Here is a 68607-nt window from a genome sequence, read left to right as displayed (position 1 = left end):
AAGCAACTAGAACCTGGAGGGGCGCAAAACAAAAGCGTGAGTGGGCAAAAACAAAGCTCTTTGAAAACCATTTAGCAAAATACAATCTAACCCCTCGCCGTAAAACCTGTATACTTCCCAGAAAATAAACATATAAACGTATGTATAGATATACCAAACATGCTCAAGAGTATGCCAATCATGCTCAGTATATGCCATGTCAAAATCTCATAATGATATGCAAGTGCTCAGGTATGAGTCATATCAATCACATAATCCTCTGGCAGCCGGAGTCACCTAACGTGACCTGTACGGCTGCATATAGAGCTCAAATCTCAATCTCAATATCTAAACCTGCCCACGAGTCGGAACCACCTAAAGGGGTCTGTACGACAGGCCTGGGTGTAACATGTATATACGCTCTAGTGCTACGATCACGTGAAGGCTGTGCGAATAATCGCGGGTCACCTACGAGTCGGAACCACCTACTGTGGTCTGTACGACAGGCCTATGCACCTAGCTTGGATCCAAGCTGAGCGTATGGTGCGGGAGGTGAACAACACGTGAAGGACTGTGCCCTACTCTGGGCGGGAGCACTAACACCGGGGGTGCAGGTTATGAGCTCTCTAAGCATCTCTAACCACTATTTAATGCAATCGTTAAATAACGCTTACCTGGCACTTACCTATGCCTCCACAGCACCCACATATAAATATATATGACATATGCATAATTGAATATATAATTAAACGTATATGCCACTACTCATGCATAACCACCAATTATATATAAAAGAAATGGCATATAACTAAGCATTTATACTAATTTCTGGGAATTAATATGTATATAGGTATATACGGAAAACAAAAGCCCACTCACTGGTATGTAGAAGGGTCGTAGCCCCCCTGCCTCGCGTGTGCACGCTCGTCCTCAGGGTACGTGTCACCTAAATGCGAAACAACTATAAAAACGTTAACTTTAAAGCACATAACCCGTTTCTCGTAATAACTTCTCATACATTGCTCAAAATGGACAAATGAATATACCAACGTGCTCTACACAACCTCAGGATCACAACCATATTTTTAAAATAATTTTTGGACCCCACACGCGCCCCCACGCGCCAGCACAGGCACGGACCTACGCGCCCCCCACGCGCGGCCACGTGCCAGGCACACTGACGGTGTCAACAGACGCCGTCAGGAATATTCCGTTAAACTTACGGAATATTCCGTTAAATCTAACCGGATGCCGTTACTGCCGTTAGGAATATTCCGTTAAACTTAACGGAATATTCCCCTTTCTTCTCCGATCGACTCTCGCCGGACTCCGGTCGCCGGAAAACTGGGAAAAGTTTAAACTCACTATTCTCCTTCGTTTCTCAACCATTTTCTATGATTCTTGGACCAAAAGAAAGCCCTAAACTAGTAGAATCACGTTACACAACTTTTAAAAGCTGAAAACTACGCGATCATACCTGTCTCACAACTCAAAAACCGGCCAACTTCGAACCAGGCCTTCCCGACGTCCAAATTCGTCCAACGAGCTACTCCGACACTCCTTAGGACCTCACCAACACACCTACAAGCTTCAAATGTCCAAAAACTAAGTAAATTAATGTTGCATGAACAGTGCTCAAAACGGACATCGCGATATCGACGTGAAAACGTCGAAGTTCTTACCTGAAAGTGGTATATTCGTGCTCCCCTCGACCTCACGATCACAACTGCACCCTTGGTTTCCTCGATCTGCTACGGTTTAATGGTCCTTGGTTTGTGTCCGTACGTTTACAGGGGAAGTGGAAGCTCGGGGAAGAGAAAGAGAGACACGGGAGAGAGAGACAGAGGGAAAGGGAAGGACAAAGAGTGTGCAGGTGTGTGTGTGTGGCCCAACACATGCCACAACACACAAAACAACCCCACAACGTGACGAAAAACACACTAGGGGCAAAATTGTAATTCCACGCGTACGTGTTAATAATCCCGGGACGGGATGTCACAGGTACATTTAGCAAAATAAAAAGTACAAATGAAAAAAATATATGGGTACAAACACAAATAAACTTTAAAAAATATGGGCACAAAAAGAAATTAATATATGGGTACAAATTAAAACTGGAAAGAAAATTGGTACAAATTAAAAATGGGTATAAACTAAAAGTAAAAATATATGATATAAAATTTAGTCATAAATATAAATATACCAATTGTAACATTTTTAAATTAAATGAATATATTTAGAAATAAAAAAATATTTTATTATTGAAATAATTAATGATGTTATTAATACCCAAGGACTTTAATCAAAAATTGAAACTGAATAGGATTTTAATCAATGGAGTAGCAAAATGAAGGATGAGAACCTAATTTCTCCTTCTTTTTTTTATGTCTGCAACGTAAAAGTTTTTTGTTTTGGTCAAAGGGAATTTTTATAACAAAAATGAACAAATTACAAAGACTCCATAGGTAAAACCGAGAAATACAACAGCCTAAAAAAAAAAAAAAGGAGGATTAGTACAAATAAAACGTCACATATGTACATAATGCATGAGTAAAGATTCCTATTTATACCAAAAGCAAAAAATTAGATAAGAATCCAAAACTAAGGCCCAAAAATGACGACACAAAAATTTAGGTAGTTAGTTGGTCCGGCTATGAGACGTAAGAATTTCTCTTTTTTTAGAAACATGTACATTACTTTATGGCATGCTTAAAAAATTGAACCAATTCATTTCAACTTTCAAATTTGTTAACATTATTCGAAAACAAGGTGATTGACTAAAGCACTTTCAAGTTTAAAAAGAAAAAGCTATAAAGAAAGTGATTACAAAACAACTTGATTGATCAAGATTGAAAAATAAGTAGAAGACAGTTGTCTTTTAAATTTAAACAAATAGATAGAAGAAGTTTTTAAAAAGCTATAAAGAAAGTGATTACAAAACAACTTGATTGATCAAGATTGAAAAATAAGTAGAAGACAGTTGTCTTTTAAATTTAAACAAATAGATAGAAGAAGTTGAGAGAGGATCTTCGCCGGATCCTCTTTGTGAGGATCCCATGATCCTTCAATAACAGTCGTTTATCATAAATCGTACAATCAGTTTTTATTAAGTATTGTTTATATTTAATTTTAAATAAAAAAATTTATAATAATTTATGACCGCACGATATACAATAAACGAATATGATTTAAGAATCCACAGTATCCTCATAAAGAGGATCCAGCGATGATACTCCTACTCATGGGAAGAAGTTATCATTTCATGATTCAAAATACTAAAAAATTCCTTTGATGAAAACTTAATCCTGACATGTTAATCTTGCAAAATATTCCACAATTTCAATCATCAACCTCTTAATTCTCGAGAAGGCTCTACCTCGTAAGTCATATCTACCAAAACCAACAGACACTACAACTTTTCACGGTGTCAAATTCAATGAGAAACATGTGGTAGCATATTAGAAATAAAAGGCAAAACGTGAAATTCGTTTGTGTTCTTTCTTATTTCTTACATATAGAATTCAATCACGGAATGAGATTCTGAATTTTTGTTTTTGGAGTTCACAGATCGAGAGATGTAAACCATTCAAGAAAAAAAAAGATCCGAATCATTAAAATTTTTGAATTTTGTAAAATGGACTAGGAGACTAATGGAATAGGCCATAAGAGTCGTATGATTAAAATTGAGCGATTCAAATTTTTTGGTCGGTAAATTTCGAACACAGATCTAAAGTGAATCTCAATTTTTCAATCACTACCACTGAGTCTGAGCTGGCGGTGACTGTGACTCATTAAGATATATGCCTACATACACGTTTTCAATGATTTTGTGGAAAAAAAATGTACAATAGTTTTGGACTGCTTGGATAGGTCAGTTGATTTTAAGCAGTGCTTTGCATCGAGTTCGAGTCTTTCCTGCAGAGTAGATAAGAATAGCGTGTGTGGAGCGCTTTTAAGAATCTCAATATAGCCTTCAGTTCATTGGGAGAGGGTCTTTTGTCCGGAACCCCGTCTACAGACAAACAGAAGGGGTGGGCTGTCAATATGAAATTCTACGAATTCTAATTGGCTACTAGAAGTTCAGCGGCCACTTGTAAGGGTAAAGTTAAAAAGATAAAATTTGTAAATTAAATGATGTGTTGTCAATAGGAATGCGTACGTTTATCAACACTTAAGTAATAAATCAATCATCAATTTTCATGTCCTTTAGTTATTAAAATTTTGTCTACAAATTTAACCTCCCTAGTATTACCCATCTTGTAATTACATTTAGACAAGTGTCAAAATAATTAAAATGATAAACGCAAATTAGAAAGTTGTTTAAATATGATTAGGTATCAATACGAGTGGCTGCTGAACTTTCAACAACCAATTAGTGTCCAAATTCTACCAATTGAACCAATTCATTTCAACTTTCAAGTTTGTTATCATTATTCTTAAACAAAGTGATTGACTAAAGCACTTTCAAGTTTAAGCAAAAGTTATAAAGAAAGTGATTACCAAACAACTTGATTGATCAAGATTGGAAAATAAGTAGAAGAAAGTTTGCTTTTACATTTAAACAAATAGATAGAAAAGTTGTTATCATTTCATGATTCAAAAAACTAGCAAATTCCTTTAATTAAAACTTTATCCTAACATGTTAATTTTGTAAAAGAAATGCTAAAAAGACTCTCAAAAATGAAATTCTCTATAAACTCTCTTTTTATACAATATTTCACAACATTAACTCAAAAATTAACTTTAAAATATAAAATAATAAAGAATTTACAAAAAGTTTCACTTTGAAAGAATACTCTATAACGCTCCTTATTTTGTAAACTATTCCACAATTTCAATCATCAACCTTTCAATTCTCGAGAATTCTAAAGAAATGCAAAAAAATATTCTTAAATGTTTCTTGTAAGAGAAATGCTAAAAAAACTCTCAAAAGTGGAATGTGGACTCTTTGTCACCGATTGTTTTTGACACAATATTTATAATATTAATATAAAAATTAATGTTAAACCGTGAGATGACAAATAATATACAAAGATTTCCAACCCCACCCTTTTAATTTCAAGAATTCTCGAGAAAGCTCTCCCTCAAATCTATCAAAACCAAATGGTGTCAAACTCAACGAGAAACACGCGGCAGCGGATTAGAGATTAAACAAAACAAAAGGCAAAACGTGGAATTCGTTTGTGTTCTTTTTTATTTCTCGGACTTAATGGGTATCTTTTTTGGATTCTCTTTATGTAAGTTTTAAAAATTCTTAAATTATGTTCGTTTATCATACATCGTAGGGTTAAAAATAATTTTAAATAATTTTATTTAAAATTAAATATGAATAGTACTTAATAAAAATTAACTACACGATATACGATGAACAAACACGATTTAAAAATTCCTATAATCCTCACATAAAAATCCGAACAAGACCCTCATTCTTCAATCACGACCTCTGAGTCTGAGCTGGTGATGACCATGGCTCATTAATTCATATGTCTACTTAAACGTCTTTAATAATGTTGTTGAAAAATATGACCTATAGTTTTGGACCGTTGCATTTGGACGGATCAGTTTAGTTTAAGCATTGCTTTGGATAAGTTCGAATCTTTCCTTCGGATGATGATTGCATTAAAAACATATATTCACATTCACATAATTATATTTAACAAGAGGTGATTGTATTCAATGTGTGGCTATTATATCTAATTCTATTTATGTCAATATCTTTGTATTTTTTTATTTCTCCTCCTTTCTAAACTAGTATAATTTTAAGAAGAATATCGCTATGTTGAACAATATAATAAGCGAGGCAATTTTTATTTTGTTTTATTTTATATCAAAGAAAATATAGAACAACAATAAACAGAACTGTGCTCGCTTTTAGATAATACAAATTCATTTTAGTGCCGTGCGATTTATATAAGGAGTGTGATATCCACATACCTCTTTTTATTTGTCATACATTTTTTTAATTTTCAGCCGTCAGATCAGATAAATTAAAGATCAAATGACATAAATTAATAAAAAGTGTGTTAGAAGTAAAAGAAGTGTATGAAAAGTAAAAAAAAATAGTGTGTGGTTAGCACACCCCTTTACATAAAACAAGAAGTTATGACTAAACGACCGTCTTTTTTTTTTTTTTTTATCAAGACTGAACGACAGTTTAATATAATAATCTATCTTATATAATAGAAAGCGAGAGCCCCAATTTGGGGTCACGCATTTGACAAAAGATCAGGACAAAATTGCCCCTCAACGACCAAAAGCAACCCAATATAATATATCAAATAATGTAGGAGTAATTTGGTAATTTGATCATCATAAAATATAATATAAATATAAGTGGGAAGAGATAAAATAAAAAAAAAATGAAAGGATAAGTGAAAGTTGATGGTGCCCATGTGAAAGAAACAGAAAAAAATAAGGAAAATGATGAATATTGTGTTCAAAAATTTGACAAAAATATTAGGACAAAATTGCCCCTCAACCAAAAACAACCCAATATAATATATCAAATAATGTAGGGGTAATTTGGTAATTTGAACATCATAAAATATAATATAAATATAAGTGGGAAGAGAGAAAAGAATTTAAAAAAAAAAACTAATAAAAAATACTTGAAAACTTTGAGTTTTAACAATAAGGACAAAATAAAGGGTAAAGTGAATAGTACTATAATTGACTTTTTAGTGTAAAAATGTGGTTTTTCGTTAAAATGACAGTACCGCGAGCTTTTCGTTAAAACTCCAAAAGAAAAATGAAAGGATAAGTGAAAGTTGATGGTGCCCATGTGAATGGAAAAGAAAAATATAATAAAAAATAAGAAAAATGATGAATATTTTGTTCAAAATATCTTAAGAGGCGCGTAATGCCAATGATAAATTAGTAAAGTTTTTTTTATATTATAAATTAGTATCTTACAATAGGTTATTAATAATGTGATTCAATCAGTTGTTTCTTAAATATTATTTTCTTTATAAAAAAAGGTATTTAGCACGCGGATAATAATGTGATTAAATTAATTGTCAAATGATTGTTTTTTTTTTAAACAAACGATATTATCTACACTAAAGAGGAGGAGTGGGCTTAGTCTCACAATGGGCTAGCAATAATGTGATTCAATCAATTGTTTACTAAATATTATTTTATCTATTCTTAATGTAAATTCTATAGAAACTGATTTTATTATGTGAATTCAGTTGCTTTAGTTGGTTTATGAGAGGTTTCTTCTAGCATGATCTAAAATTATTCATTTACTCCAAATATTTAAATTTCCTTTTGTCAATTTACGCATATAAATACATATAAAACGTGTAAATCGCATGTGTATTGTCACATCCCGGGTCCGCTCCACCATCGTAGCATGATATTGTCTGCTTTGGGCCCCGACTACGCCCTCACAGTTTTATTTATGGGAACTCACACGAGAACTTCCCAACGGGTCACCCATCATAGGATTGTTCTCGCGTGCTACTCGTTGAATTTCGGAGTTCCAATGGAACCCGAAGCCAGTGAGCTCCTAAAATGCCTCGTGCTAGGTAGAGATGAGAATATACATATAAGGCTCACATAATCCACTTCCCTGGGCGATGTGGGATGTTACAAGTACGCCGTGATTCAAAAAAAACCTTCTGCATGCGCGTGCGTGAAGGCTAGTATAATGTTATGTGTAAAAAAAATTTGGGTAAATTACATAATACCCCCTCAGGTTTGAGGTCTATTACAACTCCATACAACATCTTTAAAACATTTCACTTTCATACCACACCTACTATTTTATTTCAATATAGTGCATCAGTTACATTTTCCATCCATTGATATGTTAAGAGCTTACGTGACCATCACATTTGTACCACGTGGCTGCCACCTGTGTGCCATGTGGCAAAAAAAATTTATTTAAAAAAAAAAAACCTGAAAAACGCAAAACTTACCCCACCTTCCCCGCAACCCCTCCCCACCTCTCTTCTCCCTCCCAGAACCCATCTTCCCCCACAACTCGCCTCATTCTCCTGCACCCTACCCTCCCTTCTCTCTCTACAGCCGACGCCTAGAAGAACTCACACCCATAAAAATGGCGCCCTTATCCTCATATCCCACAGAGCCGCCGGCTGCCTCACCTCCTTTGACTCCTACCCCTTCCCCCATCTCCCATCACCCCTTAGCAATGTGGACAAAATCCACCACAGCGTTGTTTTAATTATCCCAAATTCGATCGCCTACTGTCGCACCCTCAAAATCAATGTCTTGGTGGATTTCGAGAAATGCGACTCAGAGTGTGCACTCGCGACGATCGAGCTGTTATGCAGAGTCCCCGAGGGTTGCGGGGCGTTTGAGGTGCACGGGCTGACTGTGCCGTTGTTGGTGAAGACGATTATGAAGATCTTGGACCGGGTGACAGAGTACGCAGCGAGAGAGCTACTGTCGATGTGCTCGGCATCGGAGAAGAGCCAAAACAAGGCCGTGTCAGCGGGGGTTCTGACGCAGGTGAGGGAAACGAGGGTGAGAAGAGAGAAGGGGTTGAAGATGAGGGAGGTGGTTGAAAGGCTTAGCTTGGGAGGGAGAAGAGGGGTGGGGAGGGGTTGCGGGGAAGGTGGGGTGGGTTCTGCGTTTTTTTTTAGTTTTTTTCTTTTTTTTCTTTTTGGTTAAGAAGATTCAGGTTTTTTTAAAAAAAATAATTTTTTTTTTTACCACATGGCACACAGATGGCAGCCACGTGGTACAAATGTGGCTGCCACATCAGCTCTTAACGGATCAATGGATGAAAAATGTAACGGAGGTGCTATATTGAAATAAAATAGTACGTGAGGTATAAAAATGAAATGTTTTAAAGATGTTATATGAGGTTGTAAATGATCTCAAACTTGAAGGGTTATTATGTAATTTACCCAAATTTTTTTTTGACAATGTCACCATATCTATAAACCTCGTTAAATACTCCTTTTTCGCTTCACGAGGATGCCAAGGAAGCCCAGGCCCACCACAGAAGCAGAGTGTCTGGCAGAAGAATCACGGTTGAGCAAGGACTCTGTTTGTGGTCAGTAGACACTACCATCCTCATTTCTTCCCCAATTTCCATCAGCAAATTTGAGCCCTTCCATGATTTCCCCTTCTTCAGTGGGACCCATCTCAACGACCCTCCTCCCCGATTGTTCTGTTGCTTTTTCTATCCCCGTCCATGGTTTCTCTTTCCCCCGTTTCAGTTTCGCCTCCGATTCGTCATCATTGTTCAATCCGGCTTCGTTTTCCCACAATTTCCTCGATTGGGTTTGTTTCTGATTGAATTTCCTCAACTGGGTTTGCTTTATTTTCAGCGGAATCGCCCTCAGTGTGTTGTATCCGGTCTATGACCTCCTGCTAGCCGAACACACTGTCTAATGGCTTCCATTGGGTCTCTGCCTATTATAATAGAGACCAAGACTGACAGCTCTGTGCTTGTTCGCAGCATTATTAATCGCCGGCTCAGATTCCCATTCTTGACGAATCGTCCAAGAAGCTCCATTGAAGTTGGTGGGATCAATGCTTCTGCAGGTGGGTCTTCGGAAGCAGCGGGAATGTGCAGAGGACAGAATGATTGGTGCTCAAGAGGGAATCTTTGGAGGATTAAGCCGCTTAATGCGATTGGAAAGAGCTCCGCGCAAGGTGAGGACGGCGGCGAGCCGGAGGATCCCCTTCAGGCCACCATTGAAAAGAGCAAGAAGGTTCTTGCTACTCAAAGAGAACTGCTTCAACAGGTAATTTCAGAAATTAGTCTCTTTTGTAAAGAAAGTAAATAATTTTAGGCCACAAGATTGCATCTTTTATGCTTTTTTTAGTAGTTTGGGATAGTTCAAAATTTGGAATAAGCAAATTTGGGTTTGCAGATTGCTGAAAGAAGGAAATTGGTATCTTCTATACAAAGTAGTGATACAAGCCAAGAAGAAGAGGAAGCTTCTTTTGAACAGGGGAACGAATCGGTTTCGAATGCAAAAAGTTCTTCAAGTAGTGGTGATGATACGGTTGAAGACCAAATTGGCAGCATTGCTTCGAGCGGCTATGAGCATTCAACTGAAGAAAAGGAGTTCGAAACCGTGCCTTCTGCTCTTAGTAGAGGGCTTGATGAAATAGAAATGGATCATGGAGATGCTTTACCTTTTAATAAGTCTCCCATTGAGCTAGAGTCCAGTAAGCATGTGAGTACGGATAGTTCCAAGACAGAGTGGTCTGATGGTTTGCCATCTTTTCTTACAAACCTTGAGTCGTCAACGCTAAAAGATGAGGAGCTTGTTGATCTGAAAGAACCAAGTGTAGAGGAGGTCCATGATGAGGCAGCTGGTTTTACCATTGAAGACGTAAAGCCCCCTCCTTTGGCGGGTCCTAATGTCATGAATGTCATATTAGTAGCTGCAGAATGTGCTCCATGGTCGAAAACAGGTAATGTTCCGTAGGACCAGATTGTGAGATGGCAATGTCCTTTATAGAGACTGAAAATGAAGAATTCTTTTAGGTGGGCTTGGAGATGTTGCTGGGGCTTTGCCAAAGGCTTTGGCTCGGCGTGGACACAGGGTCATGGTAATGCATGTCTCTTTTGTAATATGTAACTTATTTCCCAAATTTCCCTGTTCAGTAGTTTCATGGAAAATGAGCTGGGAATATAATGAGTTAGGCATGGGGATGAAGTAAACTGACATTTCCAGCACCTTGCATTTGATTTATTTTTGAATGGCTGTTAAACCCAGAGTCTCTCCCTCCATCTCTCTCTCTCTCTCTCTCTCACATAGGTTGTGGCACCTCTTTATGGTGATTATGCGGAACCCCAACATTCAGGAGTTCGGAAAGTATATAAAGTTGCTGGCCAGGTGGGCAGCATCTGCAGCATTTGACTGTAACTAATATTCTATCAAAGTTATGAATTAGATACATTTTAACTACTCTTCGTCTAACAAATAACTTACTTTGCAGGATATGGAGGTAGCATATTTCCAAGCCTATATTGATGGTGTAGATTTTGTCTTCATTGAATCTGCTGTGTTCCGTCACATGGAGAATAATATATATGCAGGAAAGCGTGAGGTAAGATATTTTGTTCTCATTTTAGCTTCAATTGCTTCTCAAGAGGGATAAACAATGTTCATCTTATTTAGATTAATATTAGATTACTTTTGCCATGCTAATGCGACAGAATTATCATTAGAGACTTGTATTGAAGAACCACTATCACTTAAAAGAATGACTCTGACTTAGTGACACCTCTTTCTTCTAAAAACTTTTAACATCTATGTCATTTGTACTCCTCGTTAACGAAGATTGGTTGGCTAATTGTTTACTATTGTATCAGGATATAAATGTGTAAGGTCTGTCCAGATGGTACTCGGATGGGCTTAGTTTCTTAAGCAAAAAACAAAGTTTAGGCTGGGTTTGGGATTTTAAATTAGACCTCATGTAGCCTTGTGCAGCTCAAGATTTATTCCTTAAAGTATATTTTTTCAAGAATCGGTTAGAATTGATTAGGACTTGCTCAGACACACTCTAATCTTAACCTTTTTTATTAGAAATGAGAAGGTAAACTAAACGTAGATAACTTTGTGTGTGAACATTTACAAGATAGGCTGCAGCGGCTGCACAGATAACCAAATAAATAGATTAAGTCTATATAATCAAATAAATAAATTGAGCCTAAGCTTGGCTGGCTTCTCAACCTTGATGGTGATCCTGTTTCGATTCTTGCTGATTACAGTGTTGATTTGGGGTATCGTCACTTTAAATAAGATTATAAATTCCTTTTTGCAATATGGACCTCTGTTATTTGCCTGCCATTTTAATGCAAATTGAGTTACTTTTCTTTGGATTTATGGTGCAGGATATTTTAAAACGCATGGTGTTATTTTGCAAGGCAGCAGTTGACGTACACCGGCTCACCCCTTTGTTTAGACTCTGTAGAGTTAAATTAGCAAATGCTATTTTCCATTTTATCTGTTAAGACATAACAAAACAAAAAAACTGGTTGCAGGTCCCTTGGCTTGTCCCCTGTGGTGGTGCTTGTTATGGTGATGGGAACTTGGCTTTCATTGCAAATGATTGGCATACTGCATTGTTGCCGGTGTATTTGAAGGCATATTATCGAGACAATGGCTTAATGATATATACAAGGTCCATCCTTGTAATCCATAACATAGCTCACCAGGTTAGTTCATTGATAAAAGTTAATTTAACTGAAACTTATTTTCAAGTCATTTTATTGTCTAATGGAAACATGAGCTAAATTTGCATCGTAGGTTGTTAGACAGTAAGCTATGAACTAAGTTCCTAGTGTATTTTATCCAGGGTCGGGGGCCAGTAGCTGATTTCTCCTTCGTTGATCTTCCGGGACACTACCTGGACCTTTTCAAATTGTATGACCCTATTGGAGGTGAGCACTTCAATATCTTTGCAGCTGGTCTGAAGACAGCAGACCGTGTGGTTACTGTAAGTCATGGATATGCGTGGGAGCTTAAAACGGTTGCAGGTGGTTGGGGATTACATGGGATCATAAATGAGAATGACTGGAAATTCAGAGGCATTGTTAATGGAATTGACACAAAAGAATGGAACCCACAGCATGATGCTTTCTTGAAATCAGATGGTTACACGAACTACTCCCTGGAGACACTCAAGTTTGGCAAGGCTCAGTGTAAGGCGGCGTTACAGAAGGAACTAGGTTTACCAATCCGTGAGGATGTCCCAGTAATTGGTTTCATTGGGAGGCTAGATCACCAGAAGGGTGTCGATCTCATAGCAGAGGCAATTCCGTGGATGATGGGTCAGGATGTGCAACTAATCATGTTAGGCTCTGGGAGACCTGACCTGGAAGAGATGCTCAGGGCATTCGAACACCAACACCAAGACAAGGTAAGGGGATGGGTTGGGTTTTCTGTACAAACAGCTCACAGGATAACTGCCGGCGCAGACATTTTGCTCATGCCGTCAAGATTTGAGCCGTGTGGACTGAACCAACTATACGCTATGAACTATGGGACAGTTCCAGTTGTTCATGCAGTTGGTGGACTGAAAGATACCGTGCATCCTTTCAATCCGTACGAGGAGTCGGGACTTGGATGGACATTTGACAGCGCTGAGGTCGGTAAGCTAATCCATGCATTAGGGAACTGCTTATATACTTACCGAGAGTACAAGCAGAGCTGGGAAGGAATCCAGAGACGAGGGATGATGCAAGACCTGAGTTGGGACCGTGCTGCTCAGAATTATGAGGAGGTTCTTGTGGCTGCAAAGTACCAATGGTGAGCTATTGCAAGTTCTGTCCGAGCACATCGACCCGCCAAGGTTCTGTTAAGGAAAATAACTACGGTCGTTGTTACCATGTAAATTTTGTTCGGACTCTTCTTTTTTTCTGATCAATCACACGGTTGCTCTTTGTACTCAGTCTGGCATGCGAAAGTGAAAAAATGATAGTTGTTTCTCACCCATGTTTTTAATCAGTGTTGCTTCTTATCGCTATTGGAAGCCATATTCTAATCTGATCTAAACTATGAGAAAAAGTTTCGAACTTGGAGGTAGATGGGAGCACATTGTCTTAGTCAACTTGGTTACGCGTAGGTCCTCAGAAACGTCACCTTATGTTGCAATTTGCGAGTTTGAAGAGGATGAGCAAAACAAAAATCGCCATTTCCATAAGACTCGGACACACCAGGAATACAAACTAAATTTATTAGTTTTATCAATCCGAATAGTCACTAAGCGAACAAATTGATAAGATAGACTAACTCTAATTTGTGTTCCAAAGCATCCAAATATATCAAACCGCATCTCCTTGTAAAAGACACATTCGATGTTTGCTACTCTACGAAAATGAAACTCCCCTCTCCCGATCAAACTGCAGACAGGAACGTGTAGAAAGCAGTCCTGCAAAGCCCTTCAACAGGCAACCTTCAACCGCGCATGGAGATTTTGAAGAATTCAGTGGACTGCTATGTCTTACGGTTTCCATGGAATCATCCACAGTATTTCCTGATGTAGTATCGTCCCAGTTTGCTGGTATGCATGACATTGCACGACTTTTTTTAGTGCTTAATGCAGGATTCCAGTCTGTACAGTGTGGGAACAGGGTGGGTGAGGATACCATTTCATCGATCTGCATGTCCCCAGGTAACTTTCTCTTCAAACCGGGTAAAATCTTCAATCCTGCATCACAATATTATTAGGACGAAGGCCTGGGACGTTCCACCAAATACAAGCCTCGCATTAGCTAAAGTAGTGAAAAATGGGTCTGAGCTTGGAAGTATAGTGACGTACCAGGAAGAGGGTCATCATATGTACATGACCAGGATTCTGAATCACCGCAGTTACAGTTGAAGCTAGAGTTATTGTTAGATCCCAAAACCCTGCAAGACAAAAAGTCTGTTCAAGTATACATTTACGTAGACCTATCATTATGAGTATTTAGACTCACATTATGAGCTATTATTATGAGGGTACAGAGATCAAACCTGTACATATGTTCAACGAAGTCATCTATTAAAACAGGCCAAGCTCCTGCAAAAAGATTAAAGCAATGATCCTTCAGATAGGAGTCTCATATCTGATGGACTCAAGGGGCAATTTGAATTTATTTATAGTTATTCATGTAATTTGCTGACAATCTAACATGCTTAGATAGAAAGGAGTACGCATCAGTGTAAGACTGATGATATATACCTTCAGGATCATACCCTTCCAGATTTTCATGCACACAGCGGCTAAAAGCTAAAACTTGCCGCCATGTATCTTCAGAGATGTTATGCCGCTGATTTTTCTAAGAGGAATACCAAAGATTAGTTGCCTTGTAATACAGAAACACTTCATGCACATGAACCCAAAAAACATTATGTTCTTAAATTTCAAATAATTTTGCATTTAACATGCAGAATTCTTGGTTCTAGCCACTACACTGTTGACAATTTCGCTTCGGTCTGTATATAACTTTATATCTCAACCAGCTACATGACATAGAAACATGAATTCTTGGTTCTAGAACTTCTAGCCATGGTCACCATCAGCAAGACAATCATTACTATATCGACAAAACATAGTAGCAAGCATTGAGTTACAGAAACCTTAGAATGTTTGTACCTCAACAAAATCACACCATTGATTCAGCAACCGAAACCTCCCAGCTAGGACAAATCTCCATGCAGTCACTGCCTTATTTACAGCTGCAAATAATTCAAGAAAACAAGAAAGGCAAAGTAGGGTTTTCATATTGCAGGGAATGAACAAAAACGTTTAAGAACAATCGAGGGTTGAAGAAAATAAGTTATAATTCAAGAAAACAAGAAAGGCAAAGTAGCGTGTTCATATTGCAGGGAATGAACAAAAACATTTAAGAACTATCGAGGGTTGAAGAAAATAAGATAACTTACTGATATTCTTCTGACCATTTTCACGGCACATGAAGAAAACAAAGTCATAGAAACGTGAGTATTCAGAAAAGTCTGCCTGCAGAGGGAGGTTTTTCTTTTGTCAGGAACTCATTGAGTCATGTAAACTAACCTCACACATCAATTAACAAGAATCTACTTTAAAGACTTCGATAAATAAATTTTACCATCAAATCCAGACGCAACATTAGCTTGAGAACTTCATCAAAAATTGATATCCTGTCAAAGCGAACAGTTTACTATTCAATCAACTGATAAAGAAAAGGGGAAACAAAATGCTCGAAGGCTAAAATAAAAGCATGATGCAGGATGACCTCATCCTAAGGGCTCTCCAAATTATGTTTTGTCTCTTAACTCTAGCTTCTATATAAAGAATCAAAGATATATACCTAGCGTGTAGTTTTGATTCCAGCAGATTTAAGAGCTGAGTTAACGCCTCCCTTGAATATTTAGCCATCTGTGAATCATCATTTTCTCTATAACCTTCCACATGACCATATCCATTTCCTGTCCTGATATCTGCAATTTAACGGTCAGCATTCCTACTCGAGACTCATCAACAATCTAAACTGAAATTTACATAATGACTGGTTATACTTATACACAGAACTGGAGACTAAAACAACTCGTATCTAATCAAATTGAAAACAGAAATTTCTGAAAATACCTAACGAAAAGAAAGCTATTCTTCCCGCATACAGGTAGAGTTTTTGAGTAAGTATAGCCATGTAAAAACTAAATGAAACCAGAAATGCATTTGCTTTATTTCCTAAGATAGTTAATAATAACCGAAAACATTTTTAATAATTCACAGCCAAATGCAGTTAGCCACAAAAGGGTAACCTTTCGAGCAATGAAACTGATAGTCGATCAAAGACCCGAAGACAAAGGCAGCAAGAAATACACAGCCTTTGCACCATATCTATCACAAAGATACAGTATTTCACACAATGGAACCTCAAACAAGTAAATTCACGTGTTAAATCAGCTCAATGCATGTGTTCTCCACACTTTCTCGGCAACCAAACAGAAAATAATTAACAACCCAACTTCAGTTAGGAAAACACCGCAAAGGTAACGTATTTATTTTCAAATTTCTCGCACCAAGTTGAAAACTTTCAGAAACCCATTAGAAAGAAGTTAAAGGTTCAACAAATCCACGGCTTTCTACCCAAAAAAAAAAAAAAAAAAACCAAAAATTCAAATTTCACAGCCGTTGAACAACCATGATGGAAAGAATTAAAGCTAAATACGAATTGGGAGAATTTAATCAGTGAAACAACAATCAAAGAAATTATAAAAAAAAAAAAAGGGTGGAGCAAAATGATTACCGCAGAATCGGCGATAAATCTCAAAGATGTCGAAACGAGTGGACCCGGACGGATCCATACAGCTCCGGGGAGATTAGAGTTTCCAGGAAGAAGGAGGTGGTTGACCTCTGGTCTCCACCACAACGCCAATTATCAGCTACCGACCCCCGTTCTCTTTCTCTCTCTCTCTGGTTTTTCTCTCCTATTTCAGTTGGGTGTGTTGATGTGTAAGTTTGAGCGAGCGAGAGAGAGAGGATGTTGTGAACCGGATCTGCCAGCCCAGTCTGTTGGGCGGGCTTTATATTGGTGGGCATCGGAAATTCGGTTGGCTCCATCCGAAAGCTAGTAAAAATAAGCAAATACAAGAGTGCAGAGTCGAAAAGGGAGTGCGAAAATTCGGTTGGCGTATCTTAAGTCTCCTTTTGCATTTAAGTTTAAACTCTGTTTTCTAAAATTTAGATTAAAGTAATTAGAATATGACTTGAATTAAAAGTGGCTAAAGAGTGATTTCTTCTGCACCCTAATCAGAAAACATTTTTATCTTTAATTGTAAACAATCCGACAAGTATTTTTTAAACAAAGTTGAATAATTAAACTAACTTCATCCTATGAGAAGAGGAATCGAATCTAGGTGTAAAGTGGACACCACAGTTGTAGCTAATTATTAGCTTATTCACGCCTTTATTTTTTAGATATTTTTAGTTGTCTTGAATTTCAATTCAAGTATAATTTTTGGAATGTTAGGGTATGTCGGCAATGTTTTACAAAACAATTGTTTAAGAACCGTTTTGTAAAACGAATGACAAATGGGATTTGAGAATGCGCATGGTACTTTAGTCCGAAAATGATTTCGGAAAACGAAAACATTGAAAACGCATCTGGTATCAAATGTGAATATATATTATAGAGAAAATTTATGTTTGGTAGTAATGGTTGTCGTGGCGGTAAAAATGGTCTTGTTGAGACGAGAGTGGTGTTGATAGAAATGATGGTTGGAATAGTGGCAGTAGTGGTGAGAATAAAGATATTAGCAGTGGTGGAATACAGGTGGTGGCAATAGCAAGGTAGAGGGCAATGGGGAAGTGAATGATGGTGGTCATGGCGATGGTGGAAGAGGATGGTTGTGTTAACAAAGGTTGTGAAATGGTGGTTGGGAGGTAGGGATGATGGCGGCAGAGATGGTGGAGGTGGTGGTGGCCATAGTGAGGGTAATGGGTTGGAGAATGTGGTGACACCTTTGATGATGGTGGTGGTGGTGGTGCGAGATGGTGGTAATGGTGGTAGTGGTGGTGGCCACAACGATGAGATGGTGGAGGTAGTAATGGCCATGGTGGTGGTGTTATGGCGATGCATAATATGGTGGTGGTGATGGTGGCGTGAAGGTACAAGTTTTGGTGGTCATGTTAAGACGTACGGTGGCGGTAATGTAGGTTGTGGCAACGTTGAGACAGTGGAGGTGGTGGTGGTCGTGGTGGCGATGTTGATGATGGTTGAAGATATCGTAGTGGCAACAATGGTGGTGGGAGGTGGTAGTACGAAAAATTATGGCCGTGGTGGAGGTGATGGTGAGATGGTGGAGAATATGGTGGTAGTGATAATAATGATTATAGTAGTGGCATACATGATGTTATTTTATATTAACTTTGTTTTATAATATATCTTTTATTTTTTTATTATTTTGAAAAACAAAGGAAACAACAATTTGATGTTCTACAGAATTTAGACTAAATATTTCTTTTTTGCATTTTTCGTTTTCTACTATATTTTCACAAAATAGTCTACCGAATGTCTTTTTTACCCGTTTTGATATCTGAAAAATGAAAAATAGTTTTGCAAAACATTAACTTTTTTTTTTTTTGGTAGAGACGGATTAGGCATGATTAGCTCTTCGTCAACAGTCGCATGCGAGACACCAACCCTCTCTCAAAGGAGAAATGACCGTTGCACTCAGAACCCCCCCCCCCCCCCCCGCCCGTCCCAAAGGAGAAAGGACCGTTGCAAAACATTAACTGACCGACCCTTAGCTTCTTTCCTTGTATATTTTGAAAAAATGGTAGCTTCTTTCCTTGTATATTTTGAAAAAATGGATTTTGATGTAGGGAAATTGTAACCTTATAATTAACATGACCAAACTAAACTATTTTCTCTAGGTGGGAAGCTTGCCTTATTCCTTCAAAGAATTAACTTTAATTGGTACCGCACCCTTTATATTGGCCTAAATCTAGATCCCTACTCGGTCTTTTCGCTCTCTCTAATTCTTAAAGCTTCAAAGACGACAAAAGCAATGTCTTCCCAATCGCAACCCACAGGCCCTTCCACCGACCCTCCACCGAACACTGCTACTCAACCGACAACGTCCTTCACACTGCACGCACACGACGTCGACTCCGACAATACGTCCGTTGTACTAGCCCTACCAGTTACCCCAGCGATGGCAGAAGGAGGAGGACCACCCCAACCCAACAGTTTCCTCGACTCTTATTTTTATCCAAATCCCCCGCCCGCCGCTGCCTTGGCGGCTGTGGCGCGCCTGTCGTTGGTGACGGCCTTGGCTGGGGCGACCCAGGCTTCGATAGAGGCCTTGCCGAAGGTGACTCTGACGGAGGAAACGTCGGCGGAGTGCTGTATCTGCCTGAAGAAGTTGGAGGTCGGGGAGGAAGCCAAGGAGATGCCATGTGACCATAGGTTTCATCCGGTTTGCATTGATAGCTGGCTCGAGAGGCGTCCTTCCTGCCCGCTTTGCCGGTTTTCGATGCCTACGAGGGCGGAGGCGGCCGCACAAGGGCGAGGACATCAGACCAACAGGTGGGATTCGATTGAAATGGTTGATTAGGGTTCCGTGAGTGCTAGAGACTCATGGAATAATATAGTCGTGTTACCTTTTTTCCTTTTTTTTTTAAATGTTGTGTTACTTAATTAGTTTAAATTAGGTATTAGATAATGTTTATCTTATATATATGAGTAATACTACATGACACTAGTTTTTTTTTTTCCTTCTTCTGGTACGAATACATATTTATAATAATTTTTTTAAATAATTTGATTGTTTATATTTTCATTCATCATTCGTACACTATTATTTAAAAAGTTAAAAAAAATTCAAAACCATTAAAAACATCAGACTGCAATGAAACAAAGTAAATTAGTACGTTTCTTTAAAAGAAACACCAATATTACTACTATTTAATCCACTGATTAAATAATTACGAATTATTCAATGGTTGGAACATATTAAACATCATATCATTCGCATCCTTGTGTTGTGGTGGCCTAACTACAAAACACCAGACGCATGAATATTATCATTTTCTCAGTCTTTTTTTTTTTTTTTTTTTTTCACTTTACACCTAACTTTTTAGAGGACTGTACCTAAATGACAACATGAATGACACTCTGTCATTATAAAGCACTGTATTACATAAATCTTTCATGAGACGATTGGGACATTATGATACATAATCTTTCAAAGTAAAGACATAAGTGTGAGGGGCCCCAACCTTCTCTGAAATTCCATCTCCAATTGATGGTATTTTCCTAAGTCACCGGCCTTTTTTTCAGCGAAAATAGTATCTCATGTTAGCATAACTTCTCATTTTAATTTTTGAGATTTAAAATCAATAAAAGTAGTTCTTAAGATTGTCCACCGTCAATCATTTTGATCATTATGTGGAAAGTCTCTATTAAATTGAAGAAACCACCGGTTCAAGTGGGAAGTGTTATTGGCACTCCAAAAATCTCATTATACACTCCTCATAAGTATATTTTTCTTTTATACTATAGAAAGTTTGGAGTGTAGAATGAGATTTTTGGAATTCTAATAATAATTCCCGTTCAAGTGAAGGATTTGATTTGACAAAAGCACCCTCAATTTTAATAGAAATGATTATAATGATTGATAATGGACAATTTCAAGGACCACTTCTATTGATTTCAAATTTCATAGACCAAACTGAGGAATACCATATCTTGAAAACCATTTTAGCTAAAAAGCCGGCCAGCAAAAAAACCAAACCTTAAGTTCTAGCATAAACCAAGATGACGATTTAAATAGCAGGTTTAAGCTAATTCAGGGCGTTACATCGGATGCCGTATTCTCTGCGGATGATAATGCAATAATCGCTTGTACCACATTGGCTTTCACTTTCGCAGTCTGGCAATCTGCGTCCAACCCTGTGCTCAGGTTTGTTCCTCGAATGCATTGGCTTGATAAGGAGGTTAGACCTTTTGCTTTTATGGGTGCCTCATATTCTAGCTGAGCTTAGAAAACTCTTGGGGGGATGGTGCTCAGTTTTGCGGGGTTCAATTGCTTATGTGCTACTTTCTTAGGTTTTCGGTTTTCTGAGCTCGTGCAGAAACTGTGAAGATATCGCTATGTCATTGCTTGTTGCTAACGCCACAGGTGAAACTTTTTGCATTTCGATACGTCTGCATATTTCATTGTCGACGAACTTTGCATTCACCAGTAGCTTAGTTAGTTAGTTATGGATGGAGGCTCTTGTTGAAACTTTTGTCACCTTTTCCTCGTTTGGAAACATATTCACAAACAAAAATTTTAAGCACCTTTGCCTGTGAAGAAAATCAAAGAGAACTTAATTAATTTTTTCTCGATTGAACGAACGGGAGCTGCTATCCACCCCACATTAACAAATACTACCGAAAACTGACAACTCAAGCTGTTAAAATTTCCCAATCTTTGGACATGTTTTGTTGTGATTGCCGCCCCTAAAGGGGTTTCCCACTCTTCCTACACCAAATACAGGCCACAGATGAAGAATGAATGAGTGAAAAAGGAAAAAAAAAAACTAAATAGAAGAGCCCTGAAAATATAGAGACCAGCTTGAAACTCGAAAGAGTCGCAAACAAAACACCATTTCCTCCCAAGTCCGCAGTCTTACTACCTTCATTCACCTCAATCTTCATGTAGTTTGGGTGCTGACGATGCGCCAATTACCTTAATCCTCATTACCTCTATGTCAAGGTGCTCCAAATATTGCTGCCTTCACTCTTCTTCCCCATAGCTTGACTCTGCAAGATCACTCAAATTTTCTAAATCATCGCTCTAGAGGACTCGCCCATCAGCCAGCGCCTCCTTGTGCTCATACTTGAGCCCTCAATATCAATCAAAGGTGCAGCGCTTCGAAACTGAGCCAACTCCCCAAAAGTGCTGAAATATCGCTATTTTTTACTTATACCAGTTCCCTCTACATCAAGGCGCTTCAAATACAACAAGTCCTCAGGCAACTTAGAAAGTTTTGAGCACCCACTGAGAGTGAGCCATTCAAGACTTAACAAATTGCAGATACTTTCCGGAAGATGGACAAGGTTTTTGCAGTTTTTCAGATTTAACGACACAAGCCCCTGAAGCCGTTCGATTGATTGGGGAAGCTCTCTGATAGATGTTTCATCCAGATCAAGGCTGGCTAATCTTTCCATATTTTCTACAATGTCCGGAAACACCTCAAACTTTGTACAACCAGAAAGAGAGAGACAATTAAGGGACTTAAGTTGACAAATTCTGCTTGTCAGACTCTTAAAGTCTTTGCTATACCGTAGCGTCAAAGTAACAATCCCGGTAAGATTATAAATTACCGATGGAAATTCTTTGATTGCAATCCCTGAAACATGAGGAAGCGATGGAAAATATCGGTTGGTAATGGTTTGACGATCTTGAATATATCCTTCATGCTCTGTAAGATAATTCAATGGTATCGGGTGTAATAACCAATCTATCTCTTTAGTTTTTTTAAATTTTGTTGCGTAAACAAACCAATCTAAGTGAAGCTCTGATAGGTTCTCCATAACTTCTAGAATCATAGGAAAATTAGGGCTTGAAGAGATCTCATACGAATGCTGCTTGGAAGAACCTTAAATCTTTCAGAACCCTTCAGGTTCAAAGTAACGAGCCCCGTAAAATTTTTAAGGGATGATGGCAGTTCTGCAATTCCAGTCCCATCTACATAAAGCTCTGATAGGTTCTCCATAACCTCAGGAATTTCTGGAAACCTCTCCAAATTTGAGCAGCCAGAAAGATTAAGGTTTCGAAGGGATCTCATATGAATGCTGCTCGGAAGACTATGAAGTTTTGTGCACTGCTCCAGACTCAAACGCTCAAGGTTTTGAAGAAAGAAAATTGATGGGCAAAGCTCTCTTACGGATGTTTCATCCAGGCAAAGCTCTTTTAAACCTTCCATATTCCACATTTTTCGGAAAGGCCTCAAGCTTTGAACAACCAGAAAGATAAAGAAATTTAAGCGACTTGAGTTGAACAATGCTGCTTGGAAGCATCTCAAGTTCTCTGCAGCATTCAAGGTTCAAAGTAACAAGCCCAGTAAGATTGTTAATTGATCGAGGCAGTTCTTTCATCGATGTCCCTCGCAAACGCAGCTTTGAAAGCTTCTCCATAACTTCTAAAATCTCTGGGAACTTCTCAATGTTTGAGCAAAAAGAAAGATTACGGGTTTCAAGAGATTTCATACAACTGATGCTTGAAATAGTCTGGAGTCTGTAGCACCAACTTAGATCCAAGAGGACAAGTTTTTCGAGAGCCCAAATGGATGGGTGAACCTCAGATAAACTTGTACAACCATCAAGAATTAGTTTCTCAAGATTTCTTGCCTTGGTGAAGTCGGGAGTTTCCTCCAGTTGAGAGCCTTTTAGATTGATAACTTTCAACTTTTCGAGAGGCTGTCGAAAAACTTTCGCGAAAACATGTGTTACATAACAAGGCATAACGAACTAAACCCATTTAAAAGAAACATATATATGTAAATGATGAATTAATGTACGTACCTTAGTTCCTTTCCAAAGGTGTTCAACACGACTATATTGCATGTCAAGGTCAACAAGATTCTCCTGGTTAAATTTGGACGACAAAGACTTTAGAGGGCAATTGGGGCAGAAAAGACAACTTAACTTTCCAAAAAGAAATCATATTGGTTTTCATAAACCCTTGGGGGTTTTGATGGTAAATAGTACGAGTGGACTCTGAGTAGTCTTAGTTATGTCATTTTAACAAAAGCCATATTTAATTCTATTACATTGTTTGAATGCGCCCAATGCACAATTATACTTTCAACTGCTTCCGTTGCCTGGATAACCAAAAATTGCAAATTGAGTGAGTACAAACCTAATTAAGATTGTAAAGCTAGTGCATGTTTCTTATGGATTTGTTCTTGGTCAAAGTTGAAGCTTTATTTATACTAATGACTTCTACTTAAGAAAAAGAAGGAGGTCATGAATATAATGTGTATTTTACCGTATTTTGATTTAACACATGACAGACATCTTCATATCTCCACAACCTACTGCGTTTCCCAGGTTCTTTAATACATTCTTAGTGAACAATTTCGCAACCCATTTCCTCTAGTAAATCATGCATCTCGAGTGTACCGTCAGATGAGATAGCTACAAGAGCTCTACCAACTAGAACATCTAATCCAGTATGGGGATGGAAGCCACAACCCTCCATAATGCTTGTTGCATAATCTTTTTTCATTTGTTTAAAGAAACATGCAATATCAAGAAATATTTCCTTCTGTAAATCGTCAAGTCCATCGAAGCTCGTTCTGAGGACTTTCTGAATTCCCAAGTGCGGGGTTCTCTCGATTTTCTTTAACTCGTCTTTCCACACAAGTACACTGTTGTTATCGAGAAAAGCTCCCAAGACTTTAAGTGCTAAGGGCAGACCTTGAGCATATTTTATGAAATGGCTTGACAATGTTTGTATTCTCCTGTGGGTTGCTTTGTACTGAAAGCATACTGCATAAAAAGTTCAAGAGCGTCGTCGTCATTTAACAATTCGGGCTTATATATCTGATCACCGACTCTACTTAGCGATTGCCTATCTCGAGTTGTTATAATGATTCGACTTCCGCCACCAAATGAAGGTTGTTTTCCAATTAAGGATTCAATTTGGGTTGAATTCTCTACATTATCAAGAACAAGTAGAACTTTTTTCTTACCTACTCTTGCCATCATCTTCTGAAAACCATATCTCAAAATCTCTGAACTCCCTAGCCTGGTATTTGTGATACTAGATAGAAGTTCTGCCTGCATATCGAGTGGCGCTTCACCTGCATCAACTGTCGGGAAACGTCCCTTGACATTATCGAGAAAGCAGCAACCTTCAAAGTGATGATTGATTCTGTCATACATAGCTCTGGCGATGGGTGGTTTTGCCTATACCGCCTATACCCCATATTCCAACAAAGCGAACATCATTCACCTCGGGACATAATAGTGAATCCATTTTCTGTAAGCGGGAATCCATTCCAACCAAGCCATTCTTTTCACTTGATGAGATGTTGATCAGTTTCTTGTGATGAAATTGAGGTTCTACCGTAAAACTAATTGGTAATATGGGGAGTAATCCAAGATCATATAAGCACATAACAAACCTTGTCTCTCACTGAGGTGGGACAACTGTCAACACACCCCCGCACGTGTGGCTGATTTTCAAGCCTACACGTGGACAACAACTGGATGACGTGGAGTGCGTGTGGCCGTTTGGCTTCACACGAGAACAACCCGCTCTGATACCATGATGAAATTGGGGTTCCACCATAAAATCAATTGGTCATATGGAGAGTAGCTCAAGATCATATAAGTATATAACAAACCTTGTCCCTGGACAACTCTCAACACGCCTCTGCACGTGTGGCGGATTTTCAAGCCTACATGTGGACAACAACTGGATGACGTGGAGCGCGTATGGCCGTTGCGCTTCACATATGGACAACCTTGCTCTGATACCACGATGAAATTAGGGTTCCACCATAAAACCAATTGGTCAAACAAAGAGTAGTCCAAAATCATATAAGTACATAGCAAACACTGTCCCTCACCACATAGGATAACTCTCAACACTACAATCAACTCAATAAGCTTGGCATCATCCCTGCGGAATTCGAAAAACAGTATTATTATAAAGTACCTGAGCAACAAGCAGTAATGTCGAAAATAGGAAACTGGCTAAAATTCTAAACCCGAACAATTGATAAGATTATGAAGGAGCGAGAGTTACTCGTAATTTCGCGAATCCAGCCAGATAAATTGGGGACTCTTCTCAGGGCGGAGCTCCAGCCCTGCATCTCTTCCATGTCGGCGTTAGAATCGTGTTCATGTTTAGAAAAAGCTTCCGCAAAACTTCCCTCAAGTTTACGAACATGAGATGGATCTACTCCGTAGAAAATAGGGACCACCATCTGCTCATGCGTATCCATGCAGTGCAGGATGTGGACAAGTTCTTTTAAGCACCATCTGGAAGAAGCATAGTTTTGAGAAAAAACTACAATCGAAAGCCTCGAGCCGCTAATAGCTTTTAGTAGCTGCGAAAGGTCGTTGCCTTTTCTGAACTCTTCGTCATCGATGAAGGTGTTGATTGAGTTGTGAACTAGAGCTTTGTACAGATGGCCGACGAAGGTGTTTGGAGTGTCTTCCCCTCTGAAATTCAGGAACACATCATATTTCCAATCAATAGCAGATGAAGACGACGATGAAGAAGCCATTGACAAGCACAGGATCGACAGCCCCTAAAGAAACTCAAGATTGCAGGTCAACGAACCCATTCATTGTTCTCACTGGAAAATGAGACCTTCAAGGGGGAGCTTGGAATGTTGACAAAAAAAAGAAACGGCCGGCTTAGGCTGAAGTCCAATTTCCATTTTTTAATTGCATCGGAATTTCCAATCAGAACTTTTGGAAAAGTTTAATCAATATCTCAAATTTTTGGAACATTTGTGCAATTTATTTTTCTTTTTTAATATTTAGTATGTTTAAACATGTATACATTCAATTGATTCGTAGTATACTATGTTCATCATTTCAATATATAAATGTACGTTAAATGTAAAAGCTAATGAATAAATTGTATAAAAAATATAATCAAAATACAGAATTAAATAATAATAAAACAGAATTAATAAATAACCATAAAATATTTGAATATTTAGAAGAAAAAAAAATTTATTACAATAAGTTGGAAACATAAATTTGAAACAATTCAGGTCGAAAGTTCAGAATTCCTATATGCATTCCAATTTCCATATGGATTCAGAAATGTTTGGATTCAAATTTCCAATTTCTATATGCATTCAAATTTCCATATCGATGCATCCAAGTTTCAAAAGTATTTGGATTCAAAATGGAAATCCAATAGCGGAATCAAAAATTTCAATCAAACTTTGCACCCCTGGTGGGCTAACTAATTAGTCATGAGTTATGACAGTTAATCACATTTGAGTTAAGACAGTTAGTTGTATGAATGTGTTTGTTTTTGGGGTAATTAATGTGCTTGTTTAATTACATTTAAGTTTGAATTTTTCTCCCCTTAGTTTATAATTTACAATATATGTCATCAAGTAAAAGAAAAGTTACTCTTTCAATAATTTTTTATCCTTGGTAGGTGATAGGATTTTTACCACCGTAGAAATAAAAACACACAAAATACTTATGAAAGAATAAGGTAGTTGTAATATAAACGGCTCAAGCGAGGTCGTTTCCACAGGGATTATTTAAAATTATGCAAAATCAAAATCTTAGTTAATTATTTGAAAACGAAGATTGGAAAAGGTTGATTTAATGACCTAAATTAAGAAAAACGAAATTATATAAAAAAGGTTAACCAAAATCTGCAATTTTAAAGAAGGAAAAAAAAAACAATTTTTTATAATTCAAAGTGAGAAAGTACTAGGATTCCGCCGTCGCCTTAACAATTTTATGTAGTTTTACCAATTACTTATGAATAACACATGCAACTTTGAATGTTAGGTTGTCCTAAAGTATATCCTACTTGTGCCATTCAAGTTAGAACGTATATTAAACATGCAATTCGTTTGTGACATTCAGATCAAATATAAATATGCATAACTCATTACGATTTGTGAAAACCTCTTGAAAAACAATGCAACCCGTAAGACATGCCATTCGCCTTAGGTGAAATTACAACTATCAATCACAAGAAGCTACTCAATCCTCCGGTGGCATTCCGACCGAATTGCATCGGATTATAAACATCCTAATGGTTACGAATCATTAAGACATAAAGACAGTTTAAACACAATGATTAATAATTTAAAGCATGCATACATAATATCATAAACAATTAAATAAATACTACATATTCATGCTAAGGCTTATGGCCTCGCCCTAGCAAAGATGATTAGTTACGCATATTCATAATAAAAATCACAAAGTCTTTATTGAAATAGAAAAATAATGAAAACACCTTGAAAATATAAGTCTTGAAATCTCTAAACTTTGCTCAAAATCTTCTCCCCAAAAATTGCATGAAGAAGAAATCAAGGGTCGGCCAGAAGGCTTATTTATACTACTCTAAATAAAATCCTCCTACTAAAAGGTCTTAGAATAAAACTAGGAAACCAAATAAATTGAAATAAATTAGGAAACATAATTCTAAATTGACTTGGTAAATTCACCCAAAATTCTGCACAAAATGTCACTTTTTAGTAACGCGCACTGTTTTTTTATTTAATCACCAGAAAATAACCGCTTGGTAGAAATTACTGAAATTTTAACACGAACAAGCTAAGGAACATACAAACATCTTCCAATTTGAATCACTCCAAAATTCGTCTGTTTGATTACGTTTCACTTCGGAATAAGTCGAATGTCCTATGTTGAAAATATAAAGCAAATTATCAAAATTCTACCAAAATAATTACCAAATTATACTAAAAATAAGGTAAAATATATAATATGAAATTGACTCATCAGTAGGATTACATCTTCTGCTTTCCTCCAAAAACAAACCAAAGAAGGTTTCCTACAGAGTTTGGGAGATGGACTCGTCCTTCACGATGCAGGAAATAGCATGCCTTTTATATACAGAGGCCAAGTACTCCTCAATAAGCAAGCAAATAATCAAGGTGTCTAGTAATTCGGAGAAATTTTACTCGAAGACAACAACGATGTCCCAAGAATCCAGCAACGCGTCTGTATTTGCGGCAGCATCCATAGGATCACTCATGGAGGAAGCATGGACGATGAAGCCTTTGCTGTCGGATGATTGCAGTATTTGCTTGGAAGGGTTGAACGGTGAAGAAGCCAATAAGGAGATAACAATGGCTTGTATTCGAACATCAATAAGTAAGCATATTAATCAAACCGTGTCTGATAATTCGGAAGACGCAAAGATAAAGACGAGGATGATGTCCCAAGAATCCAACAATGCTTCTGTAGCGACGGTGGCATCCATAGGTTCATTTATGGAGGAAGCGTGGATGATGAAGCCATTGTTGTCAGATGAGTGGCAGTGCTGCAGTATTTGCACGGAAGGCTTGAACTGTGAAGAAGTCGATAAGGAGATAACATTGCCTTGTAAGCATAAGTTTCACTCAGCTTGTGTTCGAACCTGGATCGCCAAGCGCTCTTCCTGCCCGCTCTGCAGGATCAATGTTAAACCTGCCATGCCGCTCTGCAGGATCAATGCTAAGCTTGACGTGCCCGCAATGATAGAAGAAGACGATGAGATCAACATGTGGGTGAATATGATCACAAATATGGCGCAACTATGGCAATTTCGTAGTCTTTGAAGATGTTCTTGTTTTATGTCAGCCTTGTCGTGTTCATCATATGTAGTTTCCTATTGATATTTTTCATTAATTAGTTTGTATTTTATATATTTGTTAATATACATTGATTTATATCATAACATACATTTTTTTTTAATTTTTAAGAAAAAATAATCAGCTCAATAGACTCGTAAGGATTCAACGTGAAAACGGAGTGCTAGTTGTCGACTAACTGACGCCCTTCCCTTTCCTTTATCCGGGCTTGGTACCGGCTGTGTAAGATAAACTTACATAGGGCAACAATTTTTGCAAGCAATATAAAGAAGAAGAATAAAAAGACCTTGATTCTATTCATTTGCCTTTATTCTTTGTTTACAACATATAGTATTTAACCCTAAGGCTGAGAGAACTCGTCCAACAGTTACCGGAAGTGATTTTCACATTCTCTTTTTTTTCATCACTTTCTTTTTTGTAAATGTACGATTAAATAAATCAAAACAGGAGTACACAAATAACTCTGCCATCACCAGTAATTTCCACAAGAGCAACTCCCATCCTTGAAATGGTGGAATCTGCTGGCGTCCCTCACTACGATTTCCCTTCCCGTAACCCTAGCAATTAACATAACCGCAGAATGGCAGTCTCGGCAAATACGGTGACTCTGCACAATTTGCAGTGGTGTCCCATCCGAAGTACTGATCAGACCATAAGCTATGGCCAGTTTCTCGCTGTGGTAAAACGACGTCTGCTCATGTTCATCGACATCAGGAAGTAGACACTTCTCCTCAGGGATGTAACCGTGTTTTGAAATCTTGATCATCAAGTCATCCACTTTCTGGTAAATCTCTCTTATTTCAGTGTGGCTTTTGTCTCCATAACGAAAAATATTTACCTGTTTTTTAATTTCAATCCAAGTGCATGCCGGAAGCATTCTCAAACCCTTTCTTCTTAAAGTCTGAACAACACCGGCAGCCTCCTTCAACTTCCCAGAACTGTTGTATATATTTAAGAGCACAATATAATTACTCAGCTTATCAGGTTCCATCCCATAAAGTTTCTCTGCAGCGAATTTTCCAAGCTCTAAATTCTTATGGACTCGACAAGCTGTTAGCAGGGCAGCCCACATATTTGCCGTGGGATCAAAGGGAGCGTCTCTTATTAGTTCATAAGCTTCGTCTAAAAGCCCTTCTCGACCTAGCAATTCAATCATACAAGCATAATGCATTGCCCGGGGCTTGATCTTGTGATCCCTGCTCATTGCTTCAAAAATCTCCCATCCGCATTCTGATAAACCAGAATGACTGCAAGCAGACAATACAGCAAGAAATGTAACATGGTTAGGTACCATTCCTTGCTGAAGCATCTTCTCAAACATCTCAACAGCCTCATCACCCCGACCATGATTACCATATCCAGCGATCAAGGCATTCCAAGATATAACATTCTTGAGGGGCATCTGATCAAAAACATGACGGGCGTCTTCTATCCTTCCCCATTTGCAATAGAAGTCTACAAGTGATGTGTTCGCCACTATATCTAACCCAAAACCGTGACGAACTAGACCTGCATGAGCTTGCTTAGCATGTTCCGGTGAAGCCAACCTTGCACAGATTCTTATGATCATGGAAAATGTGAAATGGTCCATCTTAACACCAGAATCACGCATGTCATAGTACATACTCAGAGCTTCCTCGCTGTAACCATGAAGTGCATAACCTGCAATGATAGTATTCCATCCTACTGTCGTCTTCCGCGGCATCTCATCGAACACACATTGAGCATCTTCGATACTCCCACACTTGCTGTACATATCGATCAACGCACAAGACACGAAAATATCAGAACCCAGCCCCATCTTCAAACAACAGGAATGAAACTGTTTTCCAGCAAAAATGAGTGCCAAACCAGCTGATGCCCGAATCATGGTGGCAAGAGTCCGTGATCCAGCGTCAGAAAATTCGTGCCACATAATTTGAAACAAATGGAAGGCCTCCATGAAATTCCCCGAATCCACAAGGCCGCCGATTATCGTGTTCCAGGAAACCTGGTTTCTCTCACGCATTTCCTCGAACAATCTACGTGCATCAATCATCATCCCGCATTTCACATGCATAAGAAGCACCCTGTTCCTCATATACTGATCCAATTCAAACCCATTACTAATCATGTAACGAGAAACCCTCTTAACCCCCCTAATCGATTTCAAACTAATGCAAGCACTCACCAACGCGTCGTACGTACTACCCGCCAATTCATACCCACCTTCAAACTCCAAAATCTCGAACAATTCAAGCGCTTCCCGGTACCGACTACACAAAACCAGCTTCTCAATCTGACTACAAAGCCCAGAATTGCGTTTCACGATCTGGGTATCTTCCAAAGGCGCCGCCTTCGGCTCATGGACCTCGATTTTCGACGGCACGGGCTTCGGACGCGGCTTCAGCTCCTGCTCCACGGAAGAACACTTGATATGCGGCAATGGGTTCCTCCATTTTCGTCGATTGAATTGGAAACAGTACCCAGAAAACAGAGATAACGATCTCCGCCTGAAGAACTTAGGATCCGAGAACGAAAAATGTAAGCTTGATCCGCTCTGGAACTGATCCAACGCAATATTTTCGTAGCGCAAAAGTGGGATCTCCATGATTTGAAAAATGGAACTAGATCAGCGAATCAGAAATGGAGCTGGTGAGGAAAGTTGGTACCCTTGAAACGTACGGAACACCGGAGTCTCCGTTCAGTGAAACGACGAGGTTGCGGTTGGGAGGAGAGGATAGGAACGCTGCGGTTTCAGGGTGGAAAGGAGGAGAGTGAGGGGGACGAAGGGGTCGGCGGTGTAGGAGAGAGGATCAGCATTGGGAATTCCGCCGGGAAAATTCAGATGCGGGTAGTTCGAAGTTGCTCACCTTCCAACTGAAAAGCTTCTATATTTCTGTGCAGGCTCTGGAGGTAGAAACTAGACAGTCAACAAAACGGTGCGCTTTTTGCACCTTTTTATTTATTTATTTGATGATTCTGGAAAAGAGGGGTGCGGATTTCGCTTCTCAATTCATGGATATGGTTTTGTATCTCACATGGAGTGTGATTTTTTTAGAGTGATGTTATACCCACCCCAGTGTCTTATTTCTTCATCCATCTTATATTCACACTTACCATAAAAAGATAAAACACACATAAATTCTTTCCCCACCCACCATTATTCCCAAAATAACCCTATATATTTCTTCTTCCAATTTTCCTTGCTTTAAAAAATTTATTATAATTTAACAAAAATGAAAATTATCATTAAACAAATATGCCCAACAACTCCAACTCCAAATATCACAGTAGTCCCCTCCCCAAAAAATTCCCAGAACCGTCACTATCAACACACCCAAACCTCAACCCAAATGCCACCCCCCCCGGCAAAAAAAAACACACCCAGCGCCCCTCCTCGCCCAAAATCCTTGGTCTGCCTTAATGGCGTGTTTTGTGTAACATCTCACATCGCCCAGGGGAGCGATCCTTAAATGTATATTCTCATCCCTACCTAGCACGAGGCCTTTTGGGAGCTCACTGGCTTCGGGTTCCGTAGGAACTTCGAAGTTAAGCGAGAAGAGGGCTAGAGCAATCCCATGATGGGTGACCCACTGGGAAGTTACTCGTGAGTTCCCAAAAACAAAACCGTGAGGGAATGGTAAGCCCAAAGTAGACAATATCGTGCTATGGTGGTGGAGCGGGCCCGGGAAGTGGTCCCGCCCAGGCGAGGATGTGACAATTTGGTATCAGAGCCTAACCCTGGTCGCGAGTGTGCCGACGAGGACGTCGGGCCCCTAAGGGGGGTGGATTGTAACATCCCACATCGCCCAAGGGAGCGATCCTTAAATGTATATTCTCATCCCTACCTAGCACGAGGCCTTTTGGGAGCTCACTGGCTTCGGGTTCCGTAGGAACTCCGAAGTTAAGCGAGAAGAGGGCTAGAGCAATCTCATGATGGGTGACCCACTGGGAAGTTACTCGTGAGTTCCCAAAAACAAAACCGTGAGGGAATGGTAAGCCCAAAGCGGACAATATCGTGCTACGGTGGTGGAGCGGGCCCGGGAAGTGGTCCTGCACGGGCCGGGATGTAACATTTTGGGAATCGGGAGATGGTTCTCAAGTCCCCATTTGATCGAGTCTTTGGAGGACTGCATAGGAGATCAGTGGACGAGATGGGCTTGCTGTCCGAGCACAGCCTCGATGAATTTGGCGAAGGTCTCAGCCATGGCGAGCGAGACGATCGGTGAGAAAGCCAATGCATAAGAGAGATGGAGAGGATAAAGAGAAGGAAGGAGGAAGAAGCAGTAGTGTTTGGGGTTGAAACAGTGAGGTAGGAAATTAAAATGGGGTGAAGTTGTGGAGGCTGAGGTCGGGGAAGGTGGTGGTTAAGGGGTTCTTCAATTTTTTTATTTATTTTTTTAATTTCATTTTTATGTTAAATAAGTTTTAAGTCCAGATGTATAATAATTGTATATGTGTTAAATTTTGAGTGGAAGTTATATGCTGATGTAGTAATACTAAATTATCTAATGATTTATCCTAATTGAGGAGGTGAAGGGGCTTATGGCAAGATATGATTGGCTAGTTTTTAAGTCTTTAAAGGTCATTTTATACAAGGATAAATTTGTCAATAAAAGTATTATTTTAAAGTGGGTCAAGTGATAAGACACTGGGGTGGGCTTAGTATCACTCTTTTTTTAAGTGCCAGTCCTTGATCACTTAGTTTAAATCATTAAATCAAATACAACGGTTAAATATATGTCAAGACTTATTACAGGTAAGCCTTAAAAAAATAATCAAAAAGCATGCACTCGAGATTTTGTGTTCAAAGTTTATCTCCTTTAGTATTGCTCTTATAGAAAAAATGACATATATAGAAAACACAAACATTTTCAATTGGAAAATTTTATTGGAACCCATTCAACCTCTTTCTACACCTAAGACAAAAAAAAAATTCTTAAAATTCCTAATTCACCCTTTGATTAAAACTGAAAAAAGAAATAAACAAAACTGCAATCTCTTTCCACACCCAGTGGTTCTCTTCCACCTCAAACGCACAGAAGATTCACCGGCGATTCTCCATGGCAACTTCAATTCAAATTCTTTTAGCATCACAACTGCTTTATATGGCACACCATTCAATTTCCATAAGTTTTGACTTCGAACTGTTCATACAACATAAATGATCCCTCTTCATCTCAACGCCTTCCTCATCGACAACTTCGCCATCCCTTCTCGGCCATAGACATTCGTGGTTCTCCGCATTGTCGGCTCTGTACCACTCTGAAACTTGTAGGCCTCCGATGCCAGCATTATGGTTGAAGAGTGTGAGAAATAGAGGAGGGAGATAATACGGAAGAGGGGGTGGTTAAGAGACGCCGACGACAAGAGATTCACGATCGTGTCAATGAAGAAGACGGCGAAAAATGGTGGGCAGATATGTGGGTTCATGTTCTTTTAATTTATTTTTACTTTTTAAATAAAGTCGGAGCAAAATGGAGAGTTTACTGGCAAAAATATTTAAGTTGGGTTTGAAGATAAAATAGTTGGGTTTAAATAAAATTTCCCTTTTCAATTAGATACATACGTAGATGTATTGGCCATATAAATATTTATTATATTCGTGATTAGAATGGGAAACGTGTTTTATACTTTCCAAGTCGACCACACAATACTACGCATCTAAACTTTCCCGCTCGATTATGCGTAATCAATTTGAAATACCGTTATCATGAACAATAATTTGAAATACCGTTAAAATAGACGGTGATTTAAAATACTACTAGCGAGGGCTTAACGATTCATTTAAATACTATTACTGTGTCACCCCAAATGCAGAAGTGTTCATTGTTGTGCCACTTTTAGCCACCATACATTGAAACCAAAAAAAGTGAAAGGGAAACTTTTTCCTCAGCCCTTTATTCTTGGAAAAGAAAACACAAAAGTGAATTTCACTAAAAAAAAATGAAACACCACCACCATCTCTTGATTGCATCAAAGCAAAGGAAACTTCCTTATGCCCAACATGTCCCTTCATCTTTCCCACTCCCAAGGATTGAAGGTGGACTAAGTTCATCCTCTTGTGCTCATTCCATCAAAGCAAACAACAAAGTTCGCTAGTAATCTAACTACAAGCATTCTGAACCTTACATGCCAAACATCGTCGAATGCATACGCGCAGTCCACCGTGAATTTGTTCGAGAACTTGTGTCTAGAAACCAGGTACCGCCAGCCACCCACGCGTGCAGGTGAACCGGTAGAGCAGCAATTGCACCATCACAACCAAATGATCTTCACCCGTATTTCTTTCCAACCTAAACAATTACATCCGAGGATTTTCAAACCCGAAACTCTCTACTACTCGAAGCAGAATGAGAACGCCTCAATCTTCTTTCGATAAGGATCTTGAAACATAATTTATCGACGAGGGAGCATACAACACATTGCAATTGCAAATGAATGAAGAATGGGTCTAATATTTCACTAGGAACCTTCATGTGTGCATGCACTAGCTATCCTATCAGACTGATTTCTTTATGATAAAGCTTAAAGCTAACCTAAAGCAGAATAAATTACTAAGATAAAGCAAAGCAGCCAAGCAAATTATGCAGTGTGGTGCAAACATGAGTAGACAAAGCGTATCACAACCACAATACAGTCACAATCAAATGCTAGTTCCTTCGGGGACTCGCATTTGAGTTTACCTCATCAGTTTCCACTCATAGAACCAGAACCGCTGCTTTCTAAGCCAGGTTTTCCAGATTACTGTCACCTGGCATGATATGAATGAAAAAGTTCCCTGCTTTTAGAAGTTTACACGGCCAAGTAAGCGGAAAATTTCAACAAAAACTTGAAACTGCGGAATCAGAGACCAGTTCTCTGCAACGGAAGTATAATTACGCTACCTCTGAGCACGATACATAAAAAATCGATAAACACTATTGTGCAAATGCAGAGAAACCATTTCAAGACAATCTTACCTCACAGAAGAATCATATCCTATAAACGAAAAGAAAAAGAACCGAAGAACTGAATCAATGGAGAACCAAATTTAAATTTCAAATTCAAGAACTTTAGACAAAACATATAACCAAAAGGAAATGAAAGTAAATACGGGATTGTTATATTCCCCGCTATAACCAAGGGTATATAATCCTTACAACTTATTCCATGAGCTAAGCTTATTTAAAAACAACACTGTGTTCCAAGAAGACGGCTTACAGAACGGCACTCTTCTTCTCTGCATTATGACTACTCATGTGTAATCATCATAATCCTACTTCTTGATCTTTTTAAGCTTCTTCGGTCCCGGAACTTCCAATCTACCAACAGAACACCCGCACCTAGCCCGAAACAAAAGCACTGCTCTCCCATTAGGTGGCGCCATCTTCTTAAGCTCGGCCTCCAATTCGCGGTGGTGATCGCGGGGCAATTCAAAAAGGCCCTTCTTCACTCCGTCCTTAGCCACCGAAGCCGAATTCTTCACACACTCCTCCGTCTCCAGCTGAATGTCGAATTCAGCAGCCTTTCGGAGGCCCCTGCAATTGGGATTCCCACATTTCCTGCTGGTGCAGGCCAGCAGAGCCCAAGCGGCCAATGCCGCACAGCAGAGGCTAAGTCCCATACATCCGTACACCAACGGAGCATTCGAAACCTCCTCCCTCAGCACATATATGATTATTCGCACAATTTCAATTGTCTTAACAGATACAAACTTCACATACGGCAATAGCAAATATCCAAAAGCGCAAACCACCGCAATGAATAACACGACATCGATCAAAGCCGATCGAGATCGATCGCAAGAAGGAGTCTTTGAGCAATTGGGGGAATTGGGTATCTTTCTTCTTCCTTGAACATGGTTGGTTTGCTTAGATTTGGCACTTGGGTCGGTTAAACTCATTGAATCCGCCATGGGAGCGTTTGGTTGGTCAACGGAGTTGCAGACCGAGATTGAGCTATGGAAATATACCATTTCAAATCGAACCCAGAATTTTGATTTCCAATCCAATCAACAAAATCGGATCAAAATTCAAAACCCACCAACATATACCGAAAAATAAGATCGACCCAAATCCGATTTGCACCTGACGATCCGATTGAACCACTCGTCGGTGCCCCGAATCCAAATCAAAACCAATCAATCCTGTTTCGACATTTCAAACCCCTCAATCCAATTCACAGCTAAGAACTTGAGAGATCAATACAGAAATACAAAAAACAAATTGAGCGAATTGGAAAAGTGAGAATTGGGTTTGGATGCGATTGGCCGGCTCGAAAAGCAGAGGAAGCAGAGCGGACAAGGAAGAAGAATTTACTGGGAGTTTTTTTATCACATTTTTCTTCTTCTTCTTCCGCAATGAACTAGTAAAACTATCGATCCCTCTCTCTCTCTCTCCGTGGTTCGTTTATACACGCTTTGGAAAATCCCGAGCGACAAGTTGTGAGGATTACGTGGGCTGCGTCGGAGATGGGCTTTTCCATCTTTTGCCGCTGCCGCACAATGATGTGTGCATGATTTGTGGGGTAGTTCATTGGGCTTGGTCCACTTTTGCATAATTTGGAATATTTAAGCATTAAAAGAGATTTTATTTTTATTTCTTTTTTTTTTCGTCAAGATGGTGACCAAGTCACCCCAATGAGGAATTGATGGAAAAGAAACCAACTTTGGTGATATGTTCTTTTGTGGAATTAGTCATCTTAATCGATGGTGGAGTAGGAATTTTATGTTTGAGAGGCCAAACGTATAAAGTCTAATTATGCAATTGTCATGATTATGATATGTTCTTTTAAAAAAAAAACAAAAACAAAAATTATCATTTGGTAGTTTTGCCACGACATTTCACATTTTCGAAAGTCAGGAAGACTGGCCAAACGTAACATAAAGTTTAATTATATAAATTGTTGTCATGGTTATGCCATGTTCTTTCTTTCTTTTTTTTTTCTTTTAAAAAGGGATCAGTTGGTGGTTGCACCACAACAGTCCACCTTTCTTGCGGCTGGGGGGATTGGCCAAATGTAACATAAAGTTCAATTGTATAAATTGTTGTCATGATTATGACATTTTTTTTTGCCTTAAAAATGATCAGTTGGTAGCTTTGTCATTGCAGTTCAACCCGTCGTGGGTCACTCACAAAGGTGTTTCACTCTCTGGGCATCATCGTGTGATTCACTAATACCAGATATTAAATCCAAGATGTACCATTTGGAATACGAGCTTAAAATTCACCCACAACCACTAAATCACCTCGTGGTGGTTCATGATTATGACATGCATATTTAACTGAAATGTGTATTAAAATGTTTCTTATATTCTTAACTTTCACGGTTTATTAAAACATGGTATTTGATTGTGCCAATTCTCGAATTTTTTTTTTATTGAGACATGAAATAAATAAATAAAGTTTGAGTTTATCATTAGAACTTATAATTCAATACCTGAAAAACTATGAATCAAATCCATCTTCCCCCATTCATAACTCCTCATGTCAAAAAATGAAATATTGCTGGTTTGACAGTATAACATGTTAGATTGCTTTCTATTTTTGCGTTTTTGAGACATCTTAATGTTCATGTTTGAAATTAAATAGGTTTCCATGGATGAATAAATGCCTTTCTTTGTAAAGAAATAGACCAAACAAGTGAGAACAAAAGGAAGCAATAACGAAATGAAGAATTTACGCGTTTGGGTTGGCAATTGCCAATTGGCACACAAAGTAAAATGGAAAGAACCACACACTTTTGGGTTGCATAAGCACTAAGGAAAGGTAGAAGACAAAGTACAACGTACGTAGTGCCATATTTTCAACCAAATGGACGCATCATATCCTTCATTAGCCGTGTGGCCCTTAAGCTTCTTGACTTTCCTGAGTGCTTCACCTTGACGAAAACGTCGTGTTACCAAGTCAACTACAATATTTTAAATTAAAGGGTGGTTTTTGTAGCTAAAATGATCTCTGAAATTATCGTAACTCTTGCCTTTGGTCATTGAGATTTAAAATCGACAAAAATAGTCCCTAAGATTGTTCACCGTCGATCTTTTTGGTTCTTCTATGGAAAATACCCGTTAAATTAAATAAACCACCAATTCAAGGAGAATGGTTGATTTGACACAAATACCCTTAATTTAACGGACACTTTTCATGAAATGACCAACATGAATGACGGTGGACAATCCACTTCTATCGATTTTAAATCTCAAGAACCAAAGTGAGGAGTTATGACAGTTTTAAGAACCTAATGTTAGAAATAACTTTAACCAGGTGAAGTTATATTTTCTCTAACCTATACTATTTCATGGGTATTTAATTCCTTTTGCATCGCCCAAATTAGTGGACCAAACTACATAAAAGCCCAAATATCAAATTTTACAACAAAAAGCCCAATGCACACTTTCATTTTCCCAAATTTCTTCCTCTTTCTCAAATTGATTTCGACCAGATAACAGTATCTGTACTGGATTTGAACTTCAATTCAATCCATTGTCCCGTATTCCTAGCATTTTATTTATTTTTTTATTTTCAGTTTTATCAAAATTTTCAGTAATGTTTGGAAGTGTTTTTAAAATGATTAAAAGTACTTTTGAAGAGAGTGATTTAGAAACTAAAGTAAAAATGCACTGAATAACGAAAAAAAACACTTAAATACTTCATACAACAAATACATAAACGATGTTTCTTTCAAATGCACTTCAAATACATGTGTTGCTACGATCACCGACTTTTTAAAAAACAAGTTGTCATAACGAAGTCATCGGCCGGTTCAAATCTAAAATATAAATATAAGGTTGAAAACAAACCTTATGCCTTTCAGAGAAAAAAGATGCATATAAAAGCACAAAATAAACAAATAAACAACCTTAAATACTATTTCCGGCCAAAAGAATCAATCATAAAAAATAAAAAATAAATTAACATGTGGTTAGCAATAAAACAAAGTACATAGAAATAAATATAAAAAAGTTTATATTCCATCTAATCGGACGGCTACGCGTCACACGTGGAAAGGGTAAGATAGGCTCCCGGTTTGGGTTCGGTACACGTGTCAGCACAAAAGGAGTGTGTTTGAAAGGCAAAATCACGAGAGATTTTTCAGTATAATCATCACATAAAGTGGTATCTTCATATAAATAGTGGAATACTTGTGTTAAAATATTAATTATTTAAAAATTAGAATTTTTCATCACTTATACAAAAATATGTAGTATACTATTCGTATTCCCGTTAAAACTAAAAATTTCTTCAAAATCACAGCCGTTAGCAGGATTTTTTTTGGTGTTTCGCCCCAAGAACCAGGAGATGCTTCACACGTATACCTCCCTTGACACGTGTGATGAAATGAGTGGACCTGAATCATGGGGTTTGCCTTTGGTGACTTTGCACTTTACTTTTCAGGCGGGGCCCACTAAAAGGTAGGGCTGACTTGGCACTCTTTATCAACTTCTTTTTCTGCCTAAAATTGCTTTAATTAATAGACTAGCGAACATGTGTTACAATTTGCTTTTTATTTTATTTTTTAAATATGTTTTTTAAACGACAGTTTTAGTGTCTGAGACCATTTCCAAATGAGATGTTAAATTCTAAGTGAAATGTCTTGTAATCAAATTTGAAGATATGAGCAAACTTCAATCGATATGTCAATCCTATATGGATTAACATATGAGAAAATGTGATGTCAAATAATTTTTAATTATTTTATTGTGTAGATCCCATTAATGCACCAATTATGGACCTTGACATTTTATTTTAATTGATTTCTTTTTAAAATGAGTTATATAAATATAATTTATAACAAAAAAATATCGGTTGGAAAAAAAGAAAATGATATTGTCACGTTAGCCATCAAATTAACATTTGATATTTATTTTTTGACATCTCTATTGGAGATGCTCTAAGTTGTTTGTTGTTCAAGGGTATGGGGTTCGGAATGAATCAGACCCATACCTAGGTGCATAGCCATGATTACTTTTTATTATTGCAGTAAAGCACTATCTACTTAATTTTTTTTTTTTTTGTTTTATCTTTTTTATTTTATTTTAATAATTATTTTACTTATTTTTCTTTATTTAATGCATCATTATTTTTATTTTTTGTCAAACTATAGTTTTTTTTAGATTAGATGTTAAATTCGTCACCGATGAAATTTGAACTCACGTCATTATGTAAATGCTCAACACCTACTCACGTCATTATGTAAATGCTCAACACCTTTCTACTACTGTGGTAAATGACCAGTTGCAATGCATTATTATTTTTAAAAGTTGCAAGCATAAATGAACTTTTGGTATTATGATGTTTCACCAAATTTGTTTCTCTTTTTATATATAATTCAATTAATTTATAGACTTAGTTTTCTACGCCAATTTATGCAACTACAAGGCAAAGACTCGGCAAAATTCGGATTTTTTTTTTCTTATAAAAGAAAAAAAAAAGTGCTTTACGCTATCATTTGACCTTAAAGACCTTAAAACTGAGTAAAATTTCATTTAGAATTTGGAGTATAATTTATCATGTGGAAAAAATATGGAATATAGGTGTTCTAATCATACTCATATTTAATTTCATTTCAAACTATATTTAATTAAAATACTATTTCAGGTACAATTTGGTGCCACATTTGATTTCCTTTAATAATTTTTTATTTAAAAGAAATGTATATCCCTTTTTTTAATTGAACAATTCCCTCCTACTAAGAAAAGTCTAAAGATGTTGCATTTAACAAAATTTTATATAATATAACTGCAGAACAAAAACTTGTTAACTTGTTTTTATTTCAATATATTTGCAATACATTTATAAATGCAGTAATTGGGATAAAATAATTAAAAGTAAAATTGGGATAAAATGCTGAAGAGCTATCTTGAAAAGGTATGAGAAATATTTACATACCCCGACCCTAAATATTCACTTGAGCACTTGAATCGAGTTGTATTGGTTTCGTCATCTGGAACTCTGACCCGCAATGTCAATTCAGACACCCAAATCAAGTTGTGATTTTCGACACTTGGAAGGTAATGAAGTCATCATAGCTCCATCCGAGTGTCCAGGTGGACATTTTGGATCAAAGTGCATCATATATGCTCAATTTCATTTGATGGAATAGTAGACTCAACTACTTTAAAAATGATTACAAGTCATTATATTTTATGATCTACATGAATAGTCTTCCTTCAAACTAAAAACTGGAGATTTCGGATTCGAAACCCGTTGCTTATGTAGAGGCCAGACTTGTGGCTAGGGAGAGGTTGAAATGACTCTATGAGTCTTCCCGGCTCCCAAAAAAGATGGATAACCGTGGCTGTCACCAGTTGCCCTTTTTAAAATAAAAAATAAAAAAAAGAAAAGAAAAGAAAAGAAAAGTGTTTGGTAAGATGGAGATGGGGGCAAAAAGGTAAAGACAGAAAGAAAAAACAGAATAAAAATTATTTTTCAAAAACCACTACTGAACTTGTGGCTCAGAATTCCCCTCCCCGATGACGTGGCACACCACCTCCATAGACAGCTGAGAAGATAGACGACAAACGCACTCTCTCTCTAAGGTTTTTTTCCGAATCGAATGTTTGATGAGAAAAAGATAAAGGAAAAGAAAAGCGTAGCAAACATGTCGGAGGCAGCAAAGGACCCAGCGATCAATCTTTTCGGGAAGACGATTTCGGTGCCGAACTCCGGCGGCGACTCGGTCGGAGTTACCAGAGCTCCGGAACCCGATCCGTCGTCCGGGACTGTCGCGGAAGAGACTGTCGATCAATACCACGCCGCCTCCTCCTCCTCCAACTCTTCGCCCGAAGTCAATACCCACAGAGACCGGGAAGAGAAAGAGGTCAATGACAACAAGGTAATGGAATTTGGGGATTTGGGTGTCCGAAATTTTCTATTTTTAGTGTTGAGCATTGTTTGGAAGCTCGAATGGATTCATGGGTTGCTTTCTGTGGAGGATTTTTGTTGACTTTTTGATATGCTGCTCTGGCTTTTGCTTTTGGGTTTTTTTTTTTGTGTGATTCATTTCAATTGATTTTTGAACATATTTTTTGCTTGTTTTTGCTTCTTTGGGGTTCGAAGGTGGGTTTTAAATCTTATCAGCTACAAAGTTCTAATCTTGTTTGCCTTGAGGCATGCTTATCAGATTATTTCTTTTTAATTGTTTGGAGATTGCTAGTTATTTTTCAAAGAATTTGTTTTACTTTGTGTTGTCATTGTACTTTTTCTGCTAGTGATTAATCAAGCAAGCAACTTTCTTATGTTAGCGCTCAACCTCATTCGAAATTTTTCTGTTTCAAATGGGTTTTGTTTGCACTTTCTGGGTTTTTCATTTGTGTCCTTTCTGAAATTTCAGCTGAGCTTTGTTAAATGGATTCCCTTTATGATTTGTGGCAATTTGGGGTTAGGTTGTGTTTTGAAACTTTGCTTGTTTTACATTTGTATTGGGGATATCGATTCGTAGCTTGTGTTCATAGTTTTTTGTCTTTCTATTTGAGGGTTGAAAAGATTTGGAAAAATTCTCTACAAACAAGCTAATCATTTGCTGCTTCTACCATGATGCATTCGGAGGCCGAAACTTCTGTTAGCTAGTACTGATCTCTACTTTTAGCCTGCCTGCTTATAAATTATAATACTTTCGTGTGGTCAATGCGCTACTCGGATGACATATGAATATCTGGTGCTATTTTACTCATTACATAGTGGCTTAGTACCACGAATCTGAATGTTTATCTAAAGATGCCATTAACCCCTCATCTCCAAATTGATTAAAACTCCTTCGTAATGAAGGCAAAGGAGGCTATTGTGTCAAAAAGAAAGAGGGGTTTCATACCTTATGTAGAGGCAAATCCTCAGGAACCTTCATGTCGTGTTTACTTTTAAGCATTGGAGTTCGATTTTCAACACAGCCATGTAATAAGGAGTCTAATTGTTTCAGTCGATTCAGCATGCCAGCAGTAGATAGTTAAGTTTCAGACCTTTTTTGTATCCTGTAGTAACGTAGTAGACATAAAGGATAGATGATAATATTTTGTTTATATTTCAACGATACTCAGTTTTGAAACTCATCTTCTCAATTAATTTGTTTATCAATTCAGGACACATTGGGGGAAAAACCGATTCAAAAGACACAGGAAAATGGAATCCCAACATTATCTTCGGAAGAGTTAGCAAATCCAGATGCGGCATCCAGAATAGGTGTAAACCGTGAATCACCTGTTGAGAAGGAGAGTGCCACGCTAAAGACTGAGAAGACTGAAGAGGAACAGAGTGAGACAAGTAATTCGCAGGATAAGACCCTGAAGAAACCAGATAAAATACTTCCATGCCCCCGCTGTAATAGTATGGACACCAAGTTTTGTTACTACAACAATTACAATGTCAACCAACCCCGGCACTTCTGCAAGAACTGCCAGAGATACTGGACAGCTGGTGGGACAATGAGGAATGTGCCTGTGGGTGCCGGTCGTCGTAAGAATAAGAATTCTGCTTCTCACTATCGTCACATAACTGTCTCTGAAGCTATGCCGAATGCTCAAGCTGATGGTCTCAATGGAGTTCACCACCCTTCAGTACAACCAAATGGTACTGTCCTAACATTTTGCAGGGATACGCCCCTCTGTGAATCAGTGGCTTCTGTCCTTCATCTAGCCGATAAAAATATACAGAACTGTACGCATAATGAATTTCAGAAACCTGAAGGATTGAGGACTCCAGCTTCTTATGGTGCTGGAGTAACCGGAGATGATCATTTGACTGGATCAACAGCGACAGATTCAAATTCAAAGGACGAGGCGTGCAAATTTGGATCGCAAGAGCAAGTAATGCATAATTATCAGGGCTTCCCACCTCAAATACCATGCTTTCCCGGGGCTCCTTGGCCTTACCCTTGGAACTCTCCCATCGCACCACCTGCTTTCTGCCCTCCAGGTTATCCTATGTCCTTCTACCCTGCTGCAGCTTATTGGGGTTGTGCTGTGCAAGGTACTTGGAGTATCCCTTGGCTTCCTCCTCCATTGTCTTCAAACAACAGTGCTTCAAGTTCTGGTCCCAACTCTCCCACCTTGGGGAAACATTCGAGAGAAGAGAACACTGTGAAACAAAATAGCTCTGAGGAAGAAGTGCCACCGAGAGAAAAGAGTGCTGAGAGAAATCTTTGGATTCCAAAAACTTTGAGGATTGATGACCCGGGTGAAGCTGCAAAAAGCTCTATATGGGCAACATTGGGGATTAAGAATGATAAGGCTGATTCAGTTAGCAGCGGGGGACTCTTCAAGGCCTTCCAGTCAAAGGGTGATCAAAAGAATCACCTCTCTGATGCCTCTCAGGTCTTGCAAGCCAATCCAGCGGCATTGTCTAGATCACTCAATTTCCAGGAGACCTCATAATATCGGTGGCTTATTATACACTTCTTGTTTGTTCCAACTGTTGCCAACAGTTCAGCAATGTTCAACTGCTCCACACAATATGACACCGCCTTCCTACTCCCAGCAGTCTTGTTGATTAACCATCGTCGGCCACAAAACCAAACATCAAAGCCGTCAATGGAGGAAACGAGAGGAGGATTTTGCGGCCTTTTCTCTTAATTAGCAGCTGGGAGCCATCTTACCTTAAGCTGAAATAGCCACTAATTTTCCCCCCTGTGAGTGCTACTATGAATATTTGCAACGTGCGTATTTTGAGTTAGATGGTTTGCTGAGTTCTTGAACATATAATTACATGTAAAATTGAGAACTGGAAGAGTTCAGGTTTGTGTAGCATAATCCCAATATGTAATTAAATAACATGGGGATTCAAATGAAAAAAACTTTCTTTTCATTTGTGGTTTTAATTGAAGATGTAGTATTTTTCTTCTTGTATCCACTTAAATACCATAATTTCCTCCTGCAGGAAAATCTCAGATTTGGATTTCTCGATTCGCTTTTAACTGTCAATTGTTCATTTTTGTTAAGTAAACATGAGAGTTCATTTCTCGACCCACGTACTGAGAAAAGATTTTGTTGTTGTTGTAAACATAACTAGTAACACATTTGTTAGCCATTTCTAGCATAACTACATGAAAGTTTAGAATTTTGTAAGCCAGTTACATAGGGCCATACGGAGGCTGGGGGTCATGGCAGCCTCCAGTCTACGTGCAACTACTGCCTCCACCTCGGCCCCTATGGAAACTAGTTACTGGAGACCGACAATATGATAGAGGATGCGAGATGCGGTTGGAGAGAAATTTATATGAATTGCGACACCTTAGTAATAATATCTTAGTATGTGCCAGCTTATGATGTGAGTTACCGTTATTGTAAAGGTGTCTAAAAGGCGCTAGGTGCTAGTCGGGTGGCTAGCTGGAGCTTAACCGTCTAGGCGGATTTAAGTAAATCTATTATATTTTGTGTAAATGAGTGTTTTTCTATAATATATGTAATTACATCATAAACTACATAAGAGAATGATATATATATTATGATGTATTGGAATATAATGAAAACATGGGAAACAAGCATATAATGTATGTTCATTTATGGATTTAACAAGTATATTACAATTTACTGAAAAAAATAAAATGCAAAATGAAAGTTATTTATTTTTTGTCTAAGTCGCAATCTTAGTGGGTCTAAGCGGATTCCTAGTCAGTTTAGGTGGGCGCCTCAACATGTCTAGGCATCATTTCTTAATTTTCAAACGCCTAAACATTAATCGGAGTGGTGGTCAACTACTTAACACCTAGACGGAGATTTTTAGAACAATGTTGTACCGTTACAGTTGCATATAAGTTTTGTTCATGGGCTGTGGGATTGAGCTATTACACTTCACTTTCCATTCAATTCAAAACCAAAAGGCACCAAAATGCTGGAAAGTGGACATAAAGTTTGCCTTTTCCTTGTTCCATTTGTTAGTGTTGTTTTCACTCTCTTTTCTTTTTGGGCAGTCCTATTCAGAATTTACACATCATTTTTTATCTTTCACATAATCCTATGATTTTTTTTTCGTTGATCTTCTTCAATTTATTCGATCTGATAGTCAAAAATTAAAAGGAACACGAACAAATAAAAACATATGTGTGGACAACACCATCCTTCTTTTTTTTCTTTGCGTTTGACGAAGTTCAACTTTTAAAGCAATTTAGCAAAGCATGTTGGATTTGTACTTGGTAGTTATTCATGTCACGTTTTGAGACGTACGAAAATCATGAAAGAAAACGTGTGACTGCAAACAAAGAACATTGAGATGCTTTTGGTGTAGGGTACTTTAGGAGAAAGGTTGACCACCAGTTTTTGGATGGCTCGAATTTGCTGGTCTTGGACGTGGGACCCCATACATGTGAGCTTTCTTGGTTCCCCTCTTTCCTGGATTTTGTCTCGCCAATTTATCAGTTTGCAGTTAATTGCATGAAGGGAAATTTGTTTGAAGTTGAGGAGAAAAAACTTCAATACGAGCATCGAAATCACGTGGTTTGTCTGTCCATACATACATACAGAAAAAGTTGAGTAAGACAATCTGATTTGACAACCAGTAATGCTCCTCCCACAGTAGAGCGCGAGTCTCGTGCATTGGGAGCTGTATGGTATATAGTATAATTCTCTCTTCTCCTAATTTATCTTTTATTTTTTTTTATATATAAACGGTTGTGATTACGTCACGCTTATATCTTATTTTGAATTTTTTATATAAAAAATAAGACAAAGAAAAAGAATGTGAGAGAATAAGATGATAATACGAGGAGAGAGAATCATACTTCGTATGGTATGCCTACGTGAAGTCAAATGGTAACACATGGTACATTCTCATATGAGAGTACCTACTAGCTACGTGTGGCCAGACTGCTATACTTAAGTTTTTATCTTGTCCCATCTCGTGATTCCTACGTTTTATATATGTTGACGTGGTAAGACAACCTTACCGATCGAATACTTTCGTAGTGCAAGTTGATGGTAAATGTCAGCTCACGCAACCTAACCTAGATGGTCGGTGGAGTTCATTGAAGGCATGAATGCATGGTTAAATTATAGCCTCTCGATAGCCTCTCGATAGAAGTCTGCCTTACGTGTGAATATTGCATGCTTTAAATTATAGCCTCTCGATAGAAGTCTCCAATGTTGTGGTTCTCCTTCACTGTTTCCTAACCTGCGGCTACACCAGTCCTAAACCCCACACCTATTAGGGTTTCTTGTTCTTAATTTGAAACTTTTGTGATCAGTCCACAAAGGGGTAGTTGATTTAATTGTTACCAGTCGTTGATGAGTGCTATAATCAGTAACTAACGCATGCAGACACATCTTAATTTTCTGGTTTTGTAGATCTTGCAAACGTGAATTGTCATCAAATCACACTTGCACGAGCGACTAATCTTAATATTTTTGTTATGTGATCATATTTACATAAGTAGTAAGATAGTAGGTAGCTTTATGTTGTAGGTTAGAGATCATCGAGATTTGTAACTTGTAAAGTCAACTCATTTGGGAGTACCATGTTTTGTCTGGTTCTTTCCAAGCCATTAAGCTGTATACAGTAAGCCAATCCATTATAAAAAATAATAAAAAAGATGAATTTCAAGCCAGTATTTACACGGCACGTTCTAGGTTCGATTTCTGACACTAGTATATCACATTATGGTGGTCAGAGAAAAGTTGAAATATCTCTATGAGTTTTTTCGGCTTCCAAAAATGTCAACTACCATAGCAAAATCATTAGATGATAATTAAAAAAAAAATTAACTAGCAAATATTGATAACATACATGAGGTCTTAGGTTCAAAACCTCAAACTAGTGAGTATGCTTGACTGTGGGTATATTTGCACTAATTGTTTCCCTTTTAAGAAAACAATGGATATGATAACATACATTATACATACAGTGGACTGAAAGCGTGACAACTTTTCAACTAGTTTGCTTCCCACTGGTTACGAGCTACAAAATAAAATTGTATTATGCAATAAAAAATATTAAAATTTGAGAGAGGGTTTTGCTCTTTAAAAATAAAATAAACAAATACCAAGTGACAGGTCACAGATTGAGAGGGGGTCGAAGCTTCACTTTGCCTGGAAAGCAACAAAATATTAGAGTTTATTTGTGGGAACACTAATGGCTTCCCACTTTTAATTATGAGAAGTTAAGTTTGATTATTTTAATTAATAATAAATAGCATTATATATCATCATCTCCTTTTCCTTTCACTAACTCAGAAGCTTACTTACAATAAGCAAAATTATCCATGTTAATCGTCAAATTATTATTATTATTATTATTATTATTGTGACATCTCACATTACCCAGGAGAGTGATCCTTATATGTATATTCTCATCCCTACCTAGCATGAGGCTTTTTGGGAGCTCACTTGTTTCAGGTTCCGTTGAAACTCCGAAGTTAAGCGAGTAGCACACTATAGCACTCTCATAATGGGTGACCCACTGGGAAGTTCTTGTGTGAGTTCCCAGAAACAAAACCGTGAGGGCGTGGTCGGGGCCCAAAGCGGACAATATCGTGCTACGGTGGTGGAGCGGGCCTGTGAAGTGGTCCCCCCGGGCCGGGATGTGACAATTTGGTATCAGAGCCTAACCCTGGTCGCTAGTGTGCTGACGAGGACGTCGGGCCCCTAAGGGGGGTGGATTGTGACATCCCACATCGCCCAGGGGAGTGATCTTTATATGTATATTCTCATCCCTACCTGGCACGAGGCCTTTTGGGAGCTTATTGCCTTCGGGTTCCGTTGGAACTTCGAAGTTAAGCGAGTAGCGCGTGAGAGCACTCCCATGATGGGTGACCCACCGGGAAGTTCTCGTGTTAGTTCCCAGAAACAAAACCGTGAGGGCGTGGTCGGGGCCCAAAGTGGACAATATCGTACTATGGTGGTGGAGCGGGTCCGAAAAGTGGTCCCCTCCGGGCGGGGATGTGACAATTATTATTTTAAAATTAACTAGCTGGTGGCTTTGTCACTGTTGTTCATCTTTCTGAAAATATCATTGTGTGATTTATTAATATCAACAATTGAACTCAAGATGTATCGTGTAAAATATGAATCTAAAATTAAAAACAGAAAAAGAAGTCAACTTTCATAGTATCTTTGGTTGTACGAAACTAATTAATTTGATTAATTATTCAACTGACCGACTTAATCCCATCCCCAAAATAAAAGGACATAAGTATAAAAGATTGTGTATAATCCCAATGTCCTAATTGCTAGAAATTGAGCACTCTCACAGCAGCTGTTTTGGGAGAAATTGTTAGGTCATGTTTCTGAAAATATCATTGTGTGATTTATTAATATCAACAATTGAACTCAAGATGTATCGTGTAAAATATGAATCTAAAACTAAAAACAGAAAAAGAAGTCAACTTTCATAGTATCTTTGGTTGTACGAAACTAATTAATTTGATTAATTATTCAACTGACCGACTTAATCCCATCCCCAAAATAAAAGGCCTCACTCATTAGAATTTGATTTTATTTATTTATTGAAAAATAAGTGAGGGTAGGGTCCGCCATTATGAGTGATGATACACCAAAATTTTTTGGTGTACCCGGCACACCTAAAAATTTCTCCTGTTTTGGGATTTTATTTTCCCTGTAGCTAGGAGCCTAGGACTTGTTGCTACAATTGTCCTTTGATTGTCATCCTAAAATTATTTCACAACATATTATTAGATTAAGAGTAATACTAGGGTGATAAAAATTTTTAAATCAAATTGCAAACCAAATGATGTATCTCTAATAAGAATCGACACTGAATTCATAATCTAATCATTTACAATCATATCATTTAGCTTGCAAATTTGGTAACTTAAGTATTATGCAGGCTTTATGAACAACTTTTACAAACTCTACATTAATAGTCAAATGAATTTTTATTGACATTAAAAATTTGAGTTAACCTGAATTATTTTTTCTTTACAAATAGGGTGGTGCTATCCATACTACACACTTTTTTTTATCTTCTATACACTCCTTATTATTTTTTTTTCAATTCATTCAATGTGATGATCAAAAATTAAGATGAATGTATAGAAAGTAAAAAGAGATAAATAGATAGCACCGTGGAAAATACTACAAAAAAACAGTCCTAAAAGATTCAATGGGTTACAGTTGGGATATTCAATTCTATCTTATCTGTATCATCGAAAATATCTTCTCTATATTACTCTTTTAATTTCAGGAATTATTACATAATTTCTGATCTCCTCAGTCCTCAGGTGGTTGAGTATAAATAGGGTTATTGAAAGAATCGACCTCTTCACACCTTTATCCCCAGCCAATAATCTCCCTATACGTATATTTTCCAACATATAATTTACACCCCAAATTTAACTCTCTTTTTTTATCAGATCTGAAAGCTCATAAGTCGGTTTCCTGGAAACTTTAAAGCTCCAGGCTTTTGCCATTTCTTCCTCAAATCTCAACAAATCCCAAATCGTATTCAGAATTCCGAGAGCTACCCAATTCCCAGAATTCTGCAGGAAAAAATGGGTCGTCATTGGTTTCTGAGATTTCTCGTTGTTTCTTGCCTTCTCGCTCTCTGTTTCTCTCACGGTACGTAACACACACTGTAACGTTTCTACTGTTTCATTGGAGAACTTCATATTTTGGAAAGTGACTTTCGCACAATCATTTTCTTCTACCGAGGTGTGCAGAAGTAGAAGAGAGTGTGCGGAAATCACTTCCTAGTATTTTTTTTTTTTTATTCCAGAAAGACCAATTGTGAATTTGGTTTTATTTTTCTATAGGATTCGGGAGAAAGCTGGTGGAGACTGCTGAGCATGGTGAAGATTCTTCGGTTCTAGTCTCAAAGGTAAGAGTCTTTGTCCCTTCACCTTTGTTGGGTACTTTTTACTTTATTTTGGAGGATGAGTGGTTAATAAATTTTCTGTTTGTTTCTCAGGAAAATCATGGAAAATCGAGGAAGATGATCACATTGATGGATTATGCAGATCCAGAACCGAATGTGAACCCGAGAACAGGGTATATCTTGACCCCTCCTCCTCAGCTCAACTAAGATGATCAAACTTTTGTGGCAAGAAAAATAAAGTCATGTCAGTTGGTTTTCACTTTTGCTAGTTTAACTCATGGTGAAATATGAATCATTTCATTAGTTCAGGTTCTTTGTCAACTAACGTGTAATTCTCTCTCTAAATTTTAGTTCTTATCTTAGTTCTTGTTACTTTTTTTTTTTTCTTTGAACATCATAACAGGGCTCTTTGTTTGCTATTTGTCTTTCTTTCTTTTTTTTGGTTAAAAATGTTAGGCTTAACCGGTTTAATAGCTTCCGTGGTAATAGCGCATGTCCTAAAAAAATTAGGATTTAAATGCCGGTAGGAGTAGGAAAGTCTGTTAAAATTTAAGCTCAAAATTGAAGATTTCGTCACTACGTTAATGAGGCATCACTACGTTATGAATAATACACTGAATACAACAATTTTACCTGCAAACTCACTAATAAGTCATAACGCAGTGATGCCTCATTATTGTTGATGCACAAATATATAAACAATGTTATGTGATTTGTAACATATAGTCTTGAAAAAAGGTCTTCGTAACATTTTTTTATATGCACAAAATATATATATATATATATATATATATATATATATATATATATATATAAAAGATCATGTAGTTTACAAAATATAATTAAAAAAAAAAATTTCTTAACATTTTTCTTTTAAGTATAGTTGACCTTTTGCTGAAACAGGGCAAATAGCGAGGGAATTCGACATTGGCATTTACTTCGACTCTGATAAAAAAAATATAACTTAAAGTGTGCACGACCCTAGTCTCAACATTAGATTTGACTATTACTTGTTTATATATAAATATGGATTATAATATAATCTTGTTCTCTTTGATCGAATGAAGTTTTCACGATTTTAATACCTATAAGAGAAACACCACTACTATTGACTATATTTATGAGATTTTTTTTCTTTCAATATTACGTAACATTAAATGATACGAAAAGTGAATGGTTGAGATTGAAACTAAAAGATTTGAAAATTTGTTAAAATCAAATCTCATGGCTAAAACGCTCATAGTATAATTGTAGCATTGAACTTACATAGTTGCATGCAACCAACTCTTATCATGCACCGAATTAGAATGAAGCTAAGTTGACTAAAGTAATGTGTCCGTTAGTGGTAGAGCTAGGATTTTATCTATGGAGGCCTCTCACATACATAAGTAATTTGAGCTCAAAATATGGGAGATTGAAGTAATTCGCATAAAAATTGAAAATCCCTAAGTTCAATAGAGAGAACTAAAAATAATGTATGAACTCAGAAACCCGAATACGAGTTAAAGAGTAAGCAAGAAAATTTGTAAAATATAAGTTAAAGCTAAAAAAAAGTTGATAGAAGTGAAGTCTACACTGCAATAAGAGGTATGGAGAGAAAATTGATGCCTAGCCTGGAACGAAAAAGAGTCTGGATTGAGAACATACTTAAAATTTTAAGAGTATCAAATTGATATGCAACAATAAGATTTGTTAGAGTAGCGAGAAAAAAAAAGGCAGGATGGACTAGGGACCATTATGATCTCTTAGTAGCTCCCCCCATAGTATCTGCTTTATAATTCCAAATTCAAACCTCTCCCGTACTTTATACTATTAGAATATAGCTTGAATAAAACTCGTCGTGCCAATCAAACTAGGGTTGGGCAAACGGGTCCTAGACCCGCGGGTCAGGGCAGGTAATTGCAATTCGGGTGGGTACGAGGCGGGTACATATATTGTAAATTCAAAACGAGGCAGGGCGGGACGGGTCCATTTAATTAGTGGGGGCAGGGCGGGTACAAATTTCAGGGAAAAAGGGCCCCCGGCCAGAACCGTTTCCACCATTCATTATAGGGAGATTAAATCTTCATCGTTTATTTCTTAGGTTATGTAGAATTCTCCAGACTTCCAAAGTCCTAAATCCTAACTTCAATCACAGCGGCCTACAAATCTTAACTCATCTTTACCTCAATCTTGAATTCTCCTAGCTCTGTCCATTCAAACATAGCCGTTGTTGGTGTTATAGTGGTTGTAGCAGTCGAGCTGCTTGTTATCAACCAGCAACGCCTTCAGGTCGTCGGCAACAGCGCTGTTGAGTCGTCGGGGGGTCAGTCGGTCTCCATGAGCAACCTCTTTGTTATTCTCGGGATTTGTCGTTGTCCCAGTCATCTTCGCCTCTCTTAGTTCACAACTATATTGTTAGTTTCCTCAATGTCGAAATTCACATCATTTTCCGTCAAATCCAAATCTTTACCAGCAATATTCAAATCCACGGAATTGGTTTTCGGCAATTTGACATCTTTAGCCTACAAAAACCTAGACCCACGAACTGAAGCGGCATCTCTAGCGGAATTGGTTGGAACAGAGGTGGCGAGAGCTAGGGTTTGAGAATTGGGCGGGTGAGAAACAGAAAGATTAGAGTGTGGAGCTGCAAAAATGATCTTGTCCTTTTCGTCGAGGATGTTGGGATTGATCAGACTGTAGAAAGATTGGGGCGCGGCGTAAGATTGGTGAGGCTGCGGCGTAGATGATGACAATGGTTTGGACAATTCAAAGGGTCCAAGAACGTCGGTGTAGAGATCTTTAAATTCATCGTCGTCTTCCATTGGAAATGAGGGAGCTTTAGAGAGAGAAAATGTGTTCTAGAAGGAGAAAGAGGGGGAGAAGAAGGTTTTGATGTCTGTACCTAGCTACCGTAGGACCCGTGGGGACTCGTAGGAACCGGCCCGTTTTAAAAGGGCCGGGTTAGGTCTAGATCTCGTTTTGAAAACTCTAAAACCCACATCGCCCCACCCGTGTTATTTACAAAACAGGTTCGGTCCGGTTCCTTTAATTTTGGGCTCGGCTCGGCCTGTGCCCACCCCTAAGAGCACTTCCACCGTGGGCTATTGCCCAGTGGACTGGCATTGGAACATGCCCAGATAGCTCGAGGGACTTGGTCCAGCGTGTGCTGGCGATGGAGCCCGTGCAGGCCTGAGGGAGAGGCCTGGCACGAGTTGCCATCCCGAGAGACTGAAGGTAACCTAACGTAAGGCTGATATCAGGGCGATGTCAACCACAATATAAAATATTAATAAAAATGTAAAAAATTTAAAAAAAAATGTAAATCGTCGGTGCCCACGACATCGCCACAGCAAAGGAAGAGGTCGTACACGGCGTTGTTTGGGGTTTGGACTGTGGTATTGTAGAAGCCGGTGGAGCGGTTGGCGTTGGAGGAGAGGGTGGAAATGAGGCGGTTGACGTTGGACTGGAAGGCGGAGTTTGGGGTGAAGGTGGTGGTGATTGGGCAGATGTGGTAGAGATAATCTGCTTCTGTATTGGTCAAAAAGCTAGGCAAAGTAAAAATGGAGAAAATCAAAAGAAGGGTAGTCATACTTTTCATTTTTTTGGTAAAGTAGGGCAATAATCTCACCTGGGTTTGAGCAATGGAAGCTTGAAGCTCTCGGCTTCAATGGTGGATCACCCAAATGGTGCTCTGATGATGCATGCAAGGATATATTCAAGTTCCTCTCATCCAGGGGATTGAGATTTTAGAGTTTGTTAGTTTGATTTGCTTCGGTTTCAAAGAAGAGGAATGATGAGAGCTCTCAGAGCTGTAGAAAGAGAATGAGAGAGATTAAAGAGAGAGAGAGGTTTCAGAAATGAGGGGGAAAGGTTGGGTCGGTAGAGAGAGAGAAAGTGTAAGGGAAATCAAAGAGAGGGCTAGGTGAAGGAACCGGTCAAAGTAAAAGAAAACTCACAAGTGATTATTTTGTATTATTTTATAAAATAAAAAATATTAATATCTTATTGTCAATTGTTAGGGCTATTTAGTGTAGGGATGGAGATGCAAATGACGATTACTGTTCATTAAGAGCAATTACTGTTAACTAAATGGATAACATATTGGATAGCCCCATGGGGCCTTAGACACGGTGGAACTGCTCTAAATCACACATTTATTTGACTTTTAGTGGTGGACGTCTTATCATGTTTGGCAATATGAGCTTTGAGAAATTGGCAGTAGGATCCAATCAAAAGAAGAGGCCTGAACCTGACCGAACGTAAAAGCTACTGGACCCTTCTCGCACGTCAAAAAATCAAACGTGTTTGGAATGAGAAACGACCAAATATCAACGTGGAAAAGCCTTGGAAACTTCAAAATTCCAAAGCCACACTCTACGACTCAAATCGCAATTTCCACAACTTTTACCAACAAATAAAGTTAACTTGGAATTTCCGGAGGATTCTGTGTTTGAACTCTCAAGTATATAATATTTGCTTTTGCAGGTAGAGATAGTGAGATTGATGGGAAATGTAAAGGAAATTTTAACGAAAAGTTCTTGGTACTGTTCATTTTAACAAAAAATCACATTTTTATACTAAAAAGTCAATCATGATACTATTCACTTTACCTTTTATTTTGTCCTTATCGTTAAAACTCAAAGTTTTTAAGTTTTTTTCATTAGTTTTCCTAAATGTAAGAAATTTTAACGAAAAACTCCTGATATTGTTTATTTTAACGAACAATAATACGAAAAGGAGAATCAATTTTGACTAAATAAATAAGGCTGGAAAAAGAGGTGCGCGGGTTGGTTTTCTTTTTTTTTTTTTTTTTTGGCAATTTGCAGGCAGTAAAAAAAAACACTACATATTTCTTTAAAATTGCAATAGAGAAAAGTGGTGTACGGGTATTATTTTCTTTAGCTAAAATGGTCCTTGAGATTGTCATAACTATTCCCTTTGATTCCTAGAGTTTAAAATCGATAAAAGTGGTATCTAAGATTGTTCACCGTCAATCATTTTAGTCATAATATGAAAAATCTCCGTTAAATTGGGAAAAAAAAACACCAGTTCAAGGAGAGGTATTGATTTGACAAAAATACCCCTAATTTAATGGAGATTTCTCACAAAATGACCAAAATGATTGATGATGGATAGTTTCATGGACCACTTCTATCAATTTTAAACCTCAGAGACCGAGGTGAAAAGTTATGTCAATATCAACGTCCATTTTGGATAAAAAGAGCCAATTAACACACATGCACAAATAACTCATAAAAAATACAAAAGAAAAATTTATAGATTGTAATCAGCAGGTAACTATGCTCATTCTATCAAATCACAGGTCGATAAATATGCAGAAATAACTCATTTTTACAAACGTTTTCACACTGTAATTAGCAGGTAAGTATAGATGGTTGATTTCAAGGAAATGAACAAGTAATTTTCTTAAAAAAATCAGTGCATGGAAATTGAACTGTAAAAAGTGTGAACCAAGAACCGCCCAAAATCCACATTTAGAGATTTTTTTTCCATTTTTTAATTCCTAGTGATTTACTAGTCAGCGGTCTGATTCCCCAACACAAAATCTCCACATACACCCCCAAAATGGACACAGCCAAAACAAGTGCAGTCCAGCCGGACCCTCTTCAACTCCCTCCAACAGAAAACAAACAAACTTCCTCACAATATACTTTCTACCAAATGTCTAATTTCTTTGGTGACCATGTCTCCTTCAACTTCTTCAACTTTCCACCATTTCTTCCCAAAGACCTGCATTAGCAACTCACAAGCAACTTCCCTTGTATTTCGGGGTTTGACTATTTTGATTTGGTGGCTTCAAACACAAGGACTCAATCCTTGGTCTCTATAAAACATCTCCCTCCTCTTCTCTCTCCCATAAACCAGAAACTTAATGTAAAACAATACCCTACTCTTCTCTCCCTCCCTCCCTCCCTCTCCTCTCTCTCTCTCTCTCTCTCTCTCTCTCTCTCTATATATATATATATATATATATATATATATATATATTAGCTTTCTCACACTTAGAGATTTCTAACTCGGTTTTTCCTTCTGTTGATATCCACATCCAAGCTTTTCAGCCTATACCACTCTATCACAATGGAGAAGAGATCGTCGTTGACTAATCCTAACACATTACCGTTCTTTGTTTTGATCGATGAAATCTTGTTGCACACGATTTCTAACTGGTCAAGTAGAGTTCAGAATGGTTTTTCAAGGTTTCAGTCTGCTTTCCTCCAATCCCAAGAGAATTGTTGTAACTCAAAGCTTTTGGAAGAGAAGAACTTGGATTCTGAGTCAAGGCGCCCGCAGCTGGTCTGCGAGAAGAGAGATGATGGGAGTTTGAGAAGAGAAGATGTGCAGAAGGTGATGGGAGGCTTGGGAATTTTTTGCGGTCCAGAAGGTGAGCAACTGCCGGAGACGTTCAGTTCCGATGAGCTTACAGGGCTGTTTGATGAGAAGGAGCCGAGTTTGGGGGAATTGAAAGAAGCTTTTAACGTGTTTGATGAGAACAAAGATGGGTTTATCGATGCAAGGGAGTTGCAGCGAGTTCTCTGCATATTGGGGTTAAAGGAAGGATCAAAGCTAGAAGACTGCCAGAAAATGATCAGAAGCTTTGACAAAAACGGAGATGGAAGAATAGAGTTCAATGAGTTTGTAAAAGTCATGGAGGCCAGCTTTTGATGAATCAATTTTTTCTTCTTCTTTCTTTAGCTAATAAGTTAACAGTCAAGTTAAGATTTCATGCATTTCTATTCTGTCTCTTACGACGTCTCAGTAAAATTATTACTAATGACAAATTAAACGAACTTCATGCACAGACTGTATTGCAAGATGAGAAACGTTATGGTAGATCATATCGTATGAAGAATCAAGGAGAAATTTATATGACTTATAACAGATACTAAACAAGAAACTTTGATCTTTTGTGAATAGACGAGAGTCTGGAACGGAATTTGACAGACGATTAAATAAAACGAAGAACCTGAGCTCCAATTCTGATACACAGCAGTAGAGTGAAGAAAAATTAGCCCCAATCTATATATTCTTAATCTGCCTTTACACTTTACTTGACTTTGCCTTGGGTTCTTGTAGCATAATCATGTGACTCAACAAAGTCTTCTGTTAGAATTCCTTTGTCCCATTCTAACTAAACCCGAGACCTTTTGCAATAAAACCCCACACCTGACGAATTGAGCAGGTGGCCAAGTGGAGACAGTATCGGTGTTGTTAGAGTGGGCCCATGACCCATAAATTTAAGATGGTATCAGAGCCAAAGGACGGGCCCGTACTGCCATGTGAACGGGTAGGTCCCTTTTGACCCTGCGCGAACGGGTGAGCCCCGACTTGGCTCCACGTCGGCCAAGAGATGCCGCGTGAATGGGTGGGTCCCCAAAGGCCCCGTGCAAATGGGTGAGCCCCGACTTGACTCCACATGGTTGCCAATGTGTAGAACTTCACGTGTGACCAATAAAATGGGGTCTCACGTGTGGGGGGGGGGGAGTGTTAGAATTCCTCTGTCCCACATTGGCCAGAAAGCTTGAGAACAAGCCATTTAAATAGAATTACCCCACTCTAACTAACACCGAGACCTTTTGTATTAAAACCCCATACTTGACGGATTGAGCAGGTGGCTAAGCGGGGACAATATCGGTATTGTTGGAGTGAGCCTATGACCCGTCTACCTGAAATTTAAGACCTTCTACCGGATGTCTTCACCTGAAAGGTAGAAACTCATTTGCACGACGACCTCTGCTACTTGCGTTCCCAAACCATAATTCTTATGTACATTACAAGCGTTGAGCAAAGTTCTCCAAGAAACAATCACTTGACTGGCATGGTCCTCATATAATTCTCAGCATGATCAAGTTGGCCAGCCCTGCTGAGGAGTCCTACGATACAAGTATGGCGCTCTAGTCCAGGTGCAATGCCAATTTGTTTCATTAACTGGTTCAAATAGTAGAATCCTTCCTGCACAAACCCAAATGAGCACAAGCAGAGAGAACATACCCCGACAAAAGTAATTTTGTTAGGACAGTCTCCAGCTTGCAAAATGTCTTGAAAGTTTGAAACACATTCAGCGCTTCCTTGCCAAGCCTGCGATGGGAATATCCAGATATCATTGCATTCCAAGTAACAGAGTCTCGATATGTCACATCCAAGAACAATTCATTTGCTGCGTGAATGTTGCCACACTTGGAATACATATTGATCAAAGCATTCCCAACATTGACAAGTCTTTGAAACCTGACTTCTCAACACAGGCAGCAAAAGTATGTTCATTTGGAAGAATGTCTTCAGTTCCCATTTTTGACACTACACCTAATGTATCCTCAAAGTACCCATTTTGGAAACAAGCAGCCAATGTTGGGTTGGGCTATGGATTTGTAAATGTACAACACCATTTTATGGGCTTTAAGCCTCTACATGTGTACTTGTGTTCATCAGGAAGACCACATCAACTGTAAGTTACTTTATGGCCCATGGAATACCGCAATACAAGGGGTCTCCTTTGTTTGTGTATGGGTGTAAGGATGATGTGGTTCTCCCAGTAAATGTGACAACTTCTCCGATATTGCAAAAAATTCTAACTTGTAACAATAATATATCATCTTATTAATATTTCTTTCATCACGTGTTAGGTGACATTAAAGAGGTACCAATATAGAAATATACCTCTAGTTGTACTTGAGAATACCCCTACACTTGAGCCAAAGATCAAGTCCGAACCAGCAAGTCTTTTCAGTAATTAGCCCACTCTACTTCAAACAAGGGCCATTAGGTATGTTGAATGGGAGAGTGTTAGATCAGCTGCGCATCTTATTTTATGAGTCTAATAAACATGAAAAATCAGAATCAGCTCATAACGTACAAATTAATTCTAGCATTTCAGGGAGTTGCATTTTGCTGGCAGTGATGAACAGTTGAACTGTATCGGATTTGTGATCTTGATGGCCATACATGTCATGCAACCAACCAGCTGGTGACATCGTTTGATGAAACATTAGGTTCCCTTTTACTGTCACGCACCATAGGTCCCAAAACACCTACAAATTAATCATCATCAATTCACTCAAAGATCAAATCAAGTAGTTGCCACGTATCGAAGTCTAAATTCACCGCATTTAATGTTGTGTGAGAATCTGCCGCGTAACCAGTTTTATATCCCATAAATCAGGGATAAGGGTTTCCCCTTGGATTTTATAATTTGAAATCACCAAAAGTTCCCAAAGATTCGAGCTATATGTCAAATGTGGTTGTCCTGACTTGATAATTTGATCGCATTTGGCATCTGCATTCTGCGTACAGCTTGCCTAGATGTCAATGCGGTTGTGATTTTGATGTGACATAACTTTCCAGTGCAATTATGAGAATAATTAAATTGTTCAAATTGAAGCATCAAATCGTATATTCAGGGAATAGAATCCAAACTGTTAAAATTTGATCAAACTGTTACAATTATTATAATTTTTAAAAAGATCATTTATTTATAGCCGTTTGATCAAATTTTAACATTCGGATTCTTTGCTCAGAAGGCTCAGCCTCGTAAATTCAGAAGGGGATCCGATTCCTTTCTATTAGCATACAATCAAAGATATGTTATTTAAAATTAACATCAAACTTTCTCTTGAGATATAGACGTCAGGATAAATATAGACAGGACAGCCAAGAATTTCCCTTTTGTATTAGATTAGATATGAACCCTACTAGCTTAGGACTCTAAAACACAAAAATGTAATCAGAAGTCCCATAGAGATTAGTTGCAGCAATCATTTGAAACCCTAACCCTATCTCTTATTTGACCACTGGCTCCATTAATTTTATAGTGTCGGTGCCTCTGCTTTCCATATTTGTTACACCAAAAACATTCCTCACTTTCACCTGTTGAGAGTTAATTCTACCGGAGAAATGAAGAATTTTGCATGTACTTATAAGTAGTTGGGCTATTTCTTATATTGTTAATTGTTTTTATGGTAAAACCTCAACTTCTTCATGATTTCAAAGCAGGTTATCCTATAGGTAAAGCCTAACTACCACACGTGCTACATGTCACTTAATTTGTGCTGTCCATATGTTCACGTGTTAGGTTTGAAAATTCACCACATGTGAGGAGGCGTGTTGAGAGTGAATCCCACATCAGGAAAATAAAGAACATTGCATATGCTTATAGGTTGTTGAACTATTTCTCATATTGTCCATTAATTTTATAGTAAAAACCTCGACTTCTTAACTACCTAACTGGGTTAAAAACCCTCTATATCCCATAAAGAACTTTTCAACTACTAAATGGATGAATGGAGATTTGAGACACCATGTTGTATTCCATTCGTACTTTCTGCAACAGCTCCAAAATATTTCATTATCTGCATTAAAATGGATGATATATACATGACATAAATATTTCACTATCTGCATTAAAATGGATGACATATACATGGCAATATATATATATATATATATATATATATGTATGTATGTATGTATGTATGTATTCTCTTATGGGGTTTTCCCTCTTTTCACGGAAAGAGATTATCATCTAATCTCTTCCATTTAGGTAACCTAATCAAGTGATTCAGGCTCTTGAAATTTGATCCAATGGCTAAAGTTACTAAAATTTTTAAAGGAAGCCCATGTTTTTAATCGTTAGAACAAATTTTAAGGATCCGGATCACTTGATTAAGTGACCTAGGTGAAAGAGATTAGGAGAGGATCTCTTTCCCTTTTTTCACCAGACATAAGTTAAGATTTTTCTTCCAGCACAGTGGACTAGACAAAGTATGCTTCATCTTTTACACTCAATTATAATCTCCAACGTAATTGTAGACCTTAACTAGGTTGGTTAGTCAAAACAATATGTGCATGCTCCCTTACACTTGAGTTCAGGTTTCATCCCATAATTAGAGTAGTTTAGATTAATATCGGCTTAGAATGTAATTAAAGGCGCAGAATACGCAGCCCGAGTTTATTACAATGACATTACACAAAGCTGATTGTAAGACCTCTTCTGCTACTGCATTTGCTAATCTTAGTAAAAGAAACACCTCTTCTATTCAATATTCATAACTTCATGAACTAACAGCGGGTGGTAAATTTCCACTACCAAACTGCCTTACAAACAGATTCTCTCTCTCTCTCTCTCTCTCTCTCTCGCAGATATGGCCATGAGGCTTCAGAATAATCCAAGCCATGACCTGAAAAAACTCACAAATCTATTATCAAATGAAAGAGGTCACTCAACCCTTTCCATTTTTTACCCTTATAAGCAAACCCTTTTCATCTTTTACCCTTAAATTTTTACCACATATGCAGCTAAACAAACTGGAGTAGTAAAATAAGCTTTTCTAACCATACATAGAGAGATAATTAACTAATAGAGAAACTGTCTCCCAGTATATGTCTGACCAAATGACCAATTAGGAGGGGCAACATTGTAAGAAACCAATCTGCGGCCATCACTGGTGGTCACAATAAAAGAGAGGCTTTGTCCATTGAGGTAAGAATTGCTCTGCCAGTTTTGGCCCCAGTTTCTTGACATTGCTTGCCACCGAGTCCTGGAGCCCTTGATGGCCACAGATTGCACATCTCCAGCACCACCGACGTTTGTCACAAGGACTAAGTTGAAGTAAGAGTGTCCATTCACAGTGAACCTTATGCCTCCTCTTCTCCTGCATCTAACCCTACAAAGCACAATGGAAACATGTCGGAAACTTGACAAAATAAAATATAGTATATAATAGTGGTTCCACTACTAATATAATGACCTCTTTGTGATAAAACCCTTAACCTGAGTTACGTAGGTGGTTAAGTTGAGGAAAATTAATATCAATGTTAGACCAAGTCTCTGAAATCTTAACATAATTAGGTCTCATTGGTACTCAGCACCTTATAAGAGAACCCATTAGGGACAAATGATTTAATTTACCTTCTGTAGGACACTGGGACAACCCCAGCTTTGTATTGGGCAATGCGGAGGAAGACAGGCTGAGAGAGATCAAAGTGTTGCTGGGGAGGGTCGCACCAGCCACCTGGTGGGCAAAAGTTTGTGGCAGTGACTATGATGGAGCCAGGGAGGCACCACTGTGGGTCATTCACACACCTGATCTGATAGCATGCTCCACAGGTCAAGCCATTGTTGAACAATGCAGTGCTTAGAGCTGCTGTGTTAGTCCCATAGCCCTGGCTGTAGAGGTTCCCATACCCACAAGCCCCACCTACAAACAAATTGCATGCCCAAATCTAGTAAGGACAAATAGAATAAAGTGAAAGTCTAGTTTGCAACAAATGTATCACTTTTAACATAAATAATTATCCAGAGCTGTTATTGGCACTCCGAAATTGTTATCATGTATTTTTGTCAATAAAAGTAAGGAACGAAGGAGTACATGATGAATATTTTGTAATGCTACTAACCATTCCGTTCATTAAATCAAAATCATAGAGTGAGGCATACCCATTGTGCCGGAAGCATCACCACCTCCATAAAAGGTTGCATGAGCATTGGACCAACCTCCATAGTAGCCATTAACAGAAGAGACAAGTGAGAGAAACCCAATTACAAGAATCCCGAAAAAAGCCATTTTCCTGCACAATAAGGAGAGTATGAAGTTACGAACTCTTTAGCATTACTAAATTTATAGAAGAAAACTAGATAGCTTGTAATAAATAGTACACAGTAGTGTACTATTATTGAGAAAAGGAGAAAGAGGAAAGAGAGAATTATTACAGTGAGGAAATGCTGATAGATGAAGAAGTGGTGAGGAAATGAAGAGGCAGGGAGGGAGGGTTTGATTGTTTTGAAGAAGAATAAATAGAAGTCAGTCAACATCACACCTGAAATGACAACAGCTGACAATTTTTGAGCTGTTGGGATCATGCATGCTGCTAAGTGGTTTTGGGGACTCTCATGCTATATAGCTGTTGTAGTAGAATCAATGCAGTTTTTGGGGACCGAGAGCGGTTTTTAGGGTTCAAACCGCGTGGTTTTCAAGTTTCCACCATTTGGCAATTGCCGTAGTGAACCTTAAGTGTGGCAGAGAGTAAACTTGGCTCAACTTCTCTACCAACAAGATGACCCTCACATGCGAGAAATTTTGGTAGGGCTACGTGTATAGGGCAATTCTCATACTGGTGGGGACTGATGTGGAGTCCGACATAGAACTAAATGTATGAGATATTGTAATGTATGAGATATTGTCTTTGTGAGAGATGTCCAACAGATTACGTGGTTGAATACCCTGACTTATTCAAAATTTTCTCCTGTCATGCATAGAAAAAATAAAATAATCTGTTTGTGAAAGCAGAGATACTGAAGATGGCAAATTTTAGGAGCTGTTCATATTTACTCTTAATGTATTGCCATGATGGAGTTTACATGTCCAAACTCCAATTTTATTGAAAACAGATCATGTAGTTGTTGGCAACTTACTCTTTTTGTACTACTGCCTGCAAAGACTGCAAATAGCTAGGGCTTGAAAGTTTTCATTTGCAACAAGTGTGCCTTGCTGTTGTTAGATTTGCTAATAAAATTCCGTTCATTCGGACCAACCATTGATGGGATAACCGCACATGTATAACGTTTCATGTTTATTATCTTCTTCTTTTAACCGGTCATATAGTTCATTGGATTCATTCCACGACACGTGACCAAGTTACGTAATAAGAAAGTTAAACACAATAAAATATACAACCCGAATAGGCTATAGCTAAGAATCTCTTAGGGTGTATGGGAAAGATGGACAAGGATTGTCTGCCCTCCCACTTTCGGTGTCCTCCCGTGTCCTCCTATTTTGTGTAGTCACGGTTAAGCCACATCAATATTTTATATTGTTTTTTTAATAGAGATAAAAAGACAAAAATGAATAGTAATATAAAATATTGATGTGGCTTAACTGTGACCACACAAATAGGAGGACACGAAAGGACATCTGAAGTGGGAGGGCAGACAATCCTTGTCCGGGAAAGATAGATATCATTTATTACAAGCCAAACGGTAGATGGAGAGGGAGTGACTTTAAATCTATGGGGTAGCCTTGTGGTCATATGGTGGTGTGCAGTAGGGACAACCATTTTGCAAAGTGGTCATGTGGGTTTTTACCTTTACGTCCAGAAACTTTATTCTGCATGTGCACCTTGATTTGATGTCAAGTTCATAAAGAATAGAAGCCTTGTCTAGTAGTCGATGTGAAAACAGCGTATCTTTGGACGAAATTTTGTGGGCCTTAATGCTTTCAATTTTCTCGTCTCCGTGATCTACACCAACGACCTTATCAGCATTGGACAATACTGATTGTTGCAAAACCAAGAATTTGGGTTTGCTCAACATTGTAAAGAAAAGAGAAATTATATGTGTGTATAGAAGATCTTGAGACTGTATAAAGACAAATATGCACAAATAGAGTTAGTTATTAACTTTCGTTATATACAAGTCTGCAATATATACGCTAAACAAACAATAAACCGAATGTATAATTTCACGACTTAGCGCTCTTTTATTCTTCGCTTAGTGCAGCTTTAGTCCTATTTGTGTTCATTCCCTAGTAAAAATCAACTGAAGCTATTCTTTTATTAGTGAAGTGAACTCTGTGATTGGAAGAAGTTGTTTAGACTGGTCTTCATGGTCAACAAGGCAGAGGCCAAGGTTTTCACCAACTGCACTGTCAGAAGACATATGTTAGCGTATGTCTGCACCACTCACTCACTCAACACACACACACACACATATATATATATATATATATATATATATATATATGTATGTGTGTGCGCGCACGTGCGTGTGTGTATACAGCTAAGCCTAACAGACAATGTCTAATTAATCACCCAACCCCAAGTGTTAGAGCACTTCCAGTGTTGGCTGGTGCTCGGGGGAAGGTGGACCAAACAGGGCTCCATAGCCCGGCAGAAGCACTTCAGCGTTGGGAGCCTGAGGGAATGGTCAGGCCCTAGCAAGAGGCCTGTGAGGAATTGCCAGCCTATGAGCCTAAGGTGGACCTAACGCAGGGCTAACGTCAGCCTGGCGTTAGTGACAATTTTAAATTTTTTTCTGTCAGGTGCGTGCGCCTCACTCGTGCGTGGGGGCGAGTTAGCAGACAAGTTTTAGACCCTAGGGGCCAGTACAGTTACCGTTGGGAAGCCACGTGGCTTCCCACGGTGCGTTCAATCTCAACGGCTCTTTAAAATGGGCCGTCCGATATGCAACGGTAATAAAAAAATAGTTTTAAAATTAAGAAAAGTTACTGTTGTGACACATGGCACAATCTGGAGTGTTGGAATTCAAAATTTTTTTTATATCCAACGGCAGAGATTAATTAGTTGAATAATAATTTAAAAAAATTGTAAAAAATTCAAAAAAAAATCTGAATTTTTTTTTGTAAAAAATTGTTTTTACTTTTCTATAAATACCTTCTCATTATCATCTACCTTACACCACAATTTCATATTTTCTCAACTACTTTCAATCACATTCATTTCTTTCTCTCAAAGTTTCAATCCATTTTTTTTCAACAAAATGACTACTAATGCAGGTACGAATTGGTTGATTTTTGAAGATGTTGCGTTGTGTACTAGCTGGGTTGGAGTCAAATTATACCAATTATCTTGAGAAAATTGGTGGGAAAAGAGCCAAATAATCGATGTCGTCGTTGGAAATTACTTAGCCAATCGTTTAGTACGTGGAGAGACGCCTTGGCACAAGCTAGTACTAATATTCGAAGTGGGGAAAATTACTTGGATCAAGTAACAATATATTATTTATAGAGGATTAAAAAAGGATTAGGTTGTAGATAATGCCACGTGGCATGCCATCATTCGTTAAAAATTTGATGAAAATCTATCCTCAAAGATTGTAAACAAATTATAACACGTGGCGAGACGTGATTGGTTAATAATCTTATCAAAAAATCCATCACCAATAATTGTATTTTCGGATAATGACATGTGGCGCAACGAGTACGATTAAAATTTTTATCGGAAATCCATCCCCAATAATTGTCTTTTCGGATTTTATGACAAGTGGCGTAACGAGAACGATTAAAAATCTTATCTGAAATTACAAATAAAATTATTTTTTATTATTTAATAATACTTCAGATAATGACACATGGCGCAACAAGAACGATTAAAAATCTTATACGAAATTACAATTAAAATTATTTTGTATTATTTTATAATAAAAAAAATATTAATATTTTATTGCCTATTACCAGGGTTATTGAAGTGCAACGGTGGAGATGCAAAAGGTGATTACTGTTTATTAAAGGTAGTTACTGTTCACTAGATGGATAACATAGTGTATTGCCTGGAGGGAAGTTTCACACGTTGGAGTTGCTCTTAGTATGCATCATTTTGAACGTAACTGAACTCACAAAACCTTTGAAAACAACGGCCAATATTTGTGACTGATGATATGGACATTAAAATATTGTAACTAGGGTTTGATGCTGATGGTGCGTGCTTTCGTAATCCGTATATACTTCTCGATCACATGCACTTGCCTTTCAAACGCCATTTGATGGCAATTCTGCGTTATTAATTTGATGAGTCTATTGACTGTGACGTAAAGTGTAATACATATGCATGCGTAGAGTGACTGGAGAAAAATCCTATTATTTCCAGTCTCTCTTCTCATGTAATAATTAACACATTAAAGACACGATGT

The 68607-nt window shown here is 38.1% G+C and overlaps 7 protein-coding genes and 1 pseudogene across 8 annotated transcripts; 3 read left to right on the top strand and 5 right to left on the bottom strand.

The window, feature by feature from the left end:
• Positions 1-8807: 8807 nt before the first annotated feature.
• On the top strand, positions 8808-13418 carry LOC137707455 (starch synthase 2, chloroplastic/amyloplastic-like). 2 transcript variants are annotated; one of them, XM_068446329.1, is made up of 9 exons: positions 8808-9234; positions 9413-9701; positions 9831-10380; positions 10454-10518; positions 10728-10805; positions 10909-11019; positions 11807-11851; positions 11957-12130; positions 12271-13418. In XM_068446329.1, exons 1-9 carry the CDS (start codon positions 9146-9148, stop codon positions 13225-13227), a joined length of 2358 nt encoding a protein of 785 aa, XP_068302430.1. In that variant the 5' UTR covers positions 8808-9145; the 3' UTR covers positions 13228-13418. The 2 variants fall into 2 exon arrangements, with proteins under 2 accessions (XP_068302430.1, XP_068302431.1); XM_068446330.1 differs by having other exon boundaries at positions 8812-9004.
• A 243-nt stretch (positions 13419-13661) lies between these two features.
• Positions 13662-16974, bottom strand: LOC137707456 (defective in cullin neddylation protein AAR3-like). Its single transcript, XM_068446331.1, has 9 exons — positions 16691-16974; positions 15749-15878; positions 15527-15578; positions 15342-15417; positions 15052-15134; positions 14638-14734; positions 14430-14475; positions 14236-14324; positions 13662-14124 (listed from the first exon to the last, which is right to left on the bottom strand). Exons 1-9 carry the CDS (start codon positions 16746-16748, stop codon positions 13784-13786), a joined length of 972 nt encoding a protein of 323 aa, XP_068302432.1. The 5' UTR covers positions 16749-16974; the 3' UTR covers positions 13662-13783.
• A 4604-nt stretch (positions 16975-21578) lies between these two features.
• LOC137709258 (disease resistance protein RPV1-like) lies at positions 21579-26175 on the bottom strand (annotated as a pseudogene).
• Positions 26176-29695: 3520 nt separating this feature from the next.
• On the bottom strand, positions 29696-32153 carry LOC137708746 (pentatricopeptide repeat-containing protein At5g50390, chloroplastic-like). Its single transcript, XM_068447894.1, has one exon. The coding sequence runs from the start codon at positions 31841-31843 to the stop codon at positions 29723-29725; it is 2121 nt and encodes a 706-aa protein (XP_068303995.1). The 5' UTR covers positions 31844-32153; the 3' UTR covers positions 29696-29722.
• A 4094-nt stretch (positions 32154-36247) lies between these two features.
• Positions 36248-37609, bottom strand: LOC137708339 (uncharacterized protein At5g19025-like). The gene has a single exon (XM_068447395.1). It carries the CDS (start codon positions 37190-37192, stop codon positions 36494-36496), a length of 699 nt encoding a protein of 232 aa, XP_068303496.1. The 5' UTR covers positions 37193-37609; the 3' UTR covers positions 36248-36493.
• A 5151-nt stretch (positions 37610-42760) lies between these two features.
• Positions 42761-46143, top strand: LOC137708131 (cyclic dof factor 1-like). Its single transcript, XM_068447130.1, has 2 exons — positions 42761-43050; positions 44291-46143. The coding sequence occupies exons 1-2, from the start codon at positions 42772-42774 to the stop codon at positions 45578-45580; spliced, it is 1569 nt and encodes a 522-aa protein (XP_068303231.1). The 5' UTR covers positions 42761-42771; the 3' UTR covers positions 45581-46143.
• Positions 46144-57918: 11775 nt separating this feature from the next.
• On the top strand, positions 57919-59013 carry LOC137709557 (probable calcium-binding protein CML46). The gene has a single exon (XM_068448639.1). It carries the CDS (start codon positions 58050-58052, stop codon positions 58632-58634), a length of 585 nt encoding a protein of 194 aa, XP_068304740.1. The 5' UTR covers positions 57919-58049; the 3' UTR covers positions 58635-59013.
• A 3867-nt stretch (positions 59014-62880) lies between these two features.
• On the bottom strand, positions 62881-65032 carry LOC137707519 (expansin-A10-like). Its single transcript, XM_068446402.1, has 4 exons — positions 64782-65032; positions 64402-64532; positions 63874-64162; positions 62881-63628 (listed from the first exon to the last, which is right to left on the bottom strand). The coding sequence occupies exons 1-4, from the start codon at positions 64826-64828 to the stop codon at positions 63319-63321; spliced, it is 777 nt and encodes a 258-aa protein (XP_068302503.1). The 5' UTR covers positions 64829-65032; the 3' UTR covers positions 62881-63318.
• Between the last annotated feature and the right edge of the window lie 3575 nt (positions 65033-68607).

This window comes from Pyrus communis, chromosome 11, assembly GCF_963583255.1.
Source record: "Pyrus communis chromosome 11, drPyrComm1.1, whole genome shotgun sequence".
Taxonomy (NCBI): domain Eukaryota; kingdom Viridiplantae; phylum Streptophyta; class Magnoliopsida; order Rosales; family Rosaceae; genus Pyrus; species Pyrus communis.
The sequence above is the reverse complement of the archived record's forward strand: the minus strand, read 5'-3'. Positions and strand labels throughout refer to the sequence as shown.

Coding starts and splice junctions, on each gene's coding strand:
- LOC137707455 (XM_068446329.1), top strand. CDS start 9,146: ATGGTTTCTCTTTCCCCCGTTTCAGTTTCGCCTCCGATTCGTCATCAT. Junction 10,381..10,453: donor TGCTCCATGGTCGAAAACAG/GTAATGTTCCGT, acceptor GAATTCTTTTAG/GTGGGCTTGGAGATGTTGCT. Junction 10,806..10,908: donor TATATAAAGTTGCTGGCCAG/GTGGGCAGCATC, acceptor CTTACTTTGCAG/GATATGGAGGTAGCATATTT.
- LOC137707456 (XM_068446331.1), bottom strand. CDS start 16,748: ATGGATCCGTCCGGGTCCACTCGTTTCGACATCTTTGAGATTTATCGC. Junction 15,418..15,526: donor TGTTGCGTCTGGATTTGATG/GTAAAATTTATT, acceptor CTCCCTCTGCAG/GCAGACTTTTCTGAATACTC. Junction 14,325..14,429: donor TTCGTTGAACATATGTACAG/GTTTGATCTCTG, acceptor TTTGTCTTGCAG/GGTTTTGGGATCTAACAATA.
- LOC137708746 (XM_068447894.1), bottom strand. CDS start 31,843: ATGGAGATCCCACTTTTGCGCTACGAAAATATTGCGTTGGATCAGTTC.
- LOC137708339 (XM_068447395.1), bottom strand. CDS start 37,192: ATGGTATATTTCCATAGCTCAATCTCGGTCTGCAACTCCGTTGACCAA.
- LOC137708131 (XM_068447130.1), top strand. CDS start 42,772: ATGTTTGATGAGAAAAAGATAAAGGAAAAGAAAAGCGTAGCAAACATG. Junction 43,051..44,290: donor AAGAGGTCAATGACAACAAG/GTAATGGAATTT, acceptor TTATCAATTCAG/GACACATTGGGGGAAAAACC.
- LOC137709557 (XM_068448639.1), top strand. CDS start 58,050: ATGGAGAAGAGATCGTCGTTGACTAATCCTAACACATTACCGTTCTTT.
- LOC137707519 (XM_068446402.1), bottom strand. CDS start 64,828: ATGCATGATCCCAACAGCTCAAAAATTGTCAGCTGTTGTCATTTCAG. Junction 64,533..64,781: donor GTCAGCTGTTGTCATTTCAG/GTGTGATGTTGA, acceptor CTTATTGTGCAG/GAAAATGGCTTTTTTCGGGA. Junction 63,629..63,873: donor GTCCCAGTGTCCTACAGAAG/GTAAATTAAATC, acceptor TGTGCTTTGTAG/GGTTAGATGCAGGAGAAGAG.